Consider the following 67,078-nt stretch of genomic DNA (forward strand, 5'->3'; position numbering starts at 1 on the left):
CAGTGAGTACTTCATTTTTCTCTTTTAAATGGTTTTTGAGTGCATTATATAAAAACATTATAAGTCTGTTGTGTATTAAGCTCAGTCTTGTCATCTGAGACATCTTATATCTAATAATTAGGAGCCATACTTAATTTTACACGATAGCTGCTCAGAAATGCATAACAGTTAAGATTCTGTTTTAGCATACAAATTTTGAAGTCTAATTTGAAATCTAAAATTTAGTAAATGTCAGAATATTAATAAGTCACCCTATAATTGGGAATGAAGATAAATAACCAATAATTTAGAACCAAAAGAGCCTTATTATCTGAAAATAATCCATCATGGAAAACAATCTGCTGAAGGTATTCTACTAGATAAATAGTAGATGGAGAGAGGGTCATGTAAGTTGTATCAGGATTGAAAAATAAAACTAAAAATTATTAAAATCTTATATGTAACAAAATGTGTTACAGTTATAATTATTTGCCAATTCTTGGAATAAAACAAATTGTCCTGGAATAATTTTTTCAAGAAAATCACATTACATTCACAATGTATGTAACCATACCACTAACACTGTATCTGAAATTTATCATCACCCCAAACAGAAACTCTGTAATCATTTAAGCAACAACTCTCCATTCCCCTCTCCTCACATCCCATGATAATGTTCTGCTTAGACTCAAAGTCTATAATGTTATTTACACTACAATATTTTTCCCTTTAAATTTGACTTCTTTTACAATATGGTCTTAAAAGAGGGCTACTGGTCTCTTGATGTTTAAGTCATTCTCATTCTTTAAATTTCTATCTTACCATCCTGTGGATTCGTATTCATTAGGTCTAAATTTGCCAAATCTTCATGTATTACTGTCTCCACCCAATTTACCCAACACTGTGTTCGTCAACTGCATGAAATTTTGTATCTTTAAAAAATGAATCATTTCATCTTGCAAATGATTTGTATGCTATTTATTACTCTCAGTAATCAAGAATGACACTGCATAATAAGGACTAGTCCAGGTACATATATGAGATAACCAAAACAGAAGTAACATAAACAGGATAAAAGATTGTTGTTGGTTTTTTTTTTTTTTCTCATTTAAAGGAGGTAGTCCCATTTATTGAAGACCTAGGCTCCATGTCATTCCCAGAGTATATGTTTCCCCTTGCATACCTTAATATTGAAATACTCAATCTAAGTGACTTAGAATTCTTTCTAATGTGATTTGATTCAAAGAAGTCTTTTTTCTTTAAATCTTTGAATCTAAGTGGACCATAATCATGGAGTATGAGGAGAGAGGAATGGAAAGTTGTTGCTTAATGGGTACAAAGTTTCTGTTTGGGATAATGATAAATTTCAGAGAGCGCCGTATGGTTACACAGCACTGTGAATGTAATTAATGTCCCTGAATCGTACCTTAAAAATTAGTTAAAATGGCAAATTATACATGTATATATTTTACTATAATTAAAGAAATAGAACATTATTCCTTTTATTATATTGTTCTGCAAAGCTGTTAACTCTGTTCATAATTAATCATTTGGTAGATATCCTCAGATGCTTTCCATTTAAAATTTGAGAGATTTACCTTCAATTAAGATATTTATTGGCATTACATTTGTTTGTCCTGTTAGTTCCATGTTAGATCTGTTTTTCAGAAGATTTTTACTTCTCCACAGAGGGTGTGGCCTGCTTCTCAGCGAGACGTATTATATCTTTCTGCCATTCGAAAGATATCAGCTTTGACTGAAAATGACCCTGAAACTTGGATAGTTTGTAATTTTTCTGTGGATCATGACAGTGCTCCTGTAAGTACAATATATATAAATGTGTATAATTAAACAATATAAAGCTAAATACACAATGCAGGATAAAGATGATAAACACATCCCACACACAATACTTGATTTGATAATGCTTCTTAGATTTTGTGTTAGATTGATTGCTAGCAATAGTATAGCCCATGTGTTGTCTGAGGGCAACAGTCATGGCTGTGAACATTGCACCAGGGCCATTTACCTTTCCTTCTAAGGTTTGGTGAAACAGCCAAAAGGGCAGTACGTACACTGGGCAATAGACTACTTCCCACAGTTATCTCTTAAGCCATTATCAACTACCAGCTAAACCTCTGTGGTTTACCACAGTTTAGCTCCATTTAGCACTTAAGAGGAGGGAAGCCTGGGCAACATGGTTAGACCCCATCTCTATTAAAGAAAAATTTCGTTTTTCTTTTTTTTTTTAATTAGCCAGGCCTGGTGATGTGCACCTGTGGTCCCAGCTACTCTGGAGGTTGAGGCAGGAGGATTGCTTGAGCCCAGGAGTTTGAGGCTGCAGTGAACTATGATGGCGCCACTACACTCCAGAGTGGGCAACAGAGCAAGACCCTGTCCCCGAAAAAAGTGGGTGGGGAGGAATCCTGGTGTCATATCAGCTTGGTGCTTGTAAGATTTCACTGGAGATAGTTTTTAAGAGTTATGATTTTGGTTAACCTAATATGATACTAGACCAGCAGAGTTTACAAAATACTGGGTATCTTCTGATGCTTTGTTTTTTGTTTTGGCAGCTAAACAACCGATGTGTCCGTGCCAAAATAAATGTTGCTATGATTTGTCAAACCTTGGTAAGCCCACCAGAGGGAAACCAGGAAATTAGCAGGGACAACATTCTATGCAAGATTACATATGTAGCTAATGGTATGTATTTTATTGTTTTTGCTCTTTGATAATGTGGCTGTTCTTGATCATGACCTGTATGACAATTTGGACAAATGCCTTTTTAGTTCTTATCCTTTTGGAGAAAGGTATATCAGAATTACTAGAGAATCTTTGAAAATACAGATGTCTGAATTTCACCCTGGAGCTACTACTATATGAGTATTTCTGAAGCTAGAGGTGGATAGGTAAATTTTAAAACTTTATCCCTAGGTCACTGTCATATACACTTCTTTTTTTTTTTTCTGAGATGGAGTCTCGCTCTGTTGCCCAGGCTGGAGTGCAATGGTGCAATCTCAGCTCACTGCAACTTCCGCCTCCCAGGTTCGAGCGTTTCTCTGCCTCAGCCTCCCGAGTAGCTGGGATTACAGGTGCCCACCACCATGCCCAGCTAATTTTTTGTATTTTTAGTAGAGACAGGGTTTCACCATCTTGGCCAGGCTGCTCTTGAACTTCTGACCTCGTGATCCACCCACTTCGGCCTCCCAGAGTGCTGGGATTCCAGGTGTGAGCCAGTGCTGGGATTCCAGGCGTGAGCCACTGCGCCCGGCCTAGCCTTCATTTTTAAGCACCATTTTCTTAGATATTTGCCTAATAGAATGTGTTTATAATTAGGAATATAAGCAACAGTGGGGAAGGAAATTAGAGTTCTTTTACTCATTGTCAGCCTTTTTAACTTTCTGAATCAGTGCTCCCCTACTCCTTATTTGTTGCTAGTTACATATTTATTTCTCTTTGGCATTCATTGTCAGGCTTTTTGTTTTCTGAGTCATCGCTTCCCTAGTCCTTGTTAGTTGCTAGTTACCTATTTCTTTTGCTTTGGATAGGCCTTTTCATTGCTTGCTTTGGGTCCTTACTTTACCTACTTTGCACCTGCAGTAATCATTGCAACCTCTCTCATCAAAAGTCAAGCCTTCTTTATACAGGGCCATAACTGCTAGTATGTTTAAAGAAACAGTTGTACCTAAGTTGCTATTTAATTACAGTACAGATTTATGAATAAATCTGCCTTAAATAACCTTAAGTGGTGCTATAGTAATTTTTACAGGTAACTTCAGGAACCAAGAACATTGTAGAAAGGTTATAAATGCTTTCTTATTTGCTGTCTGATTATGTCTGATGGATAGTGTTAAGGAATGAAAGGTTGGGACTTAAAAAATGCTAATTAGTCCGGCCGGGTACAGTGACTTATGCCTGTAATCCCAGCACCTTGGGAGGCTGAGACGGTCGGATCATGAGATCAAGAGTTCGAGACCATCCTGGCCAACATGGTGAAACCCTGTCTCTTCTAAAAATACAAAAATTAGCTGGGCATGGTGGCGTGCACCTGTAATCCCAGCTACTCAGGAGGCTAAGGCAGGAGAATCACTTGAACCCGGGAGGTGGAGGTTGCAGTGAGCCAAGATCACGCCACTGCACTCCACCCTGGCAACAGAGCGAGACTCTGTCTCGAAAAAAAAAAAGAAAAAAAGAAGATGCGAATTGGTCCAATGTGAGGAATATTTTAAAAGCAAGGGAACAAATTAAGTGCTTCACATATGTGTGGAGAATTGTATCTTAATACATTTTAATTTTCCTTTATCTTACAGTGAACCCTGGAGGATGGGCACCAGCCTCAGTGTTAAGGGCAGTGGCAAAGCGAGAGTATCCTAAATTTCTAAAACGTTTTACTTCTTACGTCCAAGAAAAAACTGCAGGAAAGCCTATTTTGTTCTAGTATTAACAGGTACTAGAAGATATGTTTTATCTTTTTTTTTTTTACCTTTATTTGACTAATATGACTCTGTCGATACTAAAATTTAGTTGTTGAAAGTATTTGCTGTGTTTTTTGATGTTCCCCTATAGAGTATTATTTCGTTGGTTTTTGTTGTTGTTATTGTTGTTGTTTTAAACAGGGTCTTGCTCTGTTGCCTAAGCTGGAGTGCAGTGACATCATCACAGCTCACTGCAACCTCAACCTCTGGCATGAAGCGATCCTCTCATCTCAGCCTTCCCAGTAGCTGGGAGTCCCCACAGGCATGTGCCACCACGCTCAGCTAAGTTTTTATTTTTTGTAGAGATAGGGGTCTTGCTATGTTACCCAAGTTGGTCTTGAACTCCTGGCCTCAAACAATCATCCTGCCTCAGTCTCCCAAAGTGCTGGGATTACAGACATGAGCCACCATGCCTGGCCTTGGGAATTGTAGTTTATAGCCTTTAAAACTTAATTTTTTTATTGTTTCCTTTTTCTTCTAATGCTTATGTAAAGAAATTTTGATATTATAGAACTGTAGAATTGCAGAAGGGCAAACTTCTGTATGTATTCTTTCCCTTCCTAGAAACTGTTATTTTTGTTGTATAATCTTCCAGATTTTAAAATGTTTATACTGACTATTATAACAAAATTCTTGTTTTATAGCCTGCTTTTTTTTCACTTAACAATGTGTCTTGACTATCTTTCTTTATAAGACATCAGATGTGTAAAACATCTCATTCTTTTTAACATCTGTTACATGCATGTTGCAGAATTTATTAACTAGTCCCACGTTAATGTCTGAGTTGGTTCCGTATTCTTAACTGTCAACCAGTACAGCACTGAACACCTCTATGCAAAGAGGTAGAATCTTTAACCTTTTTTGTTGTTGTTGAGACAAAGTTTCTCTCTTGCTGCCCAGGCTGGGGTACAGTGGCACAATCTCGGCTCACTGCAACCTCTGCCTCCCAGGTTCAAGTGATTCTCCTGCCTCAGCCTCCTGAGTAGCTGGGAATACAGGCGTCCACCACCATGCCCAGCCCATTTTTGTATTTTTAGTAGAGACAGGGTTTCGCCGTGTTGGCCAGGCTGGTCTCGAACTCTAACCTCAGGTGACCTGCTCTCCTGGGCCTCCCAAATTGCTGGGTTTACAGGCGTGAGCCACTGCGCCCGGCCCAGAATCTTTAACTTTTTAAAGTAAGTGATACATTAACATGATTAAAAGTCAAAAGTGACCAGGCGCAGTGGGTCACACCTGTAATCCCATCACTTTTTGGGAGACCAAGGTGGGAGAATGGCTTGAGGCCAGGAGTTCAAGTCTAGCCTGGGTAACACAGCAAAGTTACATCTTGACAAAAAAAAAATTAGGCGTGGTGGCATACATGTATAGTCCTAGTTACTTGGGAGGCTGAAGCAGGAAGATCGCTTTCTCCGGGAGTTTTAGGCTGCAGTGAGCTGTGGTTATACGACTGTACTCCAGCCTGGACAGGTAATGTCTCTTAAAAAAAAAAAAAGTCAGAAGTATGAAAAAGTTCTGAGACGGGTGGATCACGAGGTCAGGAGATCGAGACCATCCTGGCTAACCCGGTGAAACCCCGTCTCTAATAAAAAATACAAAAAACTAGCCAGGCAAAGTGGCGGGCGGCTGTAGTCCCAGCTACTCAGGAGGCTGAGGGAGGAGAATGGCATAAACCCGGGAGGCGGAGCTTACAGTGAGGTGAAATTCGGCCACTGCACTCCAGCCTGGGCGGCAGAGCCAGACTCCGTCTCAAAAAACAAACAAAAAAGAAGTATGAAAAAATTACACAATAAAATTTACCTCGTCTTGCATTCGCCATATACTATTAACTATGACTATATGCTATTACTAGTTTCTTCCAGAAAGTTTTTAATGCTTGAATGAACAAATACTAGTGTAAATTCTACACACATACACTTTTTTTGTTGTTAGAGAAGCAGCTACTGTAAACACTGTTCAACATCTTATATTTGCATTTTATCTTGAAGGTCTCACATATTTATAAGGAGCTTCCTGATTTTGATGGTTATACAGTAGTCCATTGTATAGATATACATAATTTATTTAATCAGTTCTGCATTGGTGAATATTACAGTTTCCAATTTTTGCTAGAACAGTGTTATAATTGTATCCATATGTCATTTTGTACTTGCAAGTTTATATGTGGGAAAAATTAATAGATGTGGTACTACTGGCCCTGCTAGGGGTTTGTGCATTTATAATTTAGATACTACTTTTCATAGAAGTTATAGTAATTGACCATCTCAACAGGAATAATGAATTGCAGTACCTGTGTCCCATAATTTTTCATACAATGTGTAAAACAAAACTTTATAACTTGCCCAACTCATTAGGTGAAAAATACTGTCAGGGTAGTTTTAATTGTATTCCTCTTCTTATGATCGAGTTTAAGCCTTCTTTGGTCCATTGAGAATCTTTTGTATAATACTATTTCTATAAATTCTATTTTGTAATAACATTTAAAATATTAGTAGATATTGCCAATTGTGATACACAAATGGTAAGCAGTAACACGTGAATATCCTCTCATTCTCACCTATACTGAATGTTAAGTAATTGGCTGAGAAGTGTATATTCTTGAGTCCTTTTCTTTAGCTAAAAATAATAGTCAATTATATAATGAAATAATGTTAAATCTGATTTCTAATGATGTTTATAGTATGTCTTTCTTTTAAAAAAAATGCAAAGGCTAAATTTATTGTCCGATACTAACTAATATCCCATACTAACATAAGGTATATTACATTGATGTCTTATTTAGCTTTTTCCCAGGAAAAAGGGTATTTGAAAATACTAAACAGATTCCAGTCTTTCTTACCTGAATGATTGGTGTTTTGTAATATAGCCTGACTCTTTAGGGATTCTCTCTTCAGGCACATGTGCACTGCATTAAGTGTGCTCACAATTTTTATAGTATCTTGTACTTTAGAATTGTTATAGCTATATCTGGATGCATTACTTCTTATTGTTTCTGTGTCTGTGCCATATTTATCAAATAAACCAGAAAACTGATGGTACATGACAGCAACAGGCTTATCACCCTGCTTAGCGATATGTCTCTTTGCCATGGCCACTAGGTTTTTAAAGTGGTGCTGTTTCACTCAATCCAAGACCAGATTTTGTTTCACTCTATCTGTCTTCTCTCTTCTTCACCATGACCTCACTGAAACAGCCTCCCTCTTGATGCTTTATATGACTTCCTTACCAAAGGGGCTCAGATATTCAACTAAGCAAGACAGAAAATACAACTTTGTATTAAAGCAAAAGAAATCAGAATGCAGTTCTATGTAAAACATGCTCTCAATTATATTTGAGAAGAATAACTTTTTGAAACATTTGAAAGATACATGGTAGGATATTAGCAGCATTTGCATCTACACTGTTGGATTTAGAGCAATGTTTTATTGACTATGTGTGTGCATGTATATGTGCACAGATTTTTCATTTATGGACCTAGGAGGGAGGAGCTTGGAATCTTAAAAACATCTCTGGGGAAGAGAGGTCTATTGTTTGTGGATACGTGTATATGTGTGCAAAGATACAACTGAAAAGATTCATTGACCCAAACTCAAATCTGGCTTTTTGAGTCCAGATTGAGCTTCTTTGTAACAAAGATCCAAATTCAAACCTTAATGTGAAAAAATCTTTGTTACTGTAACATGATTTTTTTTTTTTTTACAATAATTATGGAAGATAAATGTATGAAGTCAAACCCAGCATTGAAATCCTAGGAAAGCGAACATTCTTAATTTTGGTGATGGAAAAAATAGTAACATTAAATAGTGTGTATATCACCTTTACAGAAAGTTCTGTAAAGAGTTAATAAGATCCAAAGTTGTTTAACAGTAAAAACTAGATAGATAGATAGATAGATAGATAGATAGATAGATAGATAGATAGATAGATAATTTTTTTTTTTTTTTTTTTTTTTTTAAGACAGCGTCTCACTCCTGTCGCCCAGGCTGGAGTGCACTGGAGCAAATCTCAGCTCACTGCAGCCTCAACTTCCCAAACTCAGGTGTTCCTCCTACCTCAGCCTCCTGAGTAGCTGGGACTACAGGCACACACCACCATGCCCGGCTAATTTTTTGGACTTTTAGTAGAGTTGGGGTTTCACCATGTTTCCCAGACTGGTCTCAAACTCCTGAGCTCAAGCAATCTGCCTGCCTCAATCTCCCAAAGTGCTGGGATTACAGGTGTGGGCCACTAGCCCAGCCAGTAAAAACTTTTAAACTCATTACAAAGACGTCGGAGCATGTTTGTTGATTAAATAAGGCAAGCATCTCTCTCATAGCTTGAATACATTTTTTAAATTCTTGATAAATAGTATTGTATGTCATAATTTTTATTGCAGGCTAAGAGAAAAGAAATGCCATGTTGTGGGGTAAAAATCAGGAGACCTTTCACTGATCCCCTCTGCTTGCCTATATTGCCCCCTTTTTTTTTCAGCTGCCCAAACCCCCTTTATTTCATACACCTATGCAAATTGCGAGGCCGAGGATGTGACTACAAACAATTAAGATTTGATTTACATGAATAAGCTTTCTCCCTCATGAAAATACACTGTGTCACTTCACACTTGGTCTGACACACACAAAAAATTCTCACCCTATGTGGCACAAATACACTCAGCGTGCAATATTAAGTACACTTTCCATTTTATTTTTCTCCAGAGAATAGTCCATCTTCAGTCTTTAAGGATGCAACTCCTTACATGGGCTTTGGTGGGGGTCAAGGGGCAGCACCCGCAGATCTAAATTGGGGCGGAGGTGTTTGATTCTTCTCCTTCATGAGATCGATTCCTGACTACTTTGTTGTGAATTGCACAACTCACACAGTAATGTAGCTTCACATACAGCTTGGGAAGCACATAGACATCAAAGACGCTTGCTTCGGAAATGTCCCTGACTGCTGTGGCCTTCACTGTGTATCAAATGACAAATTTCTTAATGGCCTTGTCCTTGGGCACACATAGGGCACAGTTGGTGCAGCAAACAGGCTGCACGTGGCAGCGGCCCTTTTTGGCACAACCATTGTTCCTTCTTTTCTTTGTCATCTTGGAGGCCCAGACCGTAGAGAGGACTATTCCCCTAACTTTTGAAAAATTCCATATACCTTTGATTCCTTGCTGATAGGATAAGTTCAAATTTGTAAGGTTAATAATTTTGCATTCATAATGATAAATTTTAATAGAGATTCTGTGCATTCCATGAATATGGAGGGTGGGCGAACTCTGTTCTGGTAGTCTTGCAGCTGTTAGTAACAAACATACTGCTGAGTTTTTTACTTGTCTTTTTTTTTTCCTTCAGTGACTGAAGCAAGGCTGGGTGACATTCCATGTTGGAGAAAAAAAGAAAAAAAAAAGCTGAATGCTCTAAGCTGGAACATAGGATCTATAGCCTTGTCTGTGGCCCAAGACCTTGGCCTTGTGTACAAAAATGACAAAATACTGCAATAGCAAAGCTGAACATCTAACACTAGCTATCTCCTGCTAGATCTCCTTGCTCAGCATATAACTATAAATACATGTAAAATTACATGTATATGGCTATATTTTTATTTGCTTGCTCCTAGAAGAGAAAAAAAAAATCAACTTTGAATCACAACTAGGAATTGATGCTTTAATTTTTGGATACTTTTCCAGAATTTTTAATTTACTATGGTCCGGCCTAAGATCCTCTGTTGTATCAGGTTTTGTGCACAAAAGAAAAGCACAAAAGTTGAACGCACATGGGGCGTGTGCTTTCTGTGCAGCAAATATCTGGATGAGGTTCTTTTTTCAGGCCTACAGTCAAATCTGTGTCCAGAATTTTTTGACTTTTTTGCTTTGTATAATCATAGAATTCGTTGCTGCTGATTTCTATAATGATTCATGTTGTCATGTGTCTCTTAATAACTGAGGGCTGTCAGTAACCTGTGATTTTGCCTTTTCTATAGTCTTACTCCCATGAAGAACCTTGGTTCTGATGGAGAAAGTGAAAAGCTTTATTTCTTCCCCCAGATATCTTTATATTTCTATTATATTTTTTAGTTGTGTACTGTGTGCTAGATTTTTTTTTCAGTTTATTACAAACACAATTTGGTAAGCCCTAAATTGGTTCTGCCTGTCTCCAAACAGAAATATCCATACAAATCTTGTTGGTATAGACTACTTTCTGGAAAATTGTCAAGATAAGTTCATGTTTTCTTTAAATTTCTAAGATAGTATATGGTATAACTTGTTTAAAGCAAATCAGACTGAGTTTGACATTTAATTCAATATTTCTGGTATTCAGTAACGGGTATATATGTTTGTTCTTCCAGTTTGGGTCAGTTTAAAAGATAGGTTGCAAAGTATACATGGAAAATGTGAGCAGTGCCTCTCTGCCTCTTGATCAGAAACTTCAGCAGAGCAGTAAAGATTCCACATGATTCAAACTGAAATGCGTTTCTTTGTTGCTATATGCACTTAAAATGTAAAATACCTTTTTCAGTTTAAGTCCTGTGAACAACATTGAAGCATGGAGATGAGGCAAGGAATAGTACTCACTGAAGTTGAAATGACTGCCCACTTCAAAATCTTCATTGTGTTTACACACCAGTGTATTTATACAAATCAGAGGCATTTTGTAGATGCTTTGCTGACTTGTTCAGCTCTGTAAAAACACAGAAATTGGACCCATTTTGTAAAGCAGAAAGTCATGTCACATGGAACATTTCCTGTATATATCACATACATGGTAATGGAGTCTTAATGATAAGTGCAAGATAATAATTTAATGATGGGATTAGTCTGATCGCTTAATATGCACAATCCTGGAAGTGAATTACTTGCATCAGATATAGTGATATTTATTATTCTGTACAGAGAGAAAAATACATATAAAACATATGCTTACATTACATGCACGCAGATTTCACGCTCCATAATCTTTTCTATTTTTTAATTTACCTTTCTGTAAATGATGTGCATGGAATATGCCTTATAGAAAAATGCTGTTCATAATTTGACTACGTGGAAAAGTGCCTATATGGTGGTAATGCTAGTAAGGCAAATAAGACAAATTATCATGTTGGTTTACTACATCACCAGTTAACATTTTATATTGTGATGTTTAAAAAAGAAAAGTTTATACCTCAAATGTGTATTTTATTTTACAATCAGCTGTGGGTTATGGGGTTGGGATGGGAGAATGGGAGGGTTGGGGAGGGCAGGTTTCTTCACCATAGCCACTGATAAGAATCTTCAAAAAAATTCTGTATGCTCACTATAAATGTTTCTCTGTTTGCCATTTCTGGTAACTGTCATGAACACAGACAGTTAACTCTTTCATTACTAAATTGGATAGCTTTATTTTACAGAAGTATGGAAAGTTTACAAAGCAATATCTAAATCTAATTATCACTAGTTGCATTTGGACTAAATGTGATGATATACTTTTGCAATTGATTCTGTAAATAAAATGATTACACTAAAATATTTGTATTAAAAGAAAAGATAACATTTTACCTTTAGATAACTGCACTTGTCCTTCACTAGAGTTAATCCCACCCAATCAGATTGAGAAATAAATTGGTGAATATGGAAAGAGTCCAAAAGAGGTCAGAATTTGGAGAGGTACTGACCTTCTGGACAACATTTAGATCCTCTAGAATTATTTTCATTAAGCTGATTCCTACATCCTGAATATTCATGTTTTCTCATCTACAGATATTTGTCTTCCCCTAAACCAAAAGAAAAAACTACCCTTTACTCTCTTTTCTAGTCAGTTTATCTTTTGTGCTATGTTAGAAACTTGAAATATATTGGTGATGTGGGGTGTTATCCCTGATTGCCGCTGCACAGGACAAGAGAGCACAGTGCTTCAGCCGGAATTCAGGACTCCTCGTTTTGAGGTAGAGGATGATCACTGCAGTACTTGGTTTGGTATTGCCACAGGGGTAACTAAACCAAAGGAGGGTTTTATCTGCAAGGGAGGTGTAAGAAGGCAAAATAAGGAAAAGGAGGAATGGATTTTCTCTTTGTTCAGTTTCATCAACTAATTTATACACCTAATACAATGTCAGTGTCAATTGCTATTAAGAAATTTTTAGTTGGGCTGAGCTGGTTCTCTTGTGAAATTGTGCTGGTTATCTTTAAGCTTATCAGTTATTTGTCCAATTAAACACTTGTCACCAGTATTTAGTCCGAGTTGTACAGACGATGTATTTGGATTTTGTCATGGTTCATCTACAGACTCAAAACATAATCATTTTAAAGTACCTTGGGAGTGTGTAGAGTAACTTCTATAATAGCTTTATGATCCTGATGATGTTTTTTAAACATAATAAAGTTGGATCTTCCATGTTACAATCACAAAATTAAAACCAGTATTTAAAGTGGAAAAGTATTAAAATATTATGGACAAATATGCTGGCTTGATTTGTTTTCCTTAACCCTGAGATATTGCCCTACTCTGAGTAGCTAAGAGCTTGAAATTCAGTGTTCTTCCTGTAACCCAGTTAGGGATCACTGGGATCAAGAAAACACAGAGTTGCAGCCGACATTTTTATTTTGTTTTATTTTTTTGAGACAGAGTCTTGCTCTGTCACCCAGGCTTTGAGTGCAATGGCACGATCTTGGCTTACTGCAATCTCCATCTCGCAGGTTCAAGCGATTCTTGTGCCTCAGCCTCCCAAGTGGCTGTGATTACAGGCGTGAGGCACTACGCCTGGCTACTTTTTGTATTTTTAGTAGAGACAGGGTTTTGCCATGTTGGCCAGGTTGGTGTCAAACTCCTGACCTCAGATGATCCACCAGCCTGGGCCTCCCAAAGTGCTGGGATTACAGGCATGAGCCACTGCCCAGCCCAATTTTTTTTTTTTAACAGAATATAACAGTGGAATATATTAAGTATATGACATGTAATAAATATTTTATATGTATTTTGTCATATGTATTATACATATGTGTGTAGTGGGTTACAGTTTACAATGAATTACTGTGGATCACGTCCAGAAGTTTTAAAAGATTGCTAGAGAATTAAGCCATATTCACTTGCGTGTTTCTAAAATGGGGAAGCACAGTGCTGGCGAATGATACACACTTATTTTGTAATTGATCTGTATGCACTTAACCATAAATAAATCATCTCATTTATTTAAATCTCATTTAAATAATCTCAGCTCCACTTGTTGCACTCGGAATTTATGCCCTAGAACACCCATGAAATGGGAAGTGTGAACTTGCAGTTCACTCAGCCAGTGGATTCATATTGAAAGGCACTGAGCATATTTCTTTCCTAGTGTTCAAAAATACATGACATCCAAACAATGTGATCTGTAAATAAAAACCAACTACTTAATCTGGTGGGATGCTGGAGGGAAAATCTGACGTGTTGAATTTGTTGACAGAGAAATATGTGGTCCTCATTCCTAGAGGGATTTTCTAGGGCAGTTTTAACTGCAGTTTTTGCTTTAGGCTTGACTTTGGAATATAACCTGCAAGTAAGGTGTAGTTGTAACTAGCAGTTTCAAATGGGGTTGCTTTTATAGGCTCTTCCAGATTTTCTTGCCATTATTTGAACTTGGTTACTACAGGGTTCATACTATCATTTACATTGTCTGCCTATTAAGACACATTTTCTGTGAACTTTCCACATCTGTATCCTTTGAATAGCCTTGCACAAATATCATAAGTGAAGCTACTTTATTTGGCCTCTTCATTCTTTGTATAGAGTTCTGTGAGGTTAGTACTAGAACAAATCTTTAATATCTCTGAAGTTATTAGAAGATGCCAAACCACGATTTTCCTGTCACCCAGGCTCTGTGGTTGAGGTGTTGTGTGAGGGTATCTCCGACGTGTCTGTACCAGGCACTGTGCCTGCTTTTTCTGACTTCTCCCCACTCAGCAGTCCAGTGAGGTGATAGTGGTGATTGGTGGTACCACCCCTCTTTTACAGATGAGGGAACAGGTTGGGGTTCCAGACCTACTGATTGACTCAAGTTTGTTTTCTTCCCATTAGACTTTACTTTTTAATGCCTATGTGTAATATCTAGAATATAGTGTTTGATGGACTGGAAAGAACCAACATGCTTGAAGACTAGCAATTTTGGTGTATGGGTCTTAGTCCCACACTTCAATATTGGCTTCACAAAATTCCAAATACACGTGGTTCCTTAACAATGGTTCGATTTATGATTGTTTGACTTTATGCAAAGCACTACAAATACAGTACACTCCATCTTGCCATGGAGCTGTGTTCCAATAAACCAATCATATACGGAAAATACTGTAAGTCAAAAGTACATTTTCAGCCGGGAGCAGTGGCTCACACCTGTAATCCCAGAACTTTGAGAGACTGAGGCGGGTGGATCGCCTGAACTGAGGAGTTGGAGACCAGCCTGTCCAACATGATGAAACCCTGTCTCTACTAAAAATAAAAAAGTTAGCTGGGTGTGGTGGCACACACCTGTAATCCCAGCTACTCAGGAGGCTGAGGCAGGAGAATTGCTAGATCCCGGGAGGTGGAGTTGCAGTGAGCTGAGACTGTACCACTGCACTCCAGCCTGGGTGACACAGCAAGACTCCGTCTCAAAAAAAAAAAAAAAGTTTTCAGCTTACGGTATTTTCAACTTGCAATGGGCTTATCAGTACATAGCCACATCATAAGTCGAGGTGCTTCTGTCGAAAATGCGTTATTATTTTAACTTATTTTCAACTTAACAGTGGGGCTTATCAATAAGTAGTCCCATCACAAGGGGCTTTTGTAACGATGTGTCTTATAAAATCCCACCAGATACAGAAAGGAGGTCAGTAAAGATGAAATTTGATCACGATTTGGTGCTTAAACTTTCTTCCTGTCCTCCAGCTCAGATGAAACAGGAAACTGAGTCATAAAACACTACTACAAACAAGCCCAAGGATTTTATCCCAGATTTTCAACCCAAGGATGAGCTGCAATATAACTATCACTGTTTTGTTGGCTGCCTACCACAGAATGATCACTGAGGAAATAAACCAAGCTTTGGATCCACTGCAACTTGGTTTACTGTGGTTCTTTTCTGTATTATTGTTAGGATTGAGAGGTTTAAATGGTAACTGGGTCCAGCAGCAGGGTATCTGTGTGCAGCAGCTAAATCAAGGTGTAGTCAGTGTACAAAATACTTTACCAAATTGGATATCAGTAATTCCCCAGCACCCTAAAACAGTTCCCAAAACAAGAATTTATTGAACTCCTACTACATGCCATGAAGGATTGGAGATACAGCAATAACCAGCATGTAGCCTTCATTGTTTTTGTCATAACCAAGCTTTTAAGAAATGTATCCAAAGTTAAAGGAAATAGGCTGGGCCGGGCATGGTGGCTCACACCTGTAATCCCAGCACTTTGGGAGGCCAAGAGGTCAGGAGTTCGAAACCAGCCTGGCCAACATGGTGAAACCCCGTCTCTACTAAAAATACAAAAGTTAGCTGGGCGTGGTGGTGGGCACTGTAATCCCAGCTACTCGGGAGGCTGAGGCAGGAGAATTGTTTGAACCCAGGAGGCAGAGGTTACAATGAGCCAAGATTGCACCATTGTACCCCAGCCTGGGCGACAGGGCGAGACTCTCAAAAAAAGAAAGGAAATAGGCTTTGAGATCAGAAGCATTTGAATAAGGTACATTGAACTTACATTGTGACTTGGCCACATTTGAGATGTACAAACGTGTTTAATTCTTGGTTCTCAGTTCTCAAAAGGTACATAGGAAATGGGTTGTTGCTGTGTTTTAAGTTCACAAGCCTCTGTACATTGATAGCACCACATTAATGGTATTCATTTTAATTTAAAACTACAATTTATAGTCTGTGACTCACTTTTCATTCCTAGCATCCAGTAGGTTTTTTTGTTGTTGTTATTTCTAAGGAGATTTCCAAGTCCCTGGTACCATGTATTCAACATACTGAGAAAGAATGAGGCTTAGGAAGACCAGAGGTTCTCTTGCTCTCTCACTTGAACAGCTTTTATCTTGGGCAAATCATTTTAATGTGTCTAAGTCTATTGTAATCTTCTATAAAATTATACAAAGCCATCTACTATGGCTGCATCACAGGGTTGTTTGGGGAAGAGCAAGATAATGTATTCTAAAGCACTATGCAAATATTAAGGAAATACACAACTACAAATATGTGCTAGGTGCTGGGTTTTGAATGGTAGAAATAGGAAGATGAGCAAGAGACAGGAATAATGACAAGTTGCAAACATTTAGGGGCTTTGAGCAGAACCGTAAGTTACTTGGCTTGTCTGGGATTTAGTCTACCTCCAGGACATAACCAGTAAGGGAGAAGACTAGGGGGAGAGGCACAGGCAGTTGGTAGAAAACCTTGAAGTCTATAAAGTTTGATCTTTGTTCTGCCAGCAATGGGAGACACTGAAGGACTTTTTGGAGCATTATTATTGTACACATTTTAGAAATATCTGTGAGTCTTGCTGCCTGGTTTCATTTGAATAGGGAATAAGTCAAATGATTTGGGTTTTGTTTTTTTGATGCAGAGTCTCGCTTTGTCATCCAGGCTGGAGGCGTGATCTTCCACTGCAACCTCCGCCTCGCTGGTTCAAGTGGTTCTTGTGCCTCAGCCTCATGAGTAGCTGGGATTAAAGGCATGCACCACCATGCCAGACTAATTTTTTTATTTTTAGTAGAGACGGGGGTTTCTCCATGTTGGCCAGGCTGGTCTTGAACTCCTGGCCTCAAGTGATCCACCCGCCTCAGCCTCCCAAAATGCTGGGATTACACCATAAGCCACCGTGCCCAGCCTGATGGTTTTGTTTTTGTTGTTTTGAGATGGAGTTTTGCTCTTGTTGCCCAGGCTGGAGTGCAATGGCGTGATCTCGGCTCACCGCAACCTCCGCCTCCCGGGTTCAAGCGATTGTCCTGCCTCAGCCTCTTGCTAAATGTTTCAATAGTGCCCTTATCTCCAAGAGTGAGTCCACACTCCTTGACTTCAGTCTCATATCAAAGGCATCTTTTAGTAGTTTGGCTTTACTTCATCTGTCTTACCAGCCTGACTCTCCTTGGTCCTCTATACAGATAAATTGTCACAGCCAGGTAGATTACTGTGTCACTCAGCAATCCATGCTTACCTTCTAAGGAAATGCCTGCTCTCCTCCCCTTAGTCAATAGCTAAAACCTACTTCAGGGTCCCAACTTCTGAACTTAATTATATCAACCCCCTCAACTGCTATTCAGTTCTATTGTATGCCCTTTTTCTTTGTATTTGGATTATATAACTACTATGATATTGCTTGTTGTATTAGTCTAGAAGCTCTACTAATAAGCTAGGCTCTAGCTTATCAACTCAACTGACCAGTAGAGCACAAGGCCCCACCTAAAGTCAGCAGTTTCAATAGAGTGTATGTTTAAGGTGGCAAAAAAGTGAAAAAATATATATGGATAGGTTGTGAATAGAAGGAGCAAATGAAACTGGAGGGGCAGAAGAGATTTTAACTTCAATGAGAAGGTGCAAGGATGAGATCCAGGAAAAGGAACACCATTATCTTCTTTTCCCCTAGGACTTAAGCTTTATAAAGAGATGCCAACTCTCCCAGCCAGAGAGAGTGGCAGATGAGTAAAGAGTCAAAAGAAATGCCGGGCAGCCCACAGCAGGTCTGGGCTGCAAAGGGTTATGGATAGTTAGCTGTGCAGCTGCTGAGGAGCGATGATGGAAACAAAGACTGACTGAGTCACCTCTGCTGACAATCCCTGTGGTGCTCTGTGGAAGGTACTGGGCTCTTCCCTGAAGTATCAATACACATGAGATTCATATCATCCACTACAAAAATGTATCATGTTTCCATCTTTGGATGATAAACTGATTCTATGTTTATATGAGGACACCATAAATATAGCATTTGATAGACTACGTAGAGCTAGATACCTTCTTAGAAGCCAGTGAATCCAACTGTCTCATTTCACAATTAAGGAAACTGAAGACAAGATAGGAAATGAATAGCATAAAGTCTCACAGCAAGGACTGGAATGGAGGTCTCTGGATTTCCAGCTCCCTCAACACTGCCTTCCTCTGTTGTGACTGTTTTCTGTTTGGCATGAGTGCTAAGTATATTAATTTGTTGCCTCGGCCATTCAACAAACTTAGAGGACCTTTTAATGTAAGGCACTTGTTGAAGGTAACAAGAAAAGACATAGTCCCTGCCCACCAGAGACCTCAGTCTGGAGAAAAATGTGGGCAAGATTTATCTCTGCAGTACAGAATTTTAAAATCTTTGGCTTTTTTTAAACATGTTTTTATCATTTAATTTTTTGTTTGATTATGTAATTCCTCAAGAAATAAATATTAACAGCCTGGCCAACATGGTGAAACTCCGTCTCTACTAAAAATAGAAAAATTAGCCACGCGTGGTGGTGCATGCCTGTAATCCCAACTACTTGGGAGGCTTGAGGCAGGAGAATCACTTGAACCTGGGAGACAGAGGTTGCAGTGAGCTGAAATTGCGTCACTGCACTCCAGCCTGGGTGACAGAGTGCGACTCTGTCTCAAAAAACAAAAAATTATTGGAGGTGCGTTTCCAAAAGTTTTTCTGATGGGGTGTTCAAGGTTTGAGTTCTACTGGCATAGGTAAGTGCTGTCCTGAGCAAGTTAAAAATGGCTTTTACCCCAAGAACTTTCCATTTAAAATTACCATTCTCCTGGCTATACCAGCAAGCCTCAGTTATTTAACTGTTGTACAGTTGAATAAGGTACTAGTCCATGGCCTGTTAGAAACCAGGCCGCACAGCAGGAGGTGAGCAGCAGGAGAGCGAGCATTAGCCTGAGCTCCGCCTCCTGTCAGATCAGCAGCAGCATTACACTCTCATAGGAGCAAGAACCCTATTGTGAACCGCATGTGAGGGATATAGGTTGCACACTCATGAGAATCTAATGCCTGATCTGAGGTGGAACTGTTTCATCCCAAAATCACCCTCCCAACCCCATCCCATCTGTAGAAAAATTGTCTTCCATGAAACCGATCCCTGGTGCCAAAAAAGGTTGGGGACCACTGGGTAAGAGCATCCAGATGTGTTGAAAGAGGCTTGGCCTGAGGTAGGCGAGCTCTCCATACAGACCTGAGTACCTTTTGTTATTAGAGGATGAAGTTTTAAGAACGAGAGCTCACAGGTTATGTCCTCGATGAGAAAAGACTGAGGAGGTGCACCAAAGCTTGATTTCATTGTAAGAGCCCTTTGAGGTTATAGTCCAAGTCTAGACAGTGCAATGGGCAGGAAGGTAGAGGCTCCTCTGTTAATTCCTTTGTGAGCTTCAGGGCTACAAGAGAACATCACACATCATGCAGGGCTAACAAAGCTCTATATTCGCTTTACTGTGTGCAAGGCTTCTACTGAGTACAATCCCAGCTGATTTTAGAGGGGAGACAGAATTGCCCCCTCAACTGCCCCCCACCTCCACTCCAGCCCACTTCAAATTTGCAAGTGACATGAAAGCAAAGTACTTCCATAATCAACACGGGGGGATGACCGGAGCCCTTCTAGTTTGGATTACTTCCTGATGCTTTCCTTCCATCATACACAGACACACACACACACACACACACACACACACACACACACACACACACCCTGTATGCTTAGTTAGCAGCTGGCGCACACACATATACACACCCTGTATGCTTAGCAGCTGGCACAAGGCCCTCCTACTTTTACGCTCCCTGCCAACTGGCTTCAGAATTAGCCCACTGGAATGCTGTTGCCTGGGACTAATCCTGCTCCAGTGCTACAATCCTGGAACGCTACAGTTCAAAGTAGTCAAACTTCATAGTGCAGGCGGGGTGAGGATGGGGAGTGGACAGTGATACATACCTCTAAAAGGGGCTGTTTTTCCCCCTATCTGGCCCTTTGCCGCAGAGTGCAGGGAACAAGCAGAAGGGTGAAGGGAATAGGTGGTGGCAAGTGCTTCTCTCTGGGGCAGTCACTCCACAGGTTGAAGAGGTGGAGAAGACCTTCAGTGTTCTGGGACAGGAAGGGGGCGTATGAGGAGCACCAATTCCAAGTAACATTTTCTAGTTAGTTATTACATCTCTCTTGGGTTAATTCCAATTGAATTTTTATTAGCCAACACTTGGTCTCTCCCCGGGTGTTTCCCAACCTTGTGGTACTGAATAAACAGTTTTGTAAAACCATTCATTCACAGCCCCACCAGGTACCTCATATTGAAGTTCCAACCTGTTAGTGCAGCAGCAGCACCTGTTAACTGCCAAAGTTCTGGCCCCACCCCAGAACAAGAGCTTAGGAAATCGCTGGGGCGGGGCCCAGCAGTCTGTTGAAGCAGGTCCTCTGGGTGGATGCACACTCATTTGAGAGCACAGTATTAAAGCCATCTTTTGTATTCAGCCTCCTAACCCCAGCGTTAGTGTGAGGCTCTTCTTTTTTTTTTTTTTTTTTTTTTTTTTTTGAGGCGGAGTCTCGCTCTGTCGCCCGGACTGGAGTGCAGTGGCCGGATCTCAGCTCACTGCAAGCTCTGCCTCCCGGGTTTATTCTCCTGCCTCAGCCTCCGGAGTAGCTGGGACTACAGGCGCCCGCCACCTCGCCCGGCTAGTTTTTTTGTATTTTTAGTAGAGACGGGGTTTCACCATGTTAGCCAGGATGGTCTCGATCTCCTGACCTCGTGATCCGCCCGTCTCGGCCTCCCAAAGTGCTGGGATTACAGGCTTGAGCCACCGCGCCCGGCCGAGGCTCTTCTTTTGGCCTTAGGGAACAGCTGTTAGAAAACTCACATCCTGATGTAAGAGTGCCCATACCTCCCCCCGCAGCTCTCAAACTTGCACAGGATGGAAAACAGCAGGGATGGGGGGTAGGAGGGCTGTGTTCCAGGCACACCAAAATGAAAAATGCAATCCGTTAAGCTTTAAACACATAATCGCAAACTAAATCATCTGCCATCTTCTCTTGGCTTCCAGTGTAGCGGTTACCCATTATTTTTGCTAACTGGGCAAAGTAATTAATAAATTCAAGACTTACCTAGCACAGGAGCATACTTCGAGAAACAATGGTCATTAAAAAAAAAACTCCACAATGAACATAATGCTCAGGAGATTGGTATTGATGTGTTTTGCTGTTCTTTGTCCTCTTATCTAAACTCAGATCCTTCAGTGTGAGATGTGCCCCTTGGATTTAATCCTGTATCGTCTCCTGAAATCAAACATCCTGTTCTGCCACATGCATCTCATTGCTCAGCTTATCACCCAGGCGGAAAGCAGGCTTGAAGATCCTTCTCTCTCTTCTGTCCAGCCTGTTCCACCCTGGAGAGGGCTGACAGGTGACCTCAGGTCATTTCAGAGAAAAACTCAAATTGATCCTCTAGTATCCGGGCCTTGGTTCTTTCTTAGTGGCTCATACATACCTTTTTACCTCTAACTACAGCAAAAATGTGTAGTCAATCATTTTATGTAAATTACTGACTCACAATAATTTCTAAAGAGGCCATCCTCAGCTATACTAAGCTGTACAAATTCCTCTCCAATTCAGCTCACACAGCTTAAATGCTTGCAATGGCTGTTTGGTTGTGGTTGCCCCTCTTCTCCTTAACTAGCCCTCCCACTCTCACTATCCAAAAGATGTCTAGTTGACATAAATCTGAACTAATCAAACGCTCTAAGAAAGCTGATTTTAATGCAATAGAATACTGCTATCAATGTTTTAGAGTTTGAGAGTGGTCATGTGACTCCTCGCATGAATTACAGGTTACTACTATGACCAGACTTTACAAGCTTCCAGACCTCAGGCAGGGCTAGGATTAATCCAAAGAAAAAAAGGTTACTGCTTACACTTATTGGTATTAACTTCCTTTTCATTATTTACTAAAACTAGAAAAAAAGTATTCTATAACAAAATGTATACAATATAGTAATTGTACAAAACATTAATTTAGCAAGATATTAATTACAGTCCTAAAATGAACACTCAACATATTTTTCACTGCCACTTCCATGAAAAGCTCAGAAAAAGAGTCACTGGCTAAAAAGTCACAACAAAAACAATTTAAGCTTTACGTACAACGGAAAAGGTAAATCTTCCACAGTAACACTGCAGACGCAATCACTAAGAGGCTCTTCATGCTGCCGTGGTTTACTGGAATGTTCTTCAGAGTCCATCTTCTACAAGAGACATCATCAGCTTTCCAAGACCAACACTTGAAGCATTAGATGTAATACAAAATAAGGAGTTCTTTATTATTTATACAAAACTTGTACATTAAAAAAAAAAATTAAGATTCAATAACTCTGCTGATCCCCTGAGGAAGCTAAGAGCGTTCATGGGTCCATCAAAGAGCCCTCTGTAAATGTTTCAGTCACCAACCTCCTGGCCACAAGAACTAGGCCATTCACGTGGCTCCTTCACTGGCTCTGAAAGTCGACTTTCCCTTTCATTAGGCTCCGCAAGCAAGCCAGGGTTTCCTGGACAACCTTAAAGAACATTATCTTCTCTGGCCCAAGCTAGAGTATTTTATCAGTACACAAGTTGATTTTTATTTCTTGAACACTTCCAATAAACTAGCATAAGAAGCTTTATTACAACATATACAGATTTGATACAGTTTACAAAAAAAAAAAAAAACTAGATTTTTCAACTAAATAAAAATGTCTTTTAAGCAATTAAAGTTGGCTTAGAGAAATGGTATTTTTCTTTCAAAACTGTGTTTCTCCATTGATTTCTAAGGTCCCAGTCTTGCTTGCATTTGACACTCACCCTCATCTAAGCAACATTAAAAGCTCTGATATCTTTAGTAATGAATACAAAACCCTGTGTTTCTTAAAAGCCTAATGCTGAAAGACATGTTATAGCCAATCTAGACAAACATTTATATTTAAACAAAAGGCCTCTCTGAACAAATAGCCTGCGGAGATAAATGCAGTGATTTGTTTTCCTGACAGAACTATTTAGCACGTTTAACACATTATTCTGTAGTGTGGGAATAAGTGTTTCTTCCCTTGAAGAAAACAGGTCCCCTTCTGAAGAATAATGCTGTTTACCCCCCAAAATCAAAATAGACCAGCACCAAATGAAGAATTAATTTACAAATATGAACTTAGCTCTTGCTTCTTGAAGTTCTACATCCCAGACTTAATAAATTAACTACAAAATCAGGAGTTTCGTCAGCTACAGTATCATTTTAAAATCCATTTTCAATCGGCAGGGGTGAGGGAGAAAGTCAATTGCACTGATCACCATGAACTTCAAGAATTTCATCAAAACTTTTTTCCCAGCTTGTATTTGCCTTCAGAGGTGAGTTGTAGATTAACATCTTTGATGCTTTAACGTACAATATTCTTGCTGAAATCTTTCCAAAGAGCACAGCATGTAAAGCACTAAATTGTGTTCAGATCTGAGGAATCTGCATGGAAAGAACCTGAGACCTCTCTGAAAGAGTCAAAAACCAAGTGGTTGTCTCAGTGATCACATCTATTCATCCTCAACAAGCCAATGCATTGAGCTTTTTTAATTCACAGATTTTATGTTAGTCCTTTCAACCCAATGCGCGTGTTCCAGTTCAGAACTGTCAAGCTATTCAAGCTGTCTTCTTAGTGCAAGCTCCTTGGAGGTCTTGTAAATTGATTTTCGACCTATGGTAGAAAATGACAAAGTAGCAATATATAAATATCAGGAATGTAGAATTTTAACTTGGGACTACAGTAGCTGAGTAGTAAGTTTTTACACTGCATATTTTTTGAAATATAGGGAAAACATGTTAAATATATCTTTGGGTATTACCTGTTGTGAATCATGTGACTTTTGACAAGATGTCCTGCTGCCAATGCTGCCATAAGTGACAATTCCCCAGCCATTACGGTCCCACACACAATTCGGGCAAGCTGCCGGGCATTTTCCCCAGGATTATCTTTGCATGCTCCTTGAACACCTAGCATCTGTAGCCAGAGAGAGACACAGCAAGATTCACCCTTAAAATCATGAACAATTTCTTACTCAATCAACTAAAAACGGGGCAACTATAAATGGCATCAGAATAGAACTAGACTCCACTGGAAGTACTAACTTTCCAAGACTTGACAGCCACGACTGACAGTGCCTAATACCATAGCTAACATCATATTCACAGCCTGACCGGCAGTGCCCTTTACTCAGTAGATGAACATTCATTTGCTCTCTTCATCTACTTTCTTATCTAAGCATAAGCTGAAACATGCTTATTTGGACACAATGGATTAGGCTGATATGACAAAAGAGTTTTGAAAAGACCAATTAAAATATAGAGGTGAGTGATACATAATCTCAGCTAGAAAGAGAAACCGAGAGTCGGAACTAGGCGTGTGGACTCTATGCCTGATATACATCATACCTGCAAACAGGCTTGCTGAGGTAGCAGGTTGGTCCCACCGCCCACCGTTCCTATCTCTATAGATGGCATAGTGCAGCTGATATATAAATCTTCATTTGTGGGGCCACTTGCTTCCATTAAAGTAATACAGTTTGAACTACCAACATTCTGTGCTGCATCCTGAAAAAAATAAAAGAAAAAAATCTACAATATACTTCTTTCACTCAGAAAGATGTAAAAAGAGAAGTGGAGGCTGGAGAGCTCACCTGTCCACAGGCAATGTAGATGGCAGTGACAATGTTTGCTGCATGGGCGTTGTAGCCTCCTATGCTCCCAGCCATGGCAGAGCCTACTAAATTCTTGTTAATGTTGACCTCAATCATAGCCTCTGTGGTAGTCTTTAATACCTAGGAAACAGAGCTGTGTACATTTAGATGTTCCTCCGGAAGGTTCGGGGAATGTTACCCAAATCTATCTTTCTGCACCTCCAGAAAACAAAGTTTAGATGTGGCCCCATTCAAGTTCTGTCCTCCATTAAAAAATAATAATTAAAAAAAAAAATCAGTAAAGTTTGTTCCTATGGATTAGATACACACAGACAGGTGGCAAGGTACAACAGTCATCTTTGATGGAAAACACTGTCCCATATATTTAACTTTATTTAAAATGTTAATACTCCTTTACCCTAGTTTTAAATACAATTAAAGATTTCAAAATAAAAAAGATAAGTTATCCATCCAGTCACTCACTTCTCTGACAACCTTGGCTGGAATGACAGCTTCACAAACAACAGATTTTCCTCTTCCCTCTATCCAGTTTATAGCAGCAGGTTTCTTGTCAGTACAATAGTTACCACTAACAGCTAGAATCTGCATTTCAGGGAAATACTCATGAAGTTTTGAAAGTGCTTTCTCTGTACCCTGTTAACAAGAACCCAAAACACACACATATTAAATGCATGAAATATTCATCCTTATGGGAAGAATTTATTTGTATCTATGATATATTTCTAAGTGTAATAACTATACTTCAAAGAAACTGAGCACAAAAATAACAGCTGTTTTATTAACCATCACAATTACTTTCTTGGTCAGGTACAGATTCCTAATATGTTTCTTTCTCGGTAAGAAAACCAAGTTCTTTGTAGTCATTGTTGAATAGGATGTAGATAAAAAATGATAATGTTAAAAATACTCAATAAGGATACTCATATTTATATGTCACTGGGGAATGAGTAATAAATTCCATCTTCTAGTTATTCAGCTGTTACCTAAAACCCCAAGTAATGTACTCTGTAAAGAGAAGTGGGTCATAAGAGTCGATCTTGTGAGGTGGAAAGTCGTTGAGCTTTATTACGTAAAATACAAATAAGCTTTCCAATGACTTCCAATTAAATAGAATTAATTCAATTAACGACTCATCCCTCAATAACCCAAAACATACTTATTGGCAATTTAAAAAATAATTTTATTGTGGTAAAACACATAAAATTTACCATCCTACCCATTTTTAGGTATACAGTGGTAAGTATATTCACACTGCCATGCAACAAATACCCAGCACTCTTTTTTTTTTTTTTAAGTTCTAGGATATATGTATAGAACGTGCAGGTTTGTTACATAGGAATACATGTGCCATGGTGGTTTGCTGCACCCATCAATCTGTCACATAGGTTTTAAGCCCCACATGCATTAGGTATTTGTGCTAATGCTCTTCCCCTTGCCCCAACACCCTGACATGCCTCGGTGTGTGTTGTTCCCCTCCCTGTGTTCGTGTGTTCTCACTGTTCAACTCCCACTTACAAGTGAGAAGGTGTGGTGTTTGGTTTTCTGTTCCTGTGTTAGTTTGCTGAGGATGATGGCTTCCAGGCTCATCCATGTCCCTGCAAAGGACATGATCTCATTCCTTTCTTATGGCTGCATGGTATTCCATGGTGTATATGTGCCACATTTTCTTTATCCAGTCTATCATTGATGGGCATTTGGGCTGGTTCCATGTCTTTGCTCCCAGAACTCTTTTCATCTCATAAAACAAAAACTCTGCACTTACTAAATAACAACCACCCATTTTCCCCTTCCCTAAACCCATGATAACCACCATTCTACTTTCTGTCTCTATGAATTTGACTATTCTGGACACCTCATTCAAGTGGAATGATACAGTATTTGTGTTTTTGTGACTGGTTTATTTCATTTAGCATAAAGTCATCAATGTTTATCCATGTTGTATCATGTGCTATAATTTCCTTCCTTTTTAAAGCTGAGTAATATTCCATTTTATATAGACATATACATACATACACATACAAATATATCTACTTTGTTGTCCATTCATCCAAGAATGAACACTTAGGTTGATTCCAGTTCATAGCTATTATGAAAAATGCTGCTACAAACATAGGTGTACAAATATCTTTTTGAGAACTGCTTTCAGTTCTTTTGGGTATATGCCCAGAAGTGCAACTGCTGGATCATATGGTAATTCTATTTTTAAGTTGTTCAACTGCCATACTGTTTATTGGCAATGCTCCTTGACTTCTGATAGGTTTATTAGGCTGTAAACCCCACATAAGTAGAAAATATCCTAACTTGAAAAACGGACAGACGAATGGACGGGCAGACAGACAGATGGATGAATGGAGTCAGGGTCTTGCTACATTGCCCAAGCTGGCCTCAAGCTCCTAGGCTCAAGCTAACTTCCCACCTCAGCCTACCGTGCAGCGAGGACCACAGGTATGTGCCACTATGCCCAGCTATTTTTTTTTTATTGCTTGTAGAGATGGCATCTCACTATGTTGCCCAGGCTGGTCTTAAACTCCAGACCCCAAGCAATCTCCTTGCCTTGGCCTCCCAAAGTACTGAGATTATATTGGTGTTCTTAAAGACGAATCTTGAAGTCTCTGGAAGAGGTCAGCTTCAAAGGTGGTCTCTTGACTAGATAAAGTTTTGAAATGTCAACATTAAGACTGTTCCCAGTCCTGAGTAAACTCAGGATATGTGTAATGCCAAGTCTAAATTAAATCTATCAAATGTAAGGAATACCAATCAACAAATGCCTGATTGATATAACATGAGTTATATCAATCAATATTTACCTTTTAATAAAAGTACTTTCAGATACTCTACCTACACTTACCTTTGAAATCATGTTCATCCCCATGGCATCCCCTGACCTGGACTGGAAACGGATATAAAGGTTGCGTCCAGCTATGCTTGTATGAAGTTTCTGCAGACGTGCAAATCTATAAATAAAAGATGCAAAGATTGTATTGTATTCTTTATTTATTTATTTTTCTGAGATGGAGTCTCGCTCTGTCACCCAGGCTGGAGTGCAATGGCGTGATCTCAGCTCACTGCAACATCCACCTCCCAGGTTCAAGAAATTCTCCTGCCTCAGTCTCCTGAGTAGCTGGGATTACAGGCGCGGGCCACCATGCCCAACCAATTTTTGTATTTTGAGTAGAGACAGGGTTTTGCCATGTCAGTCAGGATGGTCTCGAACTCTTGGCCTCAAGTGATCTGCCTGCCTTGGCCTCCCAAAGTGTTGGGCTTACAGGCATAAGCCACTGCGCCGTCACAATTATTTCTTAATAAACTTACACAGTTCACATAAAAACAAATGTGTTAGCTTGAACTATATTGTGGTTATCATTTGTATTGATTATGCTACTTTAAAAATTTAATTTTCTTTATTTAAAGTAAGTCTCTTATACTAATACTTCTCTCCTATTTGGAAAATCTTTTTTTCTAAGACAGTTCTCTCCTAGGCAAAGTAACAGTCTAATCAAAATTACTAGCTCACACTTTTTTTTTCTTACTAATTTACCTCTGTGGAGCTATTCATTTGAATCAAGATTCTTTTTCCCCCCAACCAGGCATAAATATTACTCATTTTAAATGAATGGCTTTAAAGTTGATATTCTGTTATGTGTTCTTAAGGAGGTATATGTTAACAATTATGTTTGGTAATCACAGAAAATGACACTAGTTCTAAAATAAACAAATAGACATAAATGTACATACAAATCCGCTCACACACCTGCTAGTGCTGTCAAATGCCTCCTTTATCACTGCAAACCCTTCAGATGTTTCAAGCCAGGCTTTCACTTCTGCAGAGTCACAAGCACGTGGAAGACGCACAACTGGGCCACGAGTCATCCCATCTGCAAGGACTCGGCTGCTGGCACCTCCACCAAGCTGCACAGTATATGTTAGAGAAGCAAGCACATGTTACCCAAAAATGCTCATGCTTGACCTAAAAGGTATCAACTAATTGTCCTTAAAACTCTTCTCATTGCCTTGCCCATGATGTATTTTAAAACTGGCAAATATATAAATGCCAACTTACACCTATTGCTCTGCAGCCTCTATTGGTGCTGGCCACAAGACAACCTTCTGTTGTTGCCATTGGAACCTGAAATTCTTTTCCATCCAAGCAAAGGGGTCCTGCTACTCCAACAGGGATGGGCATATATCCAATAACATTCTCACAACAAGCTCCCATCACCTACAAGGTAAAGTCAGGCACCAAATGAAAATCTATATAGTAAAATGCACAAAAACTCATCTCAGCTTGTCATTAATAACTATTTAGTATGTATTCTTTTTAAACAAAATTTTTAATTTACCTTTAAACAGTGTTTAACATACTAAAATCTTTGAGTAATGACTATAAAAACAGGAAAAATATTTTTAATTTCTATGACCTACATCATAAGCAGAATAAAAAATGAGGGTAAAATGATTTAAAAGGAAAATGTTTTATAAAACTATGCACATATACGAAACTAATCAAGAAAAAAAAAAAGATTAAAAACATACAAAGCAAACCTCTCTTAATCAAGAAAACAACATACCAAGGAGTAATTATAATCCCTGTAAGGTAGGTACTGCAGAGAAGAAGGTTCTGAAAGCTTTTTGGAAAGTAACTGTCGGCGAATAGATACACCACGCTCATGAGTTTCCATCAGAGTTTCCAACTTATAGGCTGGGATATGCTTAGCATTGACTAACTGGATGATCTCAGCATCACTAAGGAATTTTGCACCTTTCTAAAGAAATGGAGAAAAAAATGAAATTGGGGTTAGAGAGAGAGATGAAACAGAAGGCTTGAAGGACTGTATTTCATGTTATAAACCATTTAATATAAATAATGCTAAGTTAAAATAATGTAATTTTTAAATTAAATCACTGTAGTTTTTAAATAAAAGATACCTCCGGGGCTGGGCACGGTGGCTCAAGCCTGTAATCCCAGCACTTTGGGAGGCCGAGACGGGCGGATCACGAGGTCAGGAGTTCGAGACCATCCTGGCTAATATGGTGAAACCCCGTCTCTACTAAAAAATACAAAAAACTAGCCAGGCGAGGTGGCGGGCGCCTGTAGTCCCAGCTGCTCGGGAGGCTGAGGCAGGAGAATGGCGTAAACCCGAGAGGCGGAGCTTGCAATGAGCTGAGATCCAGCCACTGCACTCCAGCCTGGGCGACAGAGCGAGACTCCATATGGAAAAAAAAAAAAAAAGATACCTCCACAAAATAACAATTCATTTTAATACAAAAAATGCCAAACAAAAATAACATAAATACCATTCTCATTAGATTTTACAATACAAAGACAATACAAAGACAGGCTTGCACTAATACACCATAAAAAGAAAAATAAACGTGAATTTAGCAAGGTTTCAAGTGTGTGTCAGATGTAACCGCTATTGTTTAAACTCTAGTAAACTTTCTATTTTTAATATCCTGAACAGGCAAGATATTCACATGGTTTAAAAACTAAATATTAAAAGAGATATAACGAAAAGTCTTCATCCTATCTCTGTCTACCATCTGCCCAGTTCTTTGCTACCTACACATAAATAGGTACCACTGTTTTATTGAGTATCCATCCAGAGATTTTTATGCATGATTATAAATACACATACACACACACACACACACACATATATATATACACACACACACACACACACGCACACATATGGGTATGAATTCACACAAGTGTTGGGCCAAAGGGTATAAACATTTATAATCTCATAAATTTTTATAATTTTTACAAATTTATTAATTTGAATTAACACTGTACAATTGCCTTCTCACCACCAACGTTAATAAAAGACCTTTCCAGGTTGGGAGCAGTGGCTCATGCCTATAATCCCAGCACCTTGGGAGGCCAAGACGGGCAGATCACCTGAGGTCCAGAGCTCGAGACCAGCCTGACAAACATGGAGAAACCCCGTCTCTACTAAAAATATAAAATTAGCCAGGCATGGTGGCGCATGCCTGTAATCCCAGCTACTTGGGAGGGTGAGACAGGAGAATCAATTGAACCTGCGAGGCAGAGGTTGCGGTGAGCCAAGATCACACCATTGCACTCCAGCCTGGGCAACAACAGCAAAACTCCTTCTCAAAAGAAATAAACAACAACAACAACAACAACAACAAAAAAAAAAAAAAAAAAAAAAAAAAAACAAGAAAAGACTTCTCCTGACAACCTCAATAGAGTTTGTTATTAAACTTTGGGATTACTGCCAATCTGATGAGTGAAAATATCTCAAGTACAATTTTAATTTGTATTTCTCTTAGGATGAAGTTAATCACCTTCTCACATTTTTAAGAGCCATATGTACTTTTCTCCTGACAACAGACTGATTATATTATCTGCTTTTAAAAAATTAGATAAAAATTTAGTCTCATCAATTTGCAGGAGCTCTTTATATATTACAGATTAGCCCTTTAGCCTTTAAATATAAATTGCCAATATTTTCTCTTGGTTTATTAGCTGTCTCTTGACTCTGCTTGTGGTGGTGATATACATACATATGCATACACACACATTCACAATCACCATCCTCCACAAAACTGGTACCAGTAATTCAATTTTGTGACTACTACCTGTGGGTTTATTAAGGATCTTTGCGAACACTAATATTAGTCTAATTTTTCAAAAGAATAGTAAGATAAACATTAGCTGGTTTATGTATTGTCAGTCCAAATTCATTCATTCTCTTAAAGTTTACTGAGCAACTACGAAATCCAAAGCCTTCTCAAGACATGGACTTAGCCTTCTAAGAGCCTGATGTCTAATAATGGAGATACTCAGGTAAATATGATATAAGCAACAAAGTACAACTGCCATTAAAAATGCAGTCTCTATATAAAGGATGCTTCAGAAAAGAAAGGTTACTTCTGTTTGGCGGAATTGAGATAGATTTCATAGATGCTAGCATTTGCCCTGAAGGTGTGAGCATCTGGAGATGCGGAGGCACGTCAGATGACAAAAACAACAGAAACCCAGAGTTGGGAACTGTGTTTAAAGAACAATGACTAAATTCAGCTAAAAAGTATATGATTAAAGAACGTAGGCCGGGTGTGCAGTGGCTCATGCCTGTAATCCCAGCACTTTGGGAGGCCAAGGCAGGCAGACCACTTGAGGCCAGGAGTTTGAGACCAGCCTGGCCAACATGGTGAAACCCTGTCTCTGCTAAAAATACAAAAACTAGCCAGACATGGTGGCACATGCCTGTAATCCCAGTTACTCAGGATCCTGGCTGATACACAAGAATCACTTGAACCTGGGAGGTGGAGGTTGCAGTGAGCCAAGATGGTGCCACTCTACTCCAGCCTGGGTGACAGAGTGACACTCTGTCTCCCAAAATATAATAATAATAAAATAAAATTTCATTTGTCAAGTATACCTCAATAAAACTGGTGAAAAATTGCATTTTACCAATAAATGTATTAAAATATATTTAAAAGAAAGAATTAACCATATTAAGCAGACATGAATGGAACATGATTATTTGCATGAAAGCATGAGTAGACTGATATGGTCATGTAGGTAGAAGACCCTGTTCAAATCTCAAAAACAAAAGCAAGCTTCCTCACGGGTATCAAGCTTACAAAATAAAACAAAAACTTTCTTCTATCTTTGAAACTTGTCTCCGTGTTAAACTCTTTCTAGGCCTCAACACACCTATGAGAATACAGTGGTCGCTCATCTCTATGATAAACAGTAATAAACTAGAAAGAGTTTTGACTCTGGAGTCAGAAAATCTTGGACCCTGCTATCAGCTTTACCATTTCCTAGATGTACTACTCGGGGAAATTAAACATACTGGAGCCTCAACGTTCTCATCTAAAAAACAGATAATTCTACCTACCTCTCAAGATTGTGGGAAATAAAGAAAGAAGATAGTATCTGTTAGTTATGTTACATGGTGCCCAGAACTTAGCTGTATTGTTCAGCAGATACTAGATTTTTCTTCCTTGAAAAAGCTCCTTTGTAATGAAAAATGCTACGTTGGAGTTTATGTATCGTCCTCACCTCTGCATTCCCAAGTATCTGTAGACATTCTTCGTTAGGCCGAGGTTCCCCGGGAAGTTCAATTTCAGGTTCCTGTGTCACCAGTACTGATGAAGTATCGAGTAAGGAGGAGTTACCAACTACAAATGTAGCTTTGTTTGGGGTATCTGTTTCAGCCACCAAGGGTTTTATAACCTCAACTGTTCAAGAGATCAAAAGAAATCTCACAACACGGCACATAATTTTGAAAACAGACTACTTTTTGAAGAAGCAATGAAGGACTGAAAGTGAAGAGAATAACAAGTTACCTTTTCTTTCTCGGTTTATCCCTGTCTCTTCCTCTATTGAATCACATTTCTGGTTATTTCTGACCAGCACAGGTTCACGTCTACAACAGTTGTCTGGGACTTTCTTTTGTGTCACTACAGGAGATGTGATAGGGTTTTTTAACGAGAGTGTAGATTCTGTCTCTGCTTGTTCAAAGAAGATGTACTTGACAGCCAGAAGAAGAGCTAAACTTAGGGTAATAACTTGTTCAATATCCATGCTGATCATTCTAAATAAAAGAAAGCAAATTAAAATATTATTCAGAAACGTAAAGGATACAATCTAAACTTGTATTAGCATAGAGTACTATGATTAATATATCACAAAGTAGATTTCAGTTAACTTACTTAGAGAGATAAAATTGCCAGAGGGAAACACTTGGTTCAATTCTCTTAGACACATTTTCATCCAGTCCTAAAGAAACCTTAGAAGTATCTGCTGTACTGTTTTGAGGAGAAGGATCAGCTATCCAGCGACTGTGAGCATGAACAAGAACCAAGCCTAGAGACTGAAATAAAATTTTAAAAATAATGTGTCCTCTGCATATCAACAGAACTTAAATTTCTTATCCCTAGCAAATAGACAACCAGCCATTATCTCTCATAGCTTCCTCTTACCATGAAAAAAAAAGCCCCAAGTTTGCTATGCAACTAAATAAAGTAGTGACCCCACTGAACTCCTGAAAACATCCCAAAGAACAGGCTTTCAAAGGGAGATAAGGTGGAGGAACTGAAAAAGTTTGCTTAGGAGAGAGGGGCTAATAAAGACCAGGAGCCTCAAATAAATGAACACATTAAGAAAAAAAGGAAGAAGGGGGTGCAATATCATTGAATGGGCCAAAAATTGTAGAAAATAAGAAATCTTAAAAACAATGAGATTGGAAGTGAGGATACTAAAAGGAGAAGAAAACTATGTCATTACCATAATCATCTTGACCCTCTGAGTTACAGGGTTTGGCTTATTTTCTTCTTCTTCTAAAACTCGGGCAAAATGGCTGAGCTGCCAAATTGGACGACCCTCGCGGCTTTCCCGAGAAAGCTACAAATTAAGTCAGTGTGACATTAGAAGGTATTGATTCTGTTCAGGTAAACTGATGTAAGCAGAAATATTACTCTTCTACTAGTGCCATATGTAAGAACTGGTCTTACCTCTAATACCAAGGACACACAAGCTGGGAAGAAAGTCATGAACACGAAGTAGTTGGCAAGAACTGACATGCAGCCAAAGCAGCACATAATTTCAAGCTGACGAACCCCTGGTTAGAGAAAAATTAAAGATATAACTAGTTAAGTGGATGTATTTTTGATGCTGCATGTATCACAAGGATATATTTGTCTTCCTGCAGGTAGACAAATACATGAAAATATCAATACATTAAGCTCCTTGCCATTTACTGGAAATAGAATTAGCAACTCAGAGGTGATGCCAAGCCTTAGGGAACAGCAGGAATAACCACAGAACTCTAAGTCCCTCAAGGGCAAAGCTCTTGCCTTCTCCCATGTCCCCAGTATCATAATGCCAGGCAGAATGGTAGTGTTTAATACACAACTGATAAACATATGTGTTTCCAATTCCTTTTTGTCAAGCAGTAGTGCCTTGTTATGAAATAAGGAGAGTACAGGCTACTCTAATGGAGCAAAACCCCAGTTACACTATTGATCTAATCCCACTTGTTAGGAGAAAAGCAATTTGCCAATTAACCAAGGATTTTTTATATAAGTGGAATATCCTGCCAGTTATGCCAGTCCTGATATAAGATCAAAATAATTATTTTTTGTGTACCAACAAACTCTAATTTCAACATAACCTCTATGATGGCTACTGAAGTTCTTATAATTTTGGTTATTTCATTCATCTGTTTGGAAAATGATATAATACAAAATGGCAACTCAAGATTAAAAATTAACAAACATATTCCACTACAAAATACTTAAGGTATCATTTGGTAATCTCAAATAGTAAACAACCGAATTATAGAGGCTAGAAGAGACCTTAGATCACCACCAAATCCTTCTCTCTCACTTTACAAATAAACTTGAGCATAATATAAAACATATTTCTGATGTCAAACATAACAATGCTTTGAAACATAAATTTAAATTGTTCTATAAAAACTGCTCACAAAAACTCAAAGTTGTATTTTATTTCCTAAATTTTAAGATATCATTTGACTGACTAGAACAAGCATATATTGTATTTTTTTTAATTCCACAATTACCCTCAAATGTGGAAATTCAAGAGGCTACACAATCACAATAACAAAAGCATTATAAACCACATTTTAAATGGTAACTGAATATCTTTTCAAACTTGAGGCCATCGAAACCACACTTGACCAATGCTTTCATGACTTGACTATCTACTATTTCTCTCTGCACAATATTCACTCATCTTGTTGCCATATGCTCTCCAGGCATTCTTCCTTACTGTGTCCCCAGGTAAGTCTCTCTATACACAAAGAAACAGCACCAATCCACATGCATCCAAGAAGCTAAGACTTTCTACTTTTTGTACTGGCTTTTTCAAAGGGTTACTTCCAAGTTACTATGTGTTAAATCTGTCCTTTTCTACCCTAACCCAAATCTCTAATTACACCATTTCTGTATAGCTGTAAATGTCTCACTGCCTTCTCCAACCACAAATCTAATCACTTCCTTTGTCTACTTCTCTGACCATATCATGACAAAACTCATCGCCCAACTGCTTTTCACATCATTATTATTTCAATGAATAACCCCGTGGTTTCATGGCCCAACTGTTACTTCCTGGCAAATTCTCTTCTCATATATTCTTTTGCTTGAATAAAATCATACAAGTACATTTTCACCTTATCAACATTTTTTCTTGAGTGTAGTGGTGGTTACATGACTATGTCATTATCAAAACTCATAAAATTGTACTCCCAAAAGTAAATTTTAAGGTAAGTAAATTTTTAAAATTAAAAAATATTTTATCTGCTAAATAAAATCTTTGTTGAATAAAAGAATAACTAAATAATAATTTACTCTCAGAAAGTTAGAAGCAATATTACATTTTAAAAATACTATCCACTGAAAAGGCCTAAACTAACGACAATAATTTACACCCTTAAAAGTTAGATAATTTACTTCTGAAAGAATGAGGCATCTCATTGAGGGCTCTAAGGTACCAGGAAATACACAGTAGTTAACTAAGTATGGTCTTTATGAGAAAGCCATAAAATATAGTCCTAATGATTAGGAGACCTTCACACAGCATAATATATTCCTTCTGGCAAATTTCCATGACAGGCTGTAATTTTTATTCTACATAATGAAGTCCTATGTTTGATATTAATATCTGATTCTCTACTATCCAAATTAAGAATGAAGAAACGTGTTGAAGCTAATGCTGGGTGCTTGCTGAGATGTACTGCTTACTATTGGATTAAATATTTCCAATCACCTTATTGGGTGAATCTTACTCAGATCTGTCCAATTCCTGACTCTTTTCTCCCTACATGATAATTAAAACACAAAAAACCAAATCACCAGTTGAGTCTAAGTAACAGCAGGGCCTGGAAGGTGTCTTGCAGACCAACCTTGGAATGCAATGTTGGTTAAAAAAACCAAACAAAAGAAAGCAAATGAACAAAAATATCACAAATATAATAAAAAATTTTAAGAGTAATTTAAAAGTCAGAATTTAACAATAAATAATACAAATCCAAGATGTTCTTTTTCCTCTTTAGTGACATACCTATTTTAAAATATGGCAAAAATTCCCTACAAACCTGACATGGTACCAACTCCAATAACAAGACATTCAACAAGAGCATCGAGGGTAAATGTTGGACCTAAAATTGCCATTCCACGAGCAATATTTTCTCTTACTTCATCCTAAAACAGATCAAACATATCAATGAGGGCAAGGGACAAAATAACTTTTTTAAATGTTAGAGCATCCTATGGCTTATATTAATATCAAATTATTATTCAAAGAGTAAAATATACAATATGATAAAACTAACAGGTATTCAAGATAGAAAGTATAATGGTAATATGACGGATTTAAAAATGAATTTTTTTTTTTCTGTTTTGAAATGGAGTCTCACTTTGTTTCCCAGGCTGGAGTGCAACGTGCAATGGCTCAATCCTGGTTCACTGCAACCTCCACCTCCTGGGTTCAAGCGATTCTCCCGCCTCAGCCTCCCGAGTAGCTGGGATTACAGGCACCCACCACCATGCCCAGCTCATTTTTGTATTTTTAGTAGAGACAGGGTTTCACCACATTGGCCAGGCTGATCTCGAACTCCTGACCTCAGGTGATCTGCCTGCCTCAGCTCCCGAAGTGCTGGGATTACAGGGGTGAGCCACTGCGCCCAGCCAAATTTTTAAAAAAGAACATATAGTGCCCTGATTCCCTTTCCACTGAATAAGATATTTCTTAGGAATATTCCTTTGAGGTCATGCATTAACTCTGTCATTTAAATCCCACATAATTAAATCCTACAACATTCTATATTTTTGCCTACCATGGCAGAAGCTTAGTTGCAAATTTTTTATGAGATCATATTAGTATTAATAAAACCAAACTCATTTCCTTGTTAACATGTTCAAATGATCATACACATTATCAATAAATAATCAGGGCAGAATTGTGTACTATTTTATACTCAAGATGCTCTGATATAATATTGTTAAAAAGGTTAGGTTCTTCAAAGTGACTAATGAACATTAAGAAGAAACTTAAAATAGGAAATAACGCCAGTGTTAATTTAAGGGGTTTAAAAATAAGTCTGACCAGGCACGGTGGCTCCCATCTGTAATCCCAGCACTTCGGGAAGCCGAGGTGGGTGGATCACTTGAGGTCAGGAATTAAAGACCAGCCCGGCCAACATGGCAAAACTCCATCTCTACTAAAAACACAAAAATTAGCCGGGGATGGTGGTGCACACCTGTAATCCCAGCTACTCGGGTGGCTGAGGCAGAAGAATCCCTTGAAGCCAGGAGGAGAAGGTTGCGGTGAGCCAAGATCTCGCCACTGCACTCCAGCCTGGGCGACAGAGTGAGACTACATCTCAAATCAATCAATCAATCAATCAATCAACCAACCCTGGGGTTCTCTTCCATTAGATCCTGTTCTGCTCTCTGATGTGTTTCACTAGGAAAACACTCTTATTTACCCAAAAATTTTTACCATAATTTCTGAAAACTTTCAAAAAGAAAAATGGAGGCAATTCCAAATTCCAGTAGCCACAGAATCATAATTGAGTTGTTAGATAGAGAGGACTGTTCCTGGGGCACTTATGGAGACCCGTCTTGGGACTTGAGAATTAAACTTAAAATTCTGTGCAATTCTTAAATCTTGGACTATGAAGAAACTCTATTAATCCTTCCTATTAATGTAAACTGAAAAAAGGAATACTATTCACATTCCTATCTTATAAATAATACTTACCTGTGAGTTGGAACTGAGGGCAAACTTTGCTAATGCACTTGCTCTGGAAAGGTCAATCAGAAGGAGGAAAAAAGGCAAAGCTTCACTGGAAAAGAACAAAATGATCAGATAAATTTAATGAGAAAAAGTATGATTTAAAAAAAAATTCTTTTTAGAACAAAAGCTTTCCGCCCCTCTATATTGTATGATCCTGTAGTATGTGTACCTTTCTGCAGACAAAAAGGTATACCTTATATTTCTTCAGCATCCTCAAAGCTAAACATAACAGTTGCTCAAAATATTTGTTAAAAATATTTTTAATGTTAAAATGTAAGTATATTTACATTTAAACACCTTTTGATAATTTTGTATCAAAAGATCATCCTTGGTAAAAAGTACCTCCTTGGATTACCATTAGGGAAAAAAAGTGGAATATATAAAAATTTTCATTAATCACTACCTGTGGAAGGATAAACAAAACAAACTCTCTGGAAACTAAATTGGCAATGACAGCACTAAAAAGCTCTTAAAAAAAAAAAAGTAAAACCACTGTCTCACTCCTAGGAATGTATCTGAAGAAAATGATTATGAATATGAACAAAAATGTAGTTACAAAACCATTTATCACAGAGTTATTAATGAAAAAAATTAAATAACGTAACAGTCCAACATTAGATGATTAATAAACTACAAGATGTTTAGACAGAAGAGAATACATATAGCCATTACAAACAATTTAGTTTAACATTAAGGACATGGAGGCCGGGCACAATGGCTCACGTCTATAATCCTAGCACTTTGGGAGGCCAAGGCAGGCAGATCACTTGAGGTCAGGAGTTGGAGACCAGCCTGACCAACATGGCAAAAAACAGTCTCCACTAAAAATACAAAAATTAGATGGGCATGGTGGCAGGTGCCTGTAATCCCAGCTACTCAGGAGGCTGAGGCAGGAGAACTGCTTGAACCCAGAAGGTGGAGGTTGCAGTGAGCCAGGATCATGCCATTACACTCCAGACTGGGTGACAAGAGCGAAACTCCATCTCAAAAAAAGGGGGACAGGGAAAGATGTTGATAAACTATTATTATGCATAAAGAAATTATAAAACAATATATATGATGTCAGATATTTTCTTTAAGTATAAAAACAGTAGAAAAGGATATATGCCAAAATGTTAATAGTTATGAAAATTAGCTAATAGTAAAATTAAACAAAAAAATTCCCCTTATTTTCTTAACTTTTGAAAATGTGCCTTTGCACCATGGAGAAGAAAAGTTTTTTAAAATGTATTTTGACAGAAAGTATATTGAGGTTTTAAATACTTACTTCAAGCCTGTCAATTCTTTGTCTAAGAAGTGAATGACAACTGTACTGAATACAAAGCTTGAGAAAATTGTGAAGAGGCCAGCAATACCTAAAATGACAAAAATTCAATACTGAAAAACCTTTATCCTTTACTACACAAATAATAACAGTCTCACACAGTATTCTGAGATAATACTAGTTTTCTCCAAATTATTAAGGTCTCAAATTTCAGAAGGTCTAATTGCCAATAATAAGGAAACTATTAAACGCATGCAGCACACTTTCAGCAACACACATATTTCCAAATACAAGATTTGAATGAACAGGTTTATTTCTACAGCACATCAAAAATCTAATGACACCAGAAGTTAAACATGTAAAACTATTACCCAAAATATATTTTGATCCAAGTTGACGTAAATTCTGGAACTGGAAGTAAATATACAGGATTGCTATGCATCGTGTTATTGTCAGAATTATAATGTCACTGCTCAAAACATCCTAATAGGAGAGAAAGAAAAGGAAATTCCAATAGCTCTGACTTTTAAAATAAGAAATCAAAACTAAGAATTTTTATTTTGCATGTGCAATTCATTTATATATTGTCATGAGAACATAAATGTAAGCACACTACAAGTCCAATAAAAATATCAAACATGCAAATCAAAAATTAAATCCAACTGTTAATCAAACCACTGTGGTAAGCCAATACATCACTGCAATTTTTTTTTTTTTTTGAGACAGGGTTACATGCTGTTACCCAGGCTGGAGTGCAGTGGTGCAATCACAGCTCACTGCAGCCTCAACCTCCCAAGTTCAAGGGACCCTCCTGCCATGGCCTCCAAAGTAGCAGGACTACAGGTGCATGCTACTACATCCAGATAATTTTTTAAGTTTTTTTTTTTTGTTTTTGAGATGGAGTCTTGCTCTGTTGCCCAGGCTGGAGTGCAGTGGTGCGATCTCGGCTTACTGCAAGCTCCGCCTCCCTGGTTCATGCCATTCTCCTGCCTCAGCCTCTTGAGTAGCTGGGATTACAGGCGCCCGCCACCATGCCCAGCTAACGTTTTGTATTTTTTAGTAGAGACACGGGTTTCACCGTGTTAGCCAGGATGGTCTCAATCTCCTGACCTCGTGATCCACCTGCCTCAGCCTCCCAAAGTGCTGGGATTACAGGCGTGAGCCACTGCGCCCAGCCTTTAATTTTTTTAAAGACTGGGTCTTACTATGTTGCCCAGGTTGCCCAGGCTGGTCTTGAACTCCTGGGCTCAAAAAATTCTCCTGCTTTGGCCTCCAAAAGTGTTGGGATTACAGGCATGAGTCACTACACCTGGCCCACACTCATTTTTGACTATTAGTTACTTATAAAAGATGTATTTCTCAAATAAAGTCAATTACACTCATTTGTGAAGAGAAAGCAAAATATTGTATTTTGTATGCACTGGAAATATGTATTTCCAGTGCATTCCATATAAACAGAAATTTGAGGTAAGTTCCTACATACTAAAGATTTTACTTGGCCGAGCACGGTGGCTCACGCCTGTAATCCCAGCACTTTGGGAGGCCAAGGCGGGTGGATCATGAGGTCAGGAGATCCAGACCATCCTGGCTAACATGGTGAAACCTCATCTCTATTAAAAATACAAAAAATTAGCCGGGCGTGGTGGCGGGCGCCTGTAGTCCCAGCTACTCAGGAGGCTGAGGCAGGAGAATGGCGTGAACCCAGGAGGCGGAGCTTGCAGTGAGCCGAGATCGTGCCACTGAACTCCAGCCTGGGCGACAGAGGGAGATTCCCTTTCAAAAAAAAAGGTTTTACTCATAACTTTTAAAAATTATGTGGTCCCATATAAGGGCTTAAGGGCTCTTTAGAAATTGAAAATGTAATTTACTTTAGTCAATATCAAATTAACTTCACTAACCTCTTCAAACTTTGGACATTCATAATTCCAACCACAGATCTTATTGTTACCAGTAAACATGTTCATGGACATCATGCAGATGGTCAGTGTCACTGTCCCCACTATGACTTCCCAGGGATGGGAGGCCACGAAGAGGCCATGCATTCGAAAAAGTCTTGACAACATTGTAGATACAGAATCTGTGGATCCTGGAAGGAATATCAAGTGTGAACACTTAGTATACAGCTCATTGTATTTTTAGGAAAAGATTTTAAGGAAAAGTGTGCTATACAGGTCACTGCAGTTTTAGGAAAAGATTTTAAGGAAAAGTATGCTATAAACCCTGCTTTGTATGCGCAGTGTCCTATACATATGACTATTTGATACTGTTCTTTATAATTCTGGAAAATAATTATAAAATTAAGAGAACTATGTTATTACTTCTTCACTCAAACAATAAATCCTTTACTACTCACTGGCAACCAACTTTAAAGCAGCCATTTCTTAAAAAGTATATGAATTCAAACATTTAAGATCAAACCAGGTAAGTAGCTCAACCGTATTACCTGAGCCTTGCAAGTAGAAGAGCAATCAAGCAGAAAACACAAGTGAGAAACAGCTATTCACATTTTCTAATTACCTAGATATAAAATGCATGTTAAGTATCTTCTTGATCATCTACATTCTGATTACACAAAAGGTAAACACCAAAGAATCTACTTGTTGAGTGAACTGCTATAAATCACGTTAGTTTATAAGATCCTCAAGGGCAGGGACCTCTTGTACTTTTTCATTCCATAAAACATGGCAGAATGTCACTAGCAAAAGGATGTTTAATAAAACCTTCCTAACATTGCTGTCAACAGAAAAAAAGTCTTTTCTGATAGATGTTTCTACATTAATAAAACAGGGTAAGAATTTTGCTGTGGTGGCTGCTTTTCTTCTAGCAGAATCATCAACAATAGTGCTAGAAGACCAGTAGAAAAGCATTAGACGTGAAAAGCTCCCAACTTTCACAACTAATCAAAAGCTAGAACAGTAGTAGAAGAGGATGACTGGCTGAAGTATCTGTATATAGCATTCAAAAAAATTCCCAATAGAACATATAGAAGATTTTGATCTAGTGACTACCATGACTAAATTTCGTGTTTGCTAAATAATAATTCTGATATTCTGATTTTGAAAAAAATCTTATATTACCATTGGTCTCCATAAATAAACCTGCAAGTCTTACTTCTTTCACTAAAATTAATGCCTGTGATAAAGCATATTAGTAACCTGCAAAAATCAACCAAAAAGACTTAAAAAGTAAGCTCATTAACTGCCACTCTAGCAAGAATTCAAATGAATCTCACATTTAGTAATAACTAAGAAAGTGATTCATCTGTTGAAGACAGACTATAAAAAGGCAATCAAGTAAGTGAAACAAAGCATTTATCTATTTATAAAGGGTTAGGGGAAAGACCGAAAACAAAAAAGAGTAGCTTTAAGGAACCAAAGCAAATATCAAGTGTCATCTCTCACTGCATCACTCCATGTTCTCTACATTTCAGCCATACCACACCACTAGCTGAATAGTTTTCAACCCGTTGATCCACAACAACTGGATCAATTAGATCATGACATCAATTTCATCAATAAGAACAAACATTTTTAAATAAAATTAAATAGAAAACAATATTATAAAAAATAGCTGTTGGGTAAGCCAGGTAGTATGGGTAGGTATTATTTCTTAAAACTAGGTTTCAAGAAACTATACATACGTAAGTGTGTGTCTGGCTTTTAAATTAACATGTGTTTCCTACTGTGGGTCACAGTTTTAAAAAGTTGGCAGTACCTAAAGGAATATAAATGTGGCGTGTACCTGCCTGTGTTTACTCATGCTTTTTCAACCTTCCACCCTGAGTCTTATTCATCAATTTACCCTCCAGCACCTTGCACTCACACATAGCATTGCTCAATAAATGCTGGCTTAAATTCTTAAACTATAGCAGCATGTGTTTTATGACACATCTTGAAACAGACCTAAAGATGACTTTTTTTAAAGGCACCTAGATATGGATGTAACCCATGCCCTCTAGTTGAAGGCTAAATGCAGAGCATTCAGGGAACATATTAATGGGGTATGGGAAGGAGAAACATTTTACATACAGGTTGAGTATCCCTTATCCAAAATGCTTGGGACCAGAAGCATTTCAGATTTGGGATGTTTTCGAATTTTGTAATATCTGCATTACATTTACTAGCTTAGCATCCCTAATCCAAAATCCAAAATCCAAATTCCAAAGGCTACAATGAGCATTTCCTTTAAGTGTCAGGTTGGTGCTCAAGAAATTTCAGATTTTGGAGCATTTCAGATTTCAGATCTTCAAATTAGAGACAGTCAACTTGGAACTATCCTGGAAAATGTACAACAGCAACAAAATACTTTCTATTAAATTAGCAGGTACTTGGATTTAAAATATTGGAAATCTTTAATCAAATCTTAGATATGAACCCTACTTAATTATAACCAAAAGACTCACTAAAAGTAAAAGGCTAGATTTTCATGATGGTATTCTATCACATAATTTCTTTCTTACATTTAAAACACAACTCTACCCATTGTTCTACAGGATCAACTAGCATCGAAGTTCCAGAAAGTAAATTAACTACGTGTTTCAAAATTAGGTCAACATTATTTCTAACCCTCTTTCCCTGCAAAAAAACACTTCAGCTCAGATTTTTCCTCATTATGTCAATCAGATTATTATTAAAAAGTTAATTCATTTGAATTAAAATCTTAGCTGCAACCCCGTAGGAACACTAACTTGTGAACAAATTGATTTAACATCATAAACCCATAATTATACATTAGACACATTATGTATTCCCTCAAAAGATTTTATGGTGGCATTGTAATTCTGGGACTTTTTTCCTAGGTGTAAAGTCATCTTTGCAATATTCAAGGAAAAAAATTACACATGACCCTGTCAGCCATCCCTAAACACAGAAAACCCCACCTATTTGGAAACAAACTGAGCAATCTTATAAGGGTGTGTCAAAAGCAACCATAATTATAAACAATCTCATTTCTCATGAACATCCTCCCCATTGCCCTGTGATTATGCAAAGCATTTACATGCCATAGAATCCAATCTTCCACCTTCATCAGCAGTTGCAAATGGAAAAAGCAGGCTACAGGATAGCTCCTGCAAATTGAGTTGACAGTATTTATGCAACACTGCAATAAAAATTAATTTCACTTAAAGAAACAAAACAAATAGGCAAGGTATGCCTTACTTATTCAGACTAAAAAGTATGCTGCAAACATTTTACATATTCTTTAAAAGAATGGATAATGCTTAAATGTCAATCCAATCTGCTACAGAAACCACCTACCACGACCAACTGCAGAAAAGGATGCTTCGGCATCCTACTTCCTCCTACTCAGCACTCCGCCTGCATTGCACATTCCAGTATTTGATTATATACTATCTTACAGTGTTCTCAAATTAATTAAATGTGTACATTTTGTCTCTTTGAAGGCAAGAACTGCGTCTTATATGGCAGTCATTTTCAATCCCAACAGGATCTAGCATTCTGCTGCTCAAGCTGGTATTCCAGAAAGAAAAAAAAAAAAAAAAAAAATCTTGCACTAGCAATCAGGAAACCTGGATTCTATACCCAATTAGCTCACATTCTATTACATGCTGTTTTTAAGTCATATCTCTTCTCTTCATTCACTTACGAAGCTAGAGCTCCAAAGTTCTCTGACAAAGATAAGTATTAAATGGAATAATACGAAACTGCTATTTTTGTAGGTCAGCTGAATTTTAAATACTGGCAATTTCACATGGGTCAACCTAAGTAGACCATGTGATTCCATAATGTGGCTATCTATGGTCTAGAAACTAGACCATAAAGGAATAATACAAAGAGTGTGTGGATGCAGGCATACTCACAGACTTATCTTGAAATGGTTATCCCAAACACCTGACAATTTTCATGTTAATGTTGTAACCTATGTGCAATTTTGTTTAACCTTCGTGTTACTAATTCCCATTTGTCTTGACCACCAAGTTTATCATAAGTTCTGGAAGAACACCACAACAAAGCAGGCCTGCAAAATCCAGTCTATGCCCAAAGTACTGTCCAGGCCTTTGCTAGATTATCTCTAAATTGCAAAATGCCTTTCATTGCATGGAGACGAAAATAAATTCATAAGTAAACAAAAAGTACATTCTCTACCTTGTGGGACGCCGAAATCATGCACATGGCGTGAATGCCCGGATCCAGCAGCCGCGCTTTTCCCGTCTGCCCTGCGAGCTGCCAACCCAGAAGCCCCACAGACCCCTAGCATTTCTCGAATCCAGAGGCCTCCGAGGTCACCCTGCCTGACACCCTTTCCGCCCGGATTATCGCGACCATGCAGCCAGCACTGCCTACTCTGAACAGGGCCGATGAACGCGGCTACGCCCCGCGGGTCCGCAGATGATGACCGCAGTCACCAAGAGGCCAGACCGCCGCCCGCCTCTCAAACCCAGTTCGGGACCCTGGGTTCCTCCGACACTGGTGCCGGTCGCCGCTCGGCCTGCCGGGCCTCAAGGACATTCCTTGCGGTCCCCGCGGGTCCGGGCCGCCACACCAACAAAGCGCAACCGCAGCACCCTCCAGGTCCGCAGGAGCTGCTGGCAGCCACTTCCCAGGGCCGAAGGAAGCTCCAGAATTGCCACCAAAATAGCCAAAACCCCACTCCCACTCATCTCGCCCCGCTCCCCGCCGCCCCGGCCCCGCTTCTTGGCCACCAGCCGCCTCACCTCCAGATCTCACTAGAGGCCACCGAACCCCGGCGCCGGTGCTCCGCCAGTCTCCAGTCAACGGAGACACGGAGCGGAAGGAACCCTCGCCTTACGCACGCGTGGAGCCGGACGAGCCTTCGACCAATAAAAGAGGATCGTTCGATTGTCTAGCCAATCGCCTGGGGGCTGCTCGGCCTGACGGCGCTACGTCACGAACGGTCGCCTTAACAACCGCCCACAGCTCTCTACAGGGCCAAGAACAGGCACCGCACCATCTCTCACCACGGCTCGGCCAACCAATAGCCGTTCGAGTCCCAGCAGTAGGGCCTGCCTATTGGCCCTAGAGCCGTGGGGGCGCAAGCATGGCAGCTGCCTAGGCGAAGGCGATAGGGGACCTGGCGAGTGGAGTGTCCCACAGCCCCAGGGCCTGACCCGTGGTCATCCTGACTGTGAGTGTACAGTGGGAGGCAGTTATAGGAAGCAGAATTGGAGCGTGAGGGAAAACGCAGGGTCAGGTCGATGACTGAAAGCTCAGTTACTAGCGCGGGAGAGATGGAGGGAAGTAGAGGCGGCCATGAAAAAAAGAGGAGTATAAAAAAGGGAAGGTGGCAGCGACGAGTACCTCAAACCTATAACTGGCCGGTAGCCGAAACCAGCGGTTTCCCGAGATTTACCCGTTAGTGTCAATGGCTCCGGTTACCTGCATCTCTCTGTCTTGTGTGGGACATCCATTGCATGCTGGATTCTCTCTGAAATGTGCCTCTCCTGCGTCTTCTCTGCGTTCCTTCTGCTCTCCACCTGGTGCAGGGCTTTATTATCTCTTACTTAAAACAGTGCAATAGCCTCTCCAAACTGGTCTTCCCAGTCTTAGACGCATTCACTTTCCAATCTCTCCTGCACCACTCCCACACGCAGTATGTGGCATACTACTTCCTATTATGCCATAGACCCAAATCAGCGTTTCTCATTGTCTACTGGATTAAAGAAAGAACCTGTCACCACTAATATGGTCCCATCATACATTTCTGACGTATCTCTACTTTCCTGTGTGAACCTTATAGTTCAACCAGGAGTAACTGGCCCTTTTTCAGTCACACTCTGTACCTTTTTACCTCCCTGCTTATGTTCTCTTTGTTTACCTTGGATATGGGCTTTTTCATATACCACCTCCTTTTTAAATTCCCTCAAACACATCATCCCTGCCGACCTTGAAAACCCATAAAATTTCCGTAATATTTTTTGACTTGCCTTACTATCGTATGTGGAAATTTATTAAGGGCAGGAATTGTATTTCACTCAATTTTTAAAGCCCATATTTTGAAACACAGTACCAGGAAAACACTAAACGCTCCCTAGTTTTAATAAATGATTATAGATTCTTATAATCCTTATATAATAGGTATTATTCCCATTTTACAAAACAGTAAAAATTAAAGTTTGTCAAGCAACTTGCTGTAGATCACATAATGAGTAAAACTGGAATTTGAACCCAGATCTAATGCTTACGCTGGTTCTTCTGTTCCCCACTGCTTCCGTGTAAGACCTTCATTCATATCTCTTTACCAAATGTTGTGCCTTTGAAATGCTCATTATGTGGATTACACTGTGGTTGGCATGGGAGATATAGTGACAAACATGACAGGTATGGTGCATGCCTTTATGAACCTTGCACAGTAAAGAGAACAGGTGAACTACCCGAAGATTGCAGTGTTCTCTTAGCAGCCTTGTTAAAAGAGAGAGAGAGAGAGAAAAAAGTGTATAAGTACCAAGAGCCTAGAAGCTGTCATATTTTCAATGCCGCTGCAAGTCTCAAGGGCCAAATATCTCAGAAGTTACAGATTGTACACATGCCTACTAATGTAATTCAAATAAGGACTATAAAGCTGTTACCAAAACAGGCTTTAGCCCAAGATTTAGAAATTTTCATTCCCAAACTGCCTAATTGAGAACTCCAATAGTAATATGAGTTCAAAAGCAAGCAATAAAGAAATGCCAGTTGTCTAGTTTTATGGTCTTAAAATAAATTCTATATCATTCCCAAAAGGTATTTCAAAAGAATCTTTATAGCACTTAACTAATAATTTGTACTTAGTGATAAATCACAAAATTGGGTATGGACACAACATAGAAAGGGAGGGTGGGGTAGGCGCCAAGGAAGTCTATGCGCCGCTTCCTCGTATGCATTTAACCCTTCAAGCAAAGAGTTTATAAAAGTGTAATTTTTTTATTTTTATTTTTTGAAATAGAGCCGAGGTTGGCGTGCAGTAACACGATCTTAGCTCACTGAAACCTCTGCCTTCTGGGTTTAGTGATTCTCTTGCCTCAGCCTCCTGGATAGCTGGAATTATACGGGTGCACCACCAAGCCCAGCTTATATATATATATAATTTTTATTTATATACATAATTTTTATATATATATATTGAGACGGAGTCTTGCTCTGTCACCCAGGCTGGAGTGCAGTGGCGCGATCTCAGCTCACCGCAAGCTCCGCCTCCTGGGTTCACGCCATTCTCCTGCCTCAGCCTCCCGAGTAGCTGGGACTACAGGCGCCCGCCACCTCGCCCAGCTACAGGCGCCCGCACCCCGCCTAAAAGTATAATGTTAAGCGCCCCTTTAAAAGTAATGAATGACCCGCATTGCCATCTTAATCCATCACCTTTACCGTTTACATACATAAATATGTTAGGCTTCTAACCTTCACATTTTTGGTTTTCGTTGTCATGAGTCTTGCTTAAAGACGGGGAATTATAACAGCAACAATAATACTAAAACAAATATTTATATTGTTGTTTCTATGTCAGCCACTTGTCTAAGTGCTTTTGATATATTAACTCCTTTTATTAAAAGTCCACTGAGGAAAACAATAGTAGAATCTGCGTTTTACAAATGATGAAGCTACAGAAACAGAGAAGTTAAGTAATTTGCCTAAATCCACATAGCTTGAAAGTAGCAGAGCCAGAATATAAACTTTGAAATGTGGCTCCCAAGCATATACACTAAACCACTCCACTGTCTTATTTTTTGTATTAGCATAATATGCACTATTTTATATTAGTACATATCATGTGATTGTTTAATTTGCTGATGCTTCATTACAAAAGACTTTTCGTAATATCAGTGAAAAGTTGTACTTATTTGTTTCCCTTTACAGCTCCCAGCTGTGTTCAAATTTGTATTTTCCAGCCTTTGGCAGTTTTCTTTCTCTTTGTCCTGCACAATGTTTTTTTGTTTTGTAATTTTAAATTTCAGGATAATTTCTTTAGACTAGCTTATTGCAAATGATAATTGCCCACACATAGCTCTTGGCAGATATGATGATCAATTATCACTTCTGCCAAAGGTCAGGAGATATTCACTGAGGGCCTTACTCTATGATGGGCAAAGGGTTAGGCCCTCAAGGCAGACAGTTAAATAGGAAAATATATACAAACCCTTCCCAGATAACATGGTCAGTGTTCTGAGTGAGGTATACACAGGGTCCAATGAGAAAACTTTGGGTTGTGTTTTGAACAAGAGGAGGAAATGGTTTGAAGTCTATTCTAGGCACAAAGGCTAGTATTGTTAGCATGAAAATGGAGGTGATGCAGATATACAAGAAAATTTAATTGGGTAGAAATCTTAAAGTACTATAGAATACAAGAAATTTAAAAGGTAAGGAAGTCGTGAGCAGGTTGGCAGAAGATCTCAAAGTCCTTAGTGGTGATATTGTACATGCACTGAAAGTCTCAGCTGCTGCTTCTCAATAACAAAACTAAAAATACTGCTTCTTTGTTCCTAAAACTTCCCAAAAACAAAACGAATAGGTGAAGCCTCTCTTGACATTAGGAAGAAACGTCTCTACAAGAGTGAGTACACACAAAGATTTCTGCTGTCCACTGAGCCTGCTTTCACTGTTTAACTGGTCCTGTTTGTTTTCTCCATTCCTCTCTTTAGACCTTGCCCTAGCTTTGTAGAATAGGTTGGGTAGTAGTAACAAATTGTATTAGAATAATTTTTTGTTTGTTTGTTTTAAAGGAATTTATTTTCCTCTGGGAAACACCTCATAATGTAGAAACAGTATAACTATGATAATGTATAAGTGTCCATGTCTGAGAGTCTTAGGGATTTTTGGCCAAGGTGACTGGTTCACAAAGAAGTCAATGAAAGATCAAGAAAGAATGAAACAGACTGGGTGTGGTGGCTCACGCCTGTAATCCCAGCACTTTGGGAGGCCGAGGTGGGTGGATCACCCGGGATCAGGAGTTCAAGACCAGCCTGGCCAACATAGAGAAACCCCATGTCTACTAAAAACACAAACATTAGCTGGGTGTGGCGGTGCGCACCTGTAGTCCCAACTACTAGGTAGGCTGAGGCAGGAGAATACCTGGAGCCTGGGAGGCAGAGGTTGCAGTGAGCCAAGATCGTGCCACTGTACTCCAGCCTGGGCCACAGAGCGAGACTCTCTCAAAAAAAAAAAAAAAGAAATGAAACAAAGAAAAACTAATTAGAACTAATTGTGACCCAAGTATGAGCACCACTTCTCCCTCAAGAGCAAACTTTGAGCCAGGCACAGTGGCTCATGCCTGTAATCCAGCACTTTGGGAGTCTGAGCCAGGAGGATTGCAACCTCTGCCTCCCAGGTTCAAGCAATTCTCCTCCCTCAGCCTCCCGAGTAACCGGGATTACAGGTGCCCACCACCTTGCCCAGCTAATTTTTGTATTTTGTATTTTTTTTAGTAGAGATGGGGTTTCACCATGTTGGCCAGGCTGGTCTCGAACGCCTGACCTCAGGTGATTCCCCCGCCTTGGCCTCCCAAAGTGCTGGGATTACAGGTGTGAGCCACCACGCCTGGCTCATTCCTAGCTTTAAAAAAGCTCCTAGATAGCGAAATCAATTGAGAGAGACCAGAAGGAAATGAAAATGGAGGGAGGAGATAAGGAAGAGCTTGGAAAAGAGCTGGATAAGATCCTACCAGGCAAGACAGAAGGATAACCATCCAAGGGGACCTGCCTCAGCTTTTCTGAGCAACCCCATTGAAGGAGAAGCCTAACAGCAATTGCTCAGGGCAATACCTAGCTAGGCAATCTTTTAATGCAAAGTTACTGTCACCTATAAGTAAAAATGGCCAAAACAAGCTACAGAACTCTGTATCTGCTGCAAATTGCAACAAATTTGGCTACAAGTAACAGAGAACTCAAAATAAAAGAAGCTTTAAAAGACAAGCATTTATTTATTTCTCAGGTAAAGGAAACTGGAGATAGATAATCCAAGACTAGCGTGGCAGCCCATGATGTTTTCAGGGACCCTCCTGTCTCTCTGCTCTACCATGCTCAGCATGCAGCTTCCATCTCCAGGGTCACTTGTGGTCCAAGATGGCAACTGGAGCTCCAACCTTCATATCTGCATTTCAGTCCCTCTGGAAGGAACAGGTTAAAGACAAAAGAGGTGGGGTGGGGGAAGAAAACACCAGCCCTTCTTAGCTGTTTTTTTATATCTCATTTTATATTCACATTTTATATCTCAGTGTCCAGAACTACAAGGTCATACCTAAGTACAAGGAAGTTGGAAATGTAATCTTTGTTTTTCGCAACAATATGCCCAGCTCAAAACTGAAGAAAGCATCTTCCATGCTATTCACATACTGGGTGAGCACATAGTAAGTACACAATACATTTGTTGATCACCTAATTCAAAAACAGGAAACAATTTTACCATCAAGATTTTGGGGGCATAGGAAAGGACATAACTCAGTACCAAAGATGTATTATTTTATAAGCATTAGCTTGAAATGTCAATGGAATTCTTAATAACACTGAGACTTGGCTTTTAGCTAAATCTATCAATGTATAATGTTACAAATGGTCCACCATAAATAATCTGGGGAACTTACAAAGTATTCTCTCTCTTAAAATAGAAAAAAAAAAAAGGCATCACTAGTCTTATTTGTTGTTCTATCTCCAGTACCTATTAACAGTCAAGAATGAATGAATTACAGCAACTTCCCAAGCAATTTGTGGTCTTGATTTCCCTCTGATCCAGATTCCTTGCTTTTTCTTTTGCATTTTTTTTAATACCCAACAAGTTCTCAGTGCTTCTTTGACCCTGTGTCATAGGCTGCCTCCCACTCTGAAATTTCTTAGGCCTGTGAGTCCTGCCTCCCAGAGAAGGCTTCCAGTTCTTTCCATATTTGTCCCAGCTGCACTGAATCAAAGCTGCAGTTATTAGTGCTTCCAAAGCCCATGCATTTGGGGGCACAAGGAACCCTGATAAGTTTTATGGCTGGATTTATCCCTAAAATCTTACTTTTCCCCCTTACTTTGTGCTTTCCAGACTTTGGGTAACTCGTGCTACTTCAATGACAGCATGTTATGAGATATTCTTGGTAAAATCTCCCTAGTTAGGTCTCAGCACTCCTAAAGCTAATTTTTACCTTCTCATGAAAAGGAAATGGATGAACAAGCTATCCACATTTCTCAAGCAAGATATTACCAAGGTCTCTGTGCTTCTTCCAGAAAGATAGGCTGCATATCTTCCTCAGAGGAAAAGAACACCAAATGTCTGCAAAGACTCTGCTCAATGCCTCTCTGTTGAGAACTCCTGCTTGCTTTTCTTTTGAGGTATAGATATGTAGATACAGATATATACACACGTGCACATATAAATAATTTAGGAAGAAATTTGACCCATGTACACCAAGGAAACTTAAAAATTTATAAGTGGTGTCACCAAGGGCCAATAATATTTTCCCTAAAGAAGATAATGAAAGCAGCCAGGACAGCCTCTCTTCTTGCCTAGCCATTTATTTACACAGTTGCTTTGGAAATCCTACAGGAGCTTGGATATGGCTAAGATCAAAATCTTCTGTCTCTACCCTAGCCCTTAGCAAGGAAACCAACTATCTTTTGGAATCTAAGACTGCTTAGATCACCAGATAATCCCAATTTTGGTAGACAGCTCAAAGCACAGGTGGTAATATCTGTCCATTGCTTAACAATGTATTTAATATGGCATGAAGAGAGTGAAAGAGTTTGATCTCTGTCTCTAGAAATAAAAAGAAAAAGAAATATGGTTTTGTACAGAGAAGGAAGCCATCCTGCCTTAAGGCAGGCCTTAAATACAGCAGAAGCACTCCTTTCCACTCTTTCTCTGCATAGGTAGATATACCTACTTCTTTTGGTTTCATTCTTCTTTTCAAGAAGGGCAAACTGAGTCTGAAACTTCACCCTGTTTCTTCATTAGTTTTTTTTTTTTTTTTTTTTTGAGACAGAGTCTTGCTATGTCACCCAAGCTGGAGTGCAGTGGCACTATCTTGGCTCACTGCAACCTCCATCTCCTGGGTTCAAGCAATTCTCCTGCCTCAGCCTCCCAAGTAGCTGGGGTTATTGGCGTGCACCACCACACCGGGTAATTTTTGTATTTTTAGTAGAGACAAGGTTTCACCATGTTGGCCTGGCTGGTCTCAAACCCCTGGCCTCATGATCCACCCGCCTCGGCCTCCGAAAGTGCTGGGAGTACAAGTATGAGCCACTGTGACCAGCCTCTTCAGTTGATCTTATTCCTCCTCTACCATGAGTAGGACTGTCTTGGTTTGGGAACCCCAGAACAAGGACTGAGTAAAAAACTGGAGTGTAATAGTATCTTTGGGGGATGATCCCAGAAAGTCAGAATAAGAATAAAAAGAAAGGTTAACAGGGAAGAAGGAAAGGCCATCAACAGACGTATTATTTAGCTAGTTACCATTGTGGGCAGCTGGGCTTAATACTGCTGGGGACCCTCTAAAAAAAAGTGTAGAATGCACCCCTGAAGGATGGGGGTGGATGTGACGTGAGACATTTATTCATCAACTTCAGTCCCTCTTTGGCTGAGAAATGCCCTCTAAGAAACATTGCCAGCTTTGTGTGTGCAAGGACTAAAATATCTAGGCTTTAAGGTGAAAGATACGATGGTGGGCACTTGAGCAGGGAAGCCTTCAGCTTGCCAGGAACTGTCTACCTGGTAGACTCTACCACACCTGCAGCTCAAGGGGAGGTATGGCCAGGAAATGTAGCAGAGTACTCTGTCTGCTATAAGGAATGCATTATGGGCTGCTGTACCAGAATTTCTTTCCTTTTACTTTCCCATTTGGCCTCTTTTGATGGCAAGCTGTAAGTTGTTTTAGAAGCCCTGTTCCCACTGAGACTTTTCAGACCACATTCTAAAGGCCCCTCTTCTCACTCTGGTTGTCCTTGGCCTCTGAATAGGCCTGGTCTCCATACCTGCTAGCCTTCAACATTTTTTATTTTTTATTTATTTATTTTTAAATTATACTTTAAGTTCTAGGGTACATGTGCACAACGTGCAGGTTTGTCACATATGTATACATGTGCTATGTTGTTGTGCTGCACCCATTAACTCGTCATTTACATTAGGTGTATCTCCTAATGCTATCCCTCTCCCCCTTCCTCCACCCCACAACAGGCCCCAGTGTGTGATGTTCCCCTTCCTGTGTCCAAGTGTTCTCATTGTTCAATTCCCACCTATGAGTGAGAACATGCGGTGTTTGGTTTTCTGTTCTTGCGATAATTTGCTGAGAATGATGGTTTCCAGCTGCATCCATGTCTCTACAAAGGACATGAACTCATCCTTTTTTATGGCTGCATAGTATTCCATGGTGTATATGTGCCATATTTTCTTAATCCAGTCTGTCATTGATGGACATTTGGGTTGGTTCCAAGTCTTTGCTATTGTGAATAGTGCTGCAATAAACATACGTGTGCATGTGTCTTTATAGCAGCATGATTTATAATCCTTTGGGTATATACCCAGTAATGGGATGGCTGGGTCAAATGGTATTTCTAGTTCTAGATCCTTGAGGAATCGCCACATTGTCTTCCATAATGGTTGAACTAGTTTAAAGTCCCACCAACAGTGTAAAAGTGTTCCTATTTCTCCACATCCTCTCCAACATCTGTTGTTTCCTGACTTTTGAATGATCGCCATTCTAACTGGTGTGAGATGGTATCTCATTGTGGTTTTGATTTGCATTTCTCTGATGGCCAGTGATGATGAGCATTTTTTCAAGTGTCTGTTGGCTGCATAAATGTCTTATTTTGAGAAGTGTCTGTTCATATCCTTCACCCACTTTTTGATGGGGTTGTCTGTTTCTTTCTTGTAAATTTGTTTGAGTTCTTTGTAGGTTCTGGATATTAGCCCTTTGTCAAATGAGTAGATTGCAAAATTTTCTCCCATTTTGTAGGTTGCCTGTTCACTTTGATGGTAGTTTATTTTGCTGTGCAGAAGCTCTTTACTTTAATTAGATCCCATTTGTCAGTTTTGGCTTTTGTTATCATTGCTTTTGGTGTTTTAGACATAAAGTCCTTGCCCATGCCTATGGCCTGAATGGTATTGCCTAGGTTTTCTTCTAGGGTTTTTATGGTTTTAGGTCTAACATTTAAGTCTCTAATTCATCTTGAATTAATTTTTGTGTAAGGTGTAAGGAAGGGACTCAGTTTGAGCTTTCTACGTATGGCTAGCCAGTTTTCCCAGCACCATTTATTAAATAGAGAATCCTTTCCCCATTTCTTGTTTTTGTCAGGTTTGTCAAAAGACCAGATGGTTGTAGATGTGTGGTATTATTTCTGAGAGCTCTGTTCTGTTCCATTGGTCTATATCTCTGTTTTGGTACCAGTACCATGCTGTTTTGGTTACTGTAGCCTTGTCGTATAGTTTGAAGTCAGGTAGCATGATGCCTCCAGCTTTGTTCTTTTGGCTTAGGATTGTCTTGGCAATGCGGGGTGTTTTTTGGTTCCAATGAACTTTAAAGTAGTTTCTTCCAATTCTGTGAAGAAAGTCATTGGTAGCTTAATGGAGATGGCACTGAATCTATAAATTACCTTGGGCAGTATGGCCATTTTCACGATATTGATTCTTCCTATCCATGAGCATGGTATGTTCTTCCATTTGTTTGTGTCCTCTTATTTCATTGAGCAGTGGTTTGTAGTTCTCCTTGAAGAGGCCCTTCACATCCATTTTAAGTTGGATTCCTAGGTTTTTTTATTCTGTTTGAAGCAATTGTGAATCAATGAATCCAGGAGCTGGTTTTTTGAAAAAATCAACAAAATTGATAGACCGCTAGCAAGACTAATAAAGAAGAAAATAGAGAAGAATCAAATAGATGCAATAAAAAATGATAAAGGGGATATCACCACTGACCCCACAGAAATATAAACTACAATCAGAGAATAGTATAAACACCTCTATGCAAATAAACTAGAAAACCTAGAAGAAATGGATAAATTCCTGGACACATACACTCTCCCAAGACTAAACCAGGAAGAAGTTGAATCCCTGAATAGACCAATAACAGGCTCTGAAATTAAGGCAATAATTAGTAGCCTACCAACCAAAAAAAAGTCCAGGACCAGACGGATTCACAGCCGAATTCTACCAGAGGTACAAGGAGGAGCTGGTACCATTCCTTCTGAAACTATTCCAATCAATAGAAAAAGAGGGAATCCTCCCTAACTCATTTTATGAAGCCAACATCATCCCAATACCAAAGCCTGGCAGAGACACAACAAAAAAAGAGAATTTTAGACCAATATCTCTGATGAACATCAATGCAAAAATCCTCAATAAAATACTGGCAAACCGAATCCAGCAGCACATCAAAAAGCTTATCCACCACGATCAAGTGGGCTTCATCCCCGGGATGCAAGGCTGGTTCGATATATGCAAATCAATAATCATAATCCATCATATAAACAGAACCAAAGACAAAAACCACATGATTATCTCAATAGATGCAGGAAAGGCCTTTGACAAAATTCAATAGCCCTTCATGCTAAAAACTATCAATAAATTCTGTATTGATGTGACGTATCTCAAAATAATAAGAGCTTTTTATGACAGACCTACAGCCAATATCATACTGAATGGGCAAAAACTGGAAGCATTCCCTTTGAAAACTGGCACAAGACAGGGATGCCCTCTCTCACCACTCCTATTCAACATAGTGTTGGAAGTTCTGGCCAGGGCAATCAGGCAGGAGAAAGAAATAAAGCGTATTCAATTAGGAAAAGAGGAAGTCAAATTGTCCCTGTTTGCAGATGACATGATTGTATATTTAGAAAATCCCATAGTCTCAGCCCAAAATCTCCTTAAGCTGATAAGCAACTTCAGCAAAGTCTCAGGATACAAAATCAATGTGCAAAAATCACAAGCATTCTTACACACCAATAACAGACAAACAGAGAGCCTTCAATATTTTTAATCTTGCAAGTAAGCATGGATTATAACGCATGGAAAGTGATCAATATTACGTTTGTTGATGGTCTGAACATTAGTGAAATTCTGACTCTTTTTATAAATACTATTAAGCAGGAGTTTCTCAAGCCAAGTGAAACCATCAAATATTTCTTTCAGTAAGTATTTCAAAGAAAGAACAAGAGAGTTAATTCATAGTTAAGTAGGAATTTTTGAAGTTTTGACAGATAGGTGGTGACTATGTTTCCAATATCTAATGTCATTTTGTCAGACAGAGGAGGCATATTATTTGTGAGAGTTAGGTTCGTTCTAAAATCAATGCAAAAAGAAAAATTAACTCCAACAGGATCTCAAGACCTTAAAAACAATGAGGAGGAAAAATGTCAGAGTCAAAAATACCATTGAAATCTCTTTATATTTCATAAAATACAGTATGCAAATTTTGTTTTTACAGCTTTGACAAAAATTGTTATACACACTAAGTTGGAAACTCCCTGACTATTGGAAGGAGTCTATCACAAATAGTTAAGTATTCCAACATTTCTGCCTTTAATATTTCACTATTAAATCCTAAAATGGTGGCTAGGCATGGTTGCTCAAACCTGTAAGCCCAGTACTTTGAGAGGTCAAGCCGGGCAGATCACCTGAGGTCAGGAGTTCGAGACCAGCCTGGCCAAAGTGGTGAAACCCCCATCTCTACTAAAAATATAAAAATTAGCTGTGTATGGTGGCGGGTGCCTGTAATCCTAGCTACTCAGGAGGCTGAGGCACGAGAATTACTTGAACCAGGGAGGCGGAGGTTGCAGTGAGCAGAGATCACGCCACTGCACTCCAGCCTGGGCGACAGAGCAAGACTCCATCTCAAAATATTAACATTAAAATTAAAATTAATAAGTAAAATAAATCCTAAAACGAATGGGAGCTGGGTAAGTGGTGTTAATATATATTTTTACTTGCCTGCAAGGTTGCTCTAATCTGTGTCACTGTTACTCCTCTATATGCTATTAGATTTGAGATTTGCTTGTTGTTGTGATGTATTTTGCAAATATATTTTTCCAGTTTATCACTTGTTTTTTGATTTTTCTTATTTATGGTGATGTTTGCCATACAAAAACTTGTAGTTTTAAAAATACGTAGTATTTCCTTTTATTGCATCTATATATTGAGTTATACTTAGCCTTTCACCACACCTAAGTTACAAAAAAAGTATCTGTGTTTTCTTTTAGTTCTTGTTTGATTTCATTCTTTACATTAACATTTCTGATCCCTTTGTAGTCTATTCTTGTGGTATGAGGTGTAAATCCAATTTTATCTTTTGCCAAGTGGCTTTATCCTTGTTTTCATACATAAAACATTGTTCTCTGCAGCCACACATTTATAAGGTCTCTCTCAGCGTGAAACTCTTCTGCCTATAGTGAATCACAAGGTTTTCTGTTTTGTTTTGGTTTGGTTTGGTTTGGTTTGGTTTGGTTTGGTTAGTTCCAAAGGTACTACTTTCTGAAACTGCTTACTGACTTGGGGGATGTACTTTATTTAGAGCCCTAGTGCCTCATGGAAAGAATTTTAAAAGCATTTTTCCGATTGTCCAGCCTGCTCAGAGATGGTGGAAATTTTAAATAAGGTAGATGATTTAGTTCCCATGATTAAGAAGTTCAATTTGTGCAAGTGCATGTGGAATGATTAGAAAATAATTGCAGGCAGCATAGAACTAGTGAATTTTACTTTTTGAGTTACTGCTTAAATAGCAGGAAGTATTTCTTTGTACGAGGGCAATCAGTCTTCATGGCGGAATTGCTTTTGAACTCTTCATTCAGCAGCAGGCAATGGAGAACCTAACTCACAGTGGCTTAAACATTTTTTCCCTCTTATGTCAAGAAATCTGGAGGTTGGTGGTTACTGGCATTGGTTCAGCAGCTCCACAGTGTCAGGGACGGCACCTCTACAATTTGGTTGGCCCTTCCTACATAGCCTCAAGGTGGGTGCTGAGGCTCCTAGTATTACATCTTAGTTCAAAGCAAGAATAAGGTGAAGAGGCATACCAGCTGCACCTGACTCATTTATCATAAAAAGTCCTTTCCCTAAACTTCTTCCGAAGACTTCTATGTATGTGTCCTTGACCAGAACTCTAGCACCCTTAAAGGCAAGAGAAGCAGAGCAATAGAATATTGATGTTTTCTAACCTCTGTTGGGAAAAACAGCAAGGGAGAGATAGTGGGAAGAGCCAACCAATGAATCTGCCACATTGAAGTACATATCTCATTTATGTTTGCTGCCCAGAATGGTACAAGTCTGAAACGGAGCACCAGGTCTTATGAAGTCTAAGCAAAAGTTAAATAAGCAGGATTCAGAGAGGAAAGGGACCTTGATGCATGAGTTTAGGGATCTTCCCCTTAGAGCTCTGCTGTTAATAGCCTGCAGTTTCCAGCTCCTGATCTCTGTCCCTCAACTCAAATGCATGTGTGAGAGGCCAAGTGGGTCAGTGTGGGTTAACCGCCCACTCCTAGTCAGGGAACAGGAGGGGTCAGGTCATGCAGTGCCAGCCTGAGGGCGGCATAGGGATTATCCCTGGAGATGGAGATGCTGGAGCAAAGGGATGGCACATTTTAGTTTACGTTAAGTATAAATAACATACAATTTTAAGCAATTTGGTATGTTAATATGCGATAACTGGTTGTATGTTGTCAGATCCAGAAACCCAGAGAAGACAACTGCCCTTTTAAATAGTGTTGTGTATGTATCCCCAGTTTCAGAAATTTAGCAAGAGATGAGTTTGTTAGTTTTTGTAGGATATTATGACATACCAAAAAGAAAATTTAGTCTTTGTTCCTGGTTCCTGGTTCACAGCTCCTAAACTAAAACCTTTGGAATCCCTTGGAATGATACTGGCTTTTTTTTTTTTTTTTTTTTTTTTTTGAAACAGGGTCTTGCTCTGTTGCCCATGCTGGAGTACAGTAGCACAACCAGAGCTCACTGCAGCCTCAACCTTACATGCTCAAGCAATTCTCCCACCTCAGCCACCCAAGTAGCTGGGACTATAGGTGCGCACCACTATGCTCAGCTAATTAAAAAAAAAAAAATGGCCAGGCGTGGTGGCTCATGCCTGTAATCCCAGCACTTTGGGAGGCCAAGGCAGGCAGATCACTTGAGGTCAGGATATCGAGGCCATCCTGGCAAACACAGTGAAACCTGTTCTCTACTACAAAAAGAAAGTACAAAAAATTAGCTGGACGTGGTGGTATGCACCTGTAGTCCCAGCTACTTGGGAGGCTGAGGCAAGATAATCACTTGAACCTGGGAGGCAGAGGTTGTAGTGAGCCAAGATCATGCCACTGTACTCCAGCCTGGGTGACAGAGCAAGACTCTATCTCAAAAAAAAAAAAAGTTTGTAAAGATGAGGTTCTCACTATGTTGAGGAGGCTGGTCTCGATCTCCCAGGCTCAAGCAATCCTCCCACCTTGGCCTCCCCGTGTGCTAGGATTATAGGCATGAGCTACTGCCCTAGCCTACTAGCATCTTTTATGTACTAATAAGATGACTAGCAACTGGGGACACCTAGATAGTGTTAGGGTGGGAGCTGGTCACCAGAAAGACCATGATTAGGCATGATTAGATGGTTGGAATTTTTAGGCTAGCACTCCAACCTCCAGGGAGGAAGGAGAAGGTGGAGATGGGGTTAATCACTAATGGCCAATTATTTAATCCTTTGTGCCTACTTAATGAACACTTCATTAAAACCACTAAAAATTGGGGTTTAGAAAAGTTCTGGGTTGGTGAACTCCGTGAGGTGCTGGGAGAATAGTGTGCCCAGGGTGCATGGAAGCTCCGAATCCCTACCTTGTCCTCTGCATCTCCTCTGTTTGCTTGTTATATCCCTCATAATAAATGAGTAATGGCAAGTAAAGCACTTTCCTGAGTTCTGTGATGTTCTAGCAAATTATCAAACCTCAGGAGGAGGTTGTGGAAAGCCACAAATTCATAGCCAGATAGAGAGAAGTACCAGTGACAATCTGGAACTTGTGGCTGGCATCTGAAGTGGTAGCAGTCTTGTTGGACTGATCCTGCCACCAAATTACCCTATTAAAAACTTTTCTTCTTTCTCTCTTTTTATTTCCTTTTTCCTCCTTGCTTACTGTATGTTTAGCTTTTTTTTTTTTTTTTTGAGAGAGTCTTGCTCTGTCACCCAGGCTGGAGTGCAGTGGCATGATCTCAGCTCACTGCAACCCCCGCCTCCCAGGTTCAAGCTATTCTCTTGCCTTAGCCTCCCAAGTAGCTGGGATTACAGGTGCGTGCCATCACACTGGGCTAATTTGTGTATTTTTAGTAGATACAGGTTTCACCATGCTGGCTAGGCTGGTCTCAAACCCCCAACCTCAGGTGATACGCACCCCCTTGGCCTCCCAAAGTGCTGGAATTATAGACATGAGCCACTGCACCCGACCAGTGTTTAACTTCTAAAGAATAAAATGGTAACCTTTCCCTCTTTCTTTCCACCAAACATAGTGTCCCCCTTATCAAATTTTGTGCTTGCTTATAAATTCCAGGAACTGAATCTTAAAATAATCCAGTCACCTACCGAATTCTCCCCACCAGGAGATTACCTAAAGGTTGCAGTGAATTTACAACCCAATTGTGGTGGAGATGGCACCAGCCCATTCACCACAATAGGGGGCAATAATCCAAGATAAGTCATCACAGCAAGTCCTGTAACAGACTCATACTTCCGGCCGGCTGGGTATGGTGGCTCACGCCTATAATCTTAGCACTTTGGGAGGCTGAGGCAAGCAGATCACTTGAAATCAGGAGTTCGAAACCAGCTTGGCCAACATGGTGAAACCCTGTCTTTACTAAAAATACAAAAATTAGCTGGGCATGGTGGTGGGTACCTGTAATCCCAGCTACCGGGGAGAATCACTTGAACCTGGGAGGTGGAGGTTGTGGTGAGCCGGGATCACGCCATTGCACTCCAGCCTGGGAAACAGAGCGAGATTCTGTCTGAAAAAACAAAAAATAAAAGACTAAAAAATAACATGCCCCTTCAGCATGCCTGCCCCCACCCCCTACTCCACCCATAGCAAGCTTCCCTTTTTAACTGCTTGCATTCTGTCCAAAATTTGAATTTTTTTTTTTTTTTTTTTTGAATTAGGGCCTCTCTCTGATGAAGCCTTGACCTCCCGGGTTCAAGCGATCTTTCTCCCTCAGCCTCCCGAGTAGCTAGGACTCAAGGTTCATGCCACCGCACCTGGCTAATTTTTGTATTTTTTGTAGAGATGGAATTTCACCATGTTGCCAGGCTTGTCTCAAACTCCTGGGCTGAAGCAATCCGCCTGCCTCGGCCTTCCAAAGTGCTGGGATTACAGGCGTGAGCCACTGAACCCTATCTGAAATGGTTTCTGTAAGGCACAAAGCTTGGCCATTTTCGCACTGCTAGCTCTGGAATAAAGTCACTTTCCTGCCACCATTCCTTGTCCTTGTTATTTGACTTTGCAAGTGGCACGTGGACAAAACTGCGTTTGGTTACACTTCATTAACTTGTGGGATCTGAAAAGATAAATAGTATTATAATTGAATTGAATTGTAGAACACTCAGCTGGTGTTGGAAATTTGGTGAAGTGATGTTGGAAAAGATACCACGCATTTGCTGTCAAAAGTTTTGTAAGTGAAAGCAGCACACAGATAGATACCAACAAAGCAAAATAAGGAGAGGATGAGTCAGAATGACCCTGGAGGCCTCCCACTGCGACAGTAGAGGCCTCCTCCCAGCTTACTCAGCCTGAGGATAGGAGCCTTGATTTGGAAGAGTGAGTCAGAGACAGTGGCCATGGAATCCAGAACAACAGTGAGCTTTAAGAAAGAGAGTATGATTCAGAGAGACCAAAAATGACAGCTATGGATAAAGAGTTACAAGGGCTTAAGGCATGGCAAGCAAGTTGATAAATGGCTCTGAGGTAGGTGTTTTTGGCCAGCTGCACAGCTGAGGTCAGAGGCCTGAGAAGTAGACTGAGAGCTGGAGTGGTTTGGCAGAGTCAGATCCCAGGATGGGGTCATGCTAAGGGTCCGAGTAGGTAATAAGGATCCAGTGTCAAGGAGAAAAGTGGACTCTGTCATATCTCTGAAAGTAATGTCTTCAAAAGCCAGTTTGCCAAATTGACCAATTTGTTGAAAAACATTCAAACACCTTAAACAAATCTGCAGGAGTGTCAGGATCAGGTTCCTAATTTTAGAAACCAGATCTTGGATATTTTGGGTCTGACCATCTGATATGGCCAAATCTCCTCAGCATACCTTAAGTGGGCTAGTCACTTGAACTTCAAGAAACACCTAATTGCAAAATTACTTCCCCTTCAACTTGCGGCCGCTTACATAGCGATGACCATAGATTGAGAAATTCACAAAATTTCTTGAAATTTTCAGAGCCTTCTGGGGACATAAAGCGCTTAGAAGAAAAAGTGCTGATGCGTTTCCTGCTCTTCACCTCTCCTCCCTAGGCCCGCACCTCCAGAAGTGTTTCCACCTGCATTAGGCCCGCGCGATGCCCGCTCATGATCCAAAGCTGTGGAAACAAAACCAGTGAGCCAAAGGCAGACACAGATGAACACTCGTGGAGCTGTCCCTCTTCTGGCTGTGAAAAATAGATATTTATTTCTGGCTGCCAGCTCTATTTACTCAGTCTAGCAAACTGCAGAGAAACTCCAAATGCAGAACTTAGAGGGAGTGGAGTGTTTTTTTGGCTGCTTCTTGCCAAGGTATTTTGGCTCTTGACTGGGGTCATCTGTGTGAGAAATCTCTCTCCTCAGGCTTCTTTCCTAGGGTGGTGAGAAGATGGGAAGACTGTGGCTATTGACAAACGGTACCCTACATCCTGCCATTCTCAGTAAATGTTAATGAATTTAAGTTGTTTGGCAGGTAGAAAGCGCTTGCCAGTGATCAAAACATACTGTGTATACAGCTGTGTGCCTTTTTGAGGGCAGGAAAATTGGACTGTGATGCACAGAGGTTTGTGGATTCCTCCATGTGTTTTGAAAACTATATTTGAGAAGTAAGTATACTGAGCTGTTGTTTGGGAGAAGTAAACACAGCAAGCTGGAGGTAGAGAAGTCACAGCCACAGAAACAGAAAACCTAATTAGGAGCAGGGTAGGAAAGCTGGACTTGCAAGAAAACTTAGACATCTCTCCCTTTCCTCTAAGCCAGTGTTCTTTTTCTAAAAATAGCTAAGAAAGCTAGGTAGAATTAGACTGGAATGGTCTGAGAAGTAAACTGGTGCTGGCCGTGGAGGCTCATGCCTGTAATCCCAGCACTTTGGGAGGCTGAGGCAGGTAGATCACTTGAGGCTATGAGTTCGAAACCAACCTGGCCAACATGATGAAACCTTGTCTCTACTAAAAATACAAAAATTAGCCGGGTATGGTGGCAGGCGCCTGTAATCCCAGCTTACTGGGGAGGTGGAGGCAGGAGAATCACTTGAACTTTGGTGACAGAAGTTGCAGTGAGCAGAGATTGTGCCACTGCACTCCAGCCTGGGTGACAGAGCAAGACTCCATCTCAAAAATAAATAAATAAATAAATAAAGAGGAAGTAAACTGGATTAGAGGAAGACGTGGCATGTGCTCCAAAGGAAGGAAAACTGATTACAGGTATGTGAGGAGAGCAATCTCCTGAGCAGTTATAATCTGAGGGTCAAACCCTCAAGACCCTATTTCTCACCCTGATTTGCCTGACTTATTGGACAGGAATTCCATCTGACTTGTCTGTTTCTAGATTGACTTTTCCCATTTCTTCCTAGGTAGGTGGTATTTACAAGCCTCTTCTAAAAAACTTCCAGTCAGGCACCATGGCTTGCATTTGTAATCCCAGCACTTTAAGAGGCCAAGGCAGGAAGACTGCTTGAGGCCAGAAGTTCAAGATCAGCCTAGGCAACTGTTCTGTGTAGGAAATGTGCGAGGGGAGAAGAAAAGACACACACACACAATACCTTTAAGGGTAAACAACCTTTATTCCATGTAAATGGCAATGCAGATATAATAAGCAGGTTGGTATAATCAGCAAATTGCAATGAGAAGAGGAGAAGGGAAAAGATATTTACATTCACCAGACTATGGAGGATTCACCACCAGACTGGAAAGCAACAGCCTGGGCTCCAGAGTCGGCCACTCATCTGTGTACAGACGATGAGAGGTCTCATGAAGCTTCGGTGCACTGTGGGACCCTAACTCTTTTTGTAACAAGTTGTTTGGCATGAGGCCCAGTCACGAGGGTTCTTGGCGGCTGGGCTCAAGGAACACAAAAAGGTCAACCTGTTTTTGTGATTATCTATTGTTTTTCAGTAACTAATGTATAGGAATCAATTGAAATAGAGATTTCTCCGAAACAGTGCTGGATGAATGCCTCAAGGGGCTCACACAACCTGTTCTGGGACCTGGTGACCATTGTTTGTGTCCATGTTCAATTGAATTCAAATTTAATATTTAACTTTTCCTCCACAGCAACATAGTGAGTCCTCACCTCCACAAAAAGTAAAAAAAATTAGGCCAGGCACAGTGGTACATGCCTGTAATCCCAACACTTTGGGAGGCTGAGGCAGGAGGATCACTTGAGCCCAGGGGTTCAAGACCAGCCTGGGCAACATAGTGAGACCATATGAGAGAGGAAGGAAGGAAGGAAGGAAGGAAGGAAGGAAGGAAGGAAGGAAGGAAGGAAGGAAGGAAGGGAGGGAGGGAGGGAGGGAGGGAGGGAGGGAGGGGAAAGAAAGAAAGAGAGAGAGAGGAAGGAAGGAAGAAAGAGGGAAGAGGGAAGAGGGAAGGAAGGCAGGAAGGAAGGAAGGAAGGAGAAAGAAAAAGAAAGAGAGGAAGGAAGAAAGAGGAAAGAGGGAAGAGGGAAGGAAGGAAGGAGAAAGAAAAGAGAGAGAGAAAGAAAGAAAGAAAAAGAAAGAAAGAGAAAGAAAGAAAAAGGAAAGAAAGAAAGGAAAGAAAGAAAGAAAAGGAAAGGAAGGAAGGAAGGAAGGAAGGAAGGAAGGAAGGAAGGAAGGAAGGAAGGAAAGAAAAAGAAAGAAAGAAAGAAAGAAAGAAAGAAAGAAAGAAAGAAAGAAA

At 39.6% G+C, this 67,078-nt stretch overlaps 2 protein-coding genes and 1 pseudogene across 3 annotated transcripts in view; 1 reads left to right on the forward strand and 2 right to left on the reverse strand.

The window, feature by feature from the left end:
• CERT1 (ceramide transporter 1) overlaps nt 1–12,862 on the forward strand; it is a 145,205-nt gene extending 132,343 nt beyond the window's left edge. For both annotated transcript variants that reach the window (XM_023207996.1, XM_023207995.1), the window contains 4 exons: nt 1,669–1,797; nt 2,553–2,682; nt 4,290–4,426; nt 9,782–12,862. In XM_023207996.1, coding sequence (XP_023063764.1) covers nt 1,669–1,797; nt 2,553–2,682; nt 4,290–4,417 — 387 coding nt within the window. In that variant the 3' untranslated portion in view covers nt 4,418–4,426; nt 9,782–12,862. The remainder of the gene's footprint in view (nt 1–1,668; nt 1,798–2,552; nt 2,683–4,289; nt 4,427–9,781) is intronic.
• On the reverse strand, nt 8,575–9,891 carry LOC111539940 (annotated as a pseudogene).
• A 9,392-nt stretch (nt 12,863–22,254) lies between the features above and the next one.
• On the reverse strand, nt 22,255–47,160 carry HMGCR (3-hydroxy-3-methylglutaryl-CoA reductase). Its single transcript, XM_023207992.3, has 20 exons — nt 46,785–47,160; nt 42,007–42,194; nt 40,480–40,591; nt 40,112–40,199; nt 38,809–38,893; nt 37,142–37,247; nt 34,539–34,645; nt 34,312–34,428; nt 33,738–33,898; nt 33,372–33,619; nt 33,085–33,263; nt 29,615–29,809; nt 29,107–29,265; nt 28,798–28,955; nt 27,895–28,000; nt 25,509–25,679; nt 25,026–25,166; nt 24,781–24,939; nt 24,195–24,349; nt 22,255–24,046 (listed from the first exon to the last, which is right to left on the reverse strand). The coding sequence occupies exons 2-20, from the start codon at nt 42,169–42,171 to the stop codon at nt 23,992–23,994; spliced, it is 2,667 nt and encodes an 888-aa protein (XP_023063760.1). The 5' UTR covers nt 42,172–42,194; nt 46,785–47,160; the 3' UTR covers nt 22,255–23,991.
• Nucleotides 47,161–67,078: the final 19,918 nt, after the last annotated feature.

This window comes from Piliocolobus tephrosceles, chromosome 4 (assembly GCF_002776525.5).
Source record: "Piliocolobus tephrosceles isolate RC106 chromosome 4, ASM277652v3, whole genome shotgun sequence".
Lineage (NCBI taxonomy): Eukaryota > Metazoa > Chordata > Mammalia > Primates > Cercopithecidae > Piliocolobus > Piliocolobus tephrosceles.

What these genes read in the sequence shown, in the direction of transcription:
- HMGCR (XM_023207992.3), bottom strand. Translation starts at nt 42,171, where the DNA reads ATGTTGTCAAGACTTTTTCGAATGCATGGCCTCTTCGTGGCCTCCCAT. An exon ending in AATGTCCAAAGTTTGAAGAG is followed by an intron (nt 40,592 to 42,006) that starts GTTAGTGAAGTT and finishes CTCTCCTATTAG; the next exon opens with GATGTTTTGAGCAGTGACAT. An exon ending in CAGCCAAGGTTGTCAGAGAA is followed by an intron (nt 25,167 to 25,508) that starts GTGAGTGACTGG and finishes TCTGTTTCCTAG; the next exon opens with GTATTAAAGACTACCACAGA.